This window comes from Adiantum capillus-veneris, chromosome 7, assembly GCF_014529385.1.
Source record: "Adiantum capillus-veneris isolate H3 chromosome 7, ASM1452938v2, whole genome shotgun sequence".
NCBI classification, from domain to species: Eukaryota; Viridiplantae; Streptophyta; class Polypodiopsida; order Polypodiales; family Pteridaceae; genus Adiantum; species Adiantum capillus-veneris.
In genome coordinates this window covers 111,834,122-111,906,210 of record NC_140937.1, presented here as the reverse complement: position 1 = coordinate 111,906,210, position 72,089 = coordinate 111,834,122, and the positions used below count along the sequence as shown (strand labels likewise).

General features: G+C 41.4%; 1 protein-coding gene and 1 pseudogene across 1 annotated transcript; both read right to left on the bottom strand.

Moving 5' to 3' along the window:
* Nucleotides 1-17,015: 17,015 nt before the first annotated feature.
* Nucleotides 17,016-18,035, bottom strand: LOC147454433 (uncharacterized). Its single transcript, XM_086517336.1, has one exon. The coding sequence runs from the start codon at nt 17,990-17,992 to the stop codon at nt 17,183-17,185; it is 810 nt and encodes a 269-aa protein (XP_086373462.1). The 5' UTR covers nt 17,993-18,035; the 3' UTR covers nt 17,016-17,182.
* LOC147454432 (uncharacterized) lies at nt 18,007-48,186 on the bottom strand (annotated as a pseudogene).
* Between the last annotated feature and the right edge of the window lie 23,903 nt (nt 48,187-72,089).

Here is a 72,089-nt window from a genome sequence, read left to right as displayed (position 1 = left end):
TCTCTTGCATATTTAGTATGAGTTTACACCCTTCCATACACGGTGATGGCTGAGTATGGGTGTTCGTGACTGGCTGCTTGAAACTCCAATCTGCTTTCAACCTAGTTGGTTGTCTCCATTCCATATCGAGTATATGGCTCTATACTCAATGATTGAGTCATAGTTTGTCGTCAGTCGTGGGCGACTGTCTGTAAGTGGTTGGGGGAAAGCACCTCACTCTTACTGTTGCTATTCATTCCGCGTAGGATGGGTAGCTTACAAGCATTCTATTTAGTACTAAAGGATATGCAAAGTGCATACGCTAGTAAAGCACGCTAAAGGATATGCTAAGTGCATACGTTAACAAGGAGCAAAACAACTAGATCGGTTACCTTTCTGGTTTGGAGTTTGCTTCATATGATGAAAGGCATGTTACATCTAGTTCTAGTCTCTGCCTGTTATTTTCAAATTATCAACCTTAATCATCAGTTTGGATGAGGTTGACTATTGGCAAGAAGCCACCACAAGTCAAGGACTTGGTTGCTGCTGATGAGTATGTCAGCATAGTACTTTCATGGAAAGATGAGCCGAGGTTATATTGCACATTCCAGTACCTTCAGAAAGTCTGAACCCTGGGTATGCATTTAAACACCTCTTAGTTGTGATAACTTGTTTAGCATTCTCAAGTGAGTTCTAAATGGAGCCTTCACACTCTTTTGATTATGAGTCGGTTAACCAAGACGGTTGCACAGGGACAACAATGTAGAAAATCAAGATGTTACTCTTGATTTCATTGAACCTCCCAAGGAACCGGGTTCCGATTCAACGAACCGTTGGATCCATGAGGGATGCCACGGTGGAAAAAATTAGTGTTCTTATGAAGATACCACCACTTGTGTTTTCAAGGAAGAAAATGCTTCTCCAACGGGGGAGTAATGTCATGCCAAGGTTAGGACTAGACGGGCACGGCCCGGGCAATGTGCCGGACACACATGTAGTAAAGGGGTCTATATATGGAAGAGGGCCAAGAGCCTATATATAGTATGGTTGGGAGGTTTACCAATGTGAAGCCAGCGGGTAGACAGACATGCGAATAACCTCCCAACCATCCTATATATAGGCCCCTGGCCCTCTTCCATATATTGACCCCTTTATTGCATGTGTGTCTGGCATATTGCCTGGGCCGTGCCCGTCTAGTCCTACCCTTGGCATGACAAGAGCTTTCGTAAAATGGGGTAAAGATTTTGTTGGACCAATACAGCCAGCTGCTTATAGAACCCAAGCTCAATATATCATTGTAGCTACGGACTATTTGACATAGTGGGCCGAGGCTAAAGCAACTCAAAAGAATGATGCAAGAACCACTGCTGCATTCTTATATGAGTATGTATTCACGAGATATGGATTGCCAATAATAATTGTCAGTTATCGGGGAACTCATTTCCTCAATGACATAATCGAGTATATTTTCTTAATGAGTTTATGGTTATCCATAACAAATCAGCTCCCTATCACCCACAAGTAAACGGACAAGCTGAGCATACGAATAAAATTCTCAACTCGGTGCTGACTAAAGTGGTTAGTTCAGGAAGGACAGATTGGGATATGAATCTCCATGCTGCTCTATGGGCTTATCAAGTTTCATTCAAAACAGCTTTAAATGCTACACCCTTTAACCTTGTTTATGGTCTCGATGCCAAACTTGCAATAGAATTTCTATTGCCAACATTAAGGGTAGCACAAAATCTTGAGTGGACTCGACATGAATTATCAGAAAGACTTGAAAATTTGGAAAAGCTAGATGAGCAAAGGCTAACTACTGTAGCTCATATATATGCACAAAAGCGGGAACAAAAACGGTTTTTTGATTCTCACTTAGTCACAAAAATCTTCAAGAACTGGGACTTAGTTTTAGTTTATTCCCTTAAGCAACACATTCCCAAGTTTAAGAAAAAAGGAAACAAACCGTTTATCATTAAAGATGTATCTCCAAGTGGAGCAGTAAAATTGTCCACCCTAGATGGGGAACCAATGGCTGATTGGATTAGTGGATGTTCGTTTAAAGAAATACAATTTTCCACTAACCAATGAATTGCTAAAAAGAATGCATGCAGCCAAGCAAAGAAACATTAAACGAGAGAAGGTTATTAATGAAGCCCAAGAGGAAGCTCGGCTTTGGGTACTCAAGTGGAAAGATTCTCTCAAAAATCAACAGATACCGACTCCCATCAACACTCTAGAAATAGATGATCGACAATGGGAATTTCTTAAAGACACACTTTCAATAGATGATGACTGGTTAGACGGAATGGATCTGCGCATCAAAGTACAACTCAACAATCATAGCACCAATGATTTGGTCGACACAGGAGCTAGAGTAAATGCAATAAGTTATTCCACATACAAGATGGCAATAAGTCTAGCATTGACAGTAGGAATAACAACAATCAAAGGATACAACAAGAACCCAACTCCAACATTGGGAGTAGTCAACTTGAACGTGATAGTACATGGATGTTCATGTTCTCATCAATTTGTATGCTTACCAGATGAACACATGAATGAGACGATGATTCTTGGAATTCCTTGGATGGGAACATACAAAGCAGTACCAGATTGGGATAGAAATCAGCTAAAGCTATCACCTAAATGAGGGCAACTCATTGTTCCAATTGCACCAAGCAAGGAGGAATGGAAGAGAAGCAATCAGCAAACCAAACCACAAAGTAGTCAATCTTCTCCATCCCCTCGACAATCAAATGCTACAAGTAGCATGCAAGGAGTCAAGCAAATTTGGGTACCAAAAGCACAACTTAAGGATAAACTAATTCAGATCTGGGTGCCTAAAACTTCACCGACACAACAAAAGAAGGTTCCAAGGGTTAAAACACAAAAACGGGCATCTCCGAGCAAGGAACCTAACATGGAAATGGTTTGGAAGAAAAAGGAGCACTTACCTTCTCCACAAACCCTAAAACCAATTAAGCACTAGCAAGTTAAGTTTCAAAAGACTCCACCACACCATATAGCACCAAGCAGACGAAGCTATCAATGGCGAGAAAAAGCTCGACAACAGTCAAAAGTGCTACCAACATCTCAAGCAATCAGTGTGCTAAAGCATCCGGATGGTACAATCAAACAGAGAGCACACAAGCTACAAGATTTGCTCTTTGGAAGACATCCGCAGCAAACCTCGACATCAGAAACCCTTGAGTTAATTAATCAAGACCCAGCTCTTGCACAAGATATTGGTTTGAATTGCATTGATCTTCATAGCATGGTAGAGCCAATCACAACTATGCATAGACACAATTGTTCAACCCATGCACACAGTTTCCCCGGAGTACGCCATCTAGGAGAGGTGGAAGGGCACTAAGTACTAAGTAATTAAGGACAATGTTTGAAGAGATAGGAAAAATTTCGATGTTAACGTGTGATTTTTTGCAAAATTACCTAATAATGCCCTTATAATTCAGCATCAAGGGAAAATTCACTGATAATACTTCGCGATGAGTGTAAATAGTTATATACTATAAGAAATCATCAAAAATAGTCCTTTTTTGGGTATTTTTCATCATTTTTATTGATAATGAGGCTCACAAATAGAAAAATACAACAAAAAACAATAAATTTGTGTTCTTCAATTGATTCTCTTAATTATTGTATTTTCACATTAACTGTTTAGAGCATTTTGCTATTTTCTTTGATTTTTTCAAATAAACAGGTCAAAGATTAATAATAAAAATCAGGGAAGCTTAGATGGAAAAACGGAAGACATGATGGTGATAAAAAAGACAAGGCGGACAAGTACAAAAATTTTCAATGAAATCAGAAGATGGAAGCGAGAAGCCTAAATTAGTCAACCAGGCCTACTTTTGCAAAATTCTTGCAGAATGAGCTACAGGAATCCGATCACGAAAATTTTTGAGTCTAACATCGATTTCACGGCCTAGTAGGACTAATGGGAGAATCTTGGGAAAATTGTTTCGGGAAGTCCAGGTATAGATATCCAAGGTAGGTTAAAACCACCTCATTTCCACTTGCAGCCTTTGAAGAGAGAGATTTCGGTCTCTTTTGCGCGACTTTTTTGGAGCCCACAGTTGACCATTTTCTGCGCTGTCTCACAGGAGACATGAGGGGTAAGTTCTTTACTCGTCAATGAACCGGACGGTAGCTAGTCTAAAGCCCTAGAAAAAACCCTAGAAATTGAGGAGTGCACGAAGACCTACGACCAAAAGCTGACCATAGCGGCCTGCCAGCACGACCAAATCAAATGGGATTTGAATGATAGCATGCCCTAACATAATAGAACCTTTCTATATCATCAATTGACCATTCGAGAGGGATCGAGGGGGTCCACAGTAGAAAAGCTAGGTTTTTGGCAAATACCAGAATTTCGATCTGACTCCATAGATGGCTTGCTTATGAGATCCATATACAATGTATATAATTGGTTTGGTAAAATCCATCAAGCAAAGCCCTCAAAAATCATAAAACAACTTGAAGGTTACAAAGCATCAAATTTGACATACGGGGTCAAACTGACTCCAGATGAGCCAGAATTGGACAGATTGCTTCACGACTATGATGCGGACAAGTCCAAAGCCTCAAAGTTGATCGACCAACCCAACAGGCAGTGTAGTCACAAAAAATGGTGATTTTCAAAGTTGATAAAGCACAAATTGATGTCGGCATGACCAAACTTGACCGAATTCAATTTAGGACTTGTATTCCTGCATGGAATATGTCTAGGTCAAAATTTGTAATTTTTGCAAAGAATTTGTCACTGTTGTAAATAATGGCGATTATTTACTTTTGCATCAGTTTTGCTTGGAAATTGTCACCTCACGTCACCTATCATGTGTACACACCTATTACATGCCAAAAATCAAGTATGAGCCAAAATGACCACCCATTACTTGGAAAATTGTCAAAAAAACGCAAAGGAGTCTTTGCAAGCCAATTTCTTGGTTATGGATAACATTTCTTGATCCAAATCACCTTATATCTCATATATAGTGTCTATACAATGCTTAGAACTAGTTTGTACCAAAGAATGATAATTTTGAAAGAAAAGTTAATAATCGCAATTATTTACTTTTTAGCCAAAATTGGGGAGTTTTGATGTTTTTCCATCATACATCCAAAGTACATGATGTGTTAAGTCCACTTGCCAAGTTTGACCCAATTTGGACCTCAAAATCTCAAATTTTCTTTATATCTACTGTTTCAGAGACCTAAAGCCAAAATCTGGTACCATTTTCAGCTTATGCATCCAAATGAGCCCATATTTCATTCAGAGCATGTATTTGGTATATAATTCAAGCCTGAAGCTAAGTTTGAAAAAAGTTGAAAAATTCACTTAGTTGTAAATAATCGCGATTATTTACTTTGGTTGCAAAAATTTGTTTTGACTTCACAGTTTTGTTTCTTGCATGTTCTTATGCATCTATGCTTGTTCAAAAATTGATTTAAAGCAAATTGGACCAAAATTGTCAGCACCTATGACTAAAGGACATTTCAGTGAAAATTCCAACAAATCTGCTAACTTTGCACTCTATTCACTAAACAGGAGCCATGCAAGCAGCAAAGAGGGCCAAGAAGAAACTCAACCAAAAGGAGAAGTTGCAAGAACTGCCCGCATATCAACTAGACGCAGATTTAGTCAAAGTGGCTAAGGCAGCATACCTCTCTAAAGAGTAATTAGAAGAGCATCACAGTACAGTCTTCACTGGCAGATTCATGAGTGAAGAGGGGCATCAGGTGGAGTTGCAACTCTTACCTAAAGGAGTATATGATGTTGCCACCAAGCCAGAGACCAAAGAAGACAACCGCAAGCTTGGACTCAGAGACTTCTACGAACAGGAGCCTTGCGGAGTGGATTTTCAAAAAGCTTACGAGCTTCTATCCACAATTAAAGAAGATGGAACCGCACAGATATCTAACACTCAGGGCAACAAGATCGAAGTGGTCATCACTAAAGAGATAGTGGCAAAGGCACTCATACTGCCCATAGAAGGAATGACCATGAGAGCAAGAGATAGGAAAATAGCAGGAACCTTTACCAAAGAGACAGCCGTGGCTACCTTTGTAGATTTGATTCACAAACAGGTGGAAGAGCCAACCAGATTGTACCATCAGCACTTCCACTTCTTGGCAAAAAGGCCACCAAGGTACACCATGCTGAAACACGCAATTGCCACTCCATTTACCCAAGTTCTAAAGTCAACAACCAGGCAACCAGTGGACCACGCACAGTATGTCCTAACCACCTTGAAGGGCACCAAGAAAGAAGGAAAAATAACTCACTTGGGTGTGCCAGAAGTCTTGGCGAGGATAGCATACCATGCCATTGGCATGGCTGACAATTTACCACCTACTGCTGATCAAAATACATGGATATTGGCAGCAGCACAATCCTCTCCAAGAGCTACAAGGTCAGGAAAGAGATCTTTTAAATCCGATGAAGAATCAGCTGAAACCTTGCCGGAAAGGCACAGCAACGAGAGTTCTAACAAGGAGGAAAAGAGCGCTCTTAGAGAAGAAATGAAAAGAAAAGTTGTGGCCACACACCAAGAAGAGCCCGCACAAAAACAAACACGCTTTGAAAGAGAGAAACAGGCCTACCAGTGCAGTAGACAAGCACAAGGGAAGGACCCAGAGACATGGGTGCCTACTGGACTTAAAGGCCCAAGGACGAAGCATCATACAAGAAAAGAGACTGAAGATCCGACAGAGCGTTTGGAAAAAATGAAACAAGAAACTAAAGCCCTCAAGCTGAAGGAAGCAGAAGACGCGGCAAGGAAAGCCAAAGAGGTGGAGGAACAGAGACAAGCCAAGGAGACGGATAGAGAAGAAGCACAAGAACAAGGTTACGAGTCTCCTAGACCCACCTCACTGCCTACCGAACAACAAGACCATCCAATGCCTAGCCCACCACCATCACCTGTGGGCAAAGACACCAATCAAGAAGTGGAGCCTGAGAAAGAGACAGAATCTACACAAGAGGCTGACCAACACGAGAAACAAAAAGAGAAAGAATCAGAGCCGGAACAAGAGAAATCCGCCGAACCTACTCAAAAGCCTGAAGAGCAAAAGGCAAGTGAATCTGCACCAAAGGACAATGCTACCAAAGAGCAACGACAACAGAAAGAACCGGAGCTAGAGAAGGAAGTGAGCCCTGCACTTGAAGAGACTACCCATTCTGGGCCATCACTCACTACTTCCACTCAGCCAGAAACCGCCGAGGCAACAAGGCCTCCGGATGACAAAGAAAAAGCCCAACCCTCTACCTCCACACAAGAAGAACCATTAGCTATGACGCAGTAGAAAGACACATATGAGGCTACAGGCACATCTCAGCTGGTAAGACAAGAGGATTGACAGTCAAACAAGAAGGTAATATTACAAGTAAATGAATATGGAAGGCAGATGCAAGACATGATAGAGAGACTCCGTTTAGCAGCACTTAGCCGTAGCACAAAGGCCAAAGAGCTTGAGATGGTGATTGACGCTCTCCAAGGAGAGTTAGAAGATAGGATGACTGTCATCACCGATCTTTAGAGTTAGGTGCAGGAGATGAAAGCAGAAGCTGAATAGCATCAGCTAGCTAGAGACAGACAACAAAAAGAAATGGAGGAGTTAGGTGATCTGCTCACCAAATTATCCGATACCTTCAAAGCAAAAGATGAGCAGTTGTGACAGAAGTTACAAATGAACTTCTTACGACATCCCTATCAGCTCAAAAAATTCAAGTGCAATTGGATGTTTCAAATGTCTCTTTACAGTACTTTGAATAGCGAATCAATGATCAGCCAATCTTGTTACGAAAAATAAGAGAAAACCAGTCGTGGCCTCGATCAAAGGGACTGATGAAGTGTACAAGGCACTAGAAAAGAAGAACAAGGACCTTGAGTTAGAGTTAAAGCTAGAGCAATCACAGTGCAAGGACTTTGCTTTGATGCGGATCTAGAGAGAAGAAGATCTCCTCAAGGAAATAGATGAGCTCAAGAGAGTCAACCAACTCCTCAGAGATGGAAAATCGGACACACAGGAAGAGGCAGGCACTTCAGAGACGTCATAGATAGACATACCCTCAGTCTCATTTTCTCAGTTGGAAACACAGTCCACAGCAGAGCCGAGTGGTGAAAAGGATTTTCACATAAACATAACAGATATAAACAAAATGCCAATGGTCCCACTGTCAAAAAATGAAGAAGACGCGGTCAAAGAGAAGATCACCCAAGAGGTGGATGAGCAGTGGAAATCCGCAATGCATTGGGAGTTAAGAGTTCTACACTCTGTCAATGTGACTCAACTCACTCCCAATCAAATCAATACTCAATGGCATCAACAATCCCTGCCATACCCTCTCATCAAAGTGGAATTACTACAAGTAAAAGAGAGGTTGTACAAAGACATGCAAGAAGATGGTGCAGATAAAGACCACCCAAAGTGGAGGTTAAACTGGTTGAACAAGAATCTGAGATACCTGATTCTGTTCACAAGAGCACTTGCAGCTCTTCAAAGAGATCCGACTTTCTATCATGTACCCAGAGTAAGGACATGGAAAGAGCATGAAGCACTAACAAAGAAGAGGTCAACTTGGCTTAACTACCCAAGACTGCTAACTCCATAGAGAGGACAAGCAATAGAGGAATACATGGTGAAAACCTTGACGTGCGCCATGTCTTTCTTCAAGAGTCTACTGAATCTCTCCTGCGCAATGCTATTTAAAATCTGCAGAATGTTTCTCACATGCATCCAAGTTTTTAATGAGCCTGAGCAAGCACTAGCCCCATGGATGTCATTTTTAGAAGGTAACAAGGGGTTATGCTATGATCTGAGTAGTCATCCTTCCGAAGAAGTACTTTACGGCTTCTATGCCAGATGTATGTTCTTACCATCAAGCAATATCTTGGCATTTGAGGAAGCTTTCTACACTGGATTGTTCACCTGGCGAACAAAGATATTTGCACCGGTGATAAGCAACCTTACATCCAGATTTGTAGGCTACTTAGTGGTGGAGCTGAAGAATAGAGTGACCATGCAATTTCTTCAAGTGCCAGACAAAGAAAGAAAAATCAGATACCAGAAGGCACTGGATGCGCTTAAAGACCACCTCGCCAGCCATCAACCCGAAGACTATTTCAGCCCATAATGTTGCGTCAAGGGACGACACAAGCGAGGAGGGGGGGAATGTTAGCAGCAAGCTAACACGGACACCATTTTTTGGAGTTCTCTTTGTAAAACATTTATTATTTTGATAAATTGAGAATATTGTAACTCCTATTTTCTCGGATAAAGTCTGTAATTAATGAGCGGGGGCTACAAGCTTCCGGATTGTATCAACCAATCATTACCCAGGTTTGGTAGAACCCCTGATTATTAGTTTTGACCACCCAAAAACCTTGGCTAGGGTATAAAAGCCAATTTTTGTAATTTTTTTATAAGTTTCTGGATAAGAAATACACGGTGTGAGCTAATGGCGCTCACTCCTCTCCTTCTTCCGCTTCCTACTCCCTCGCCGGTTGTCACATTGCAGTCGCGTTTGTTGCATTGCAACCACAGGTAAGATTTCTACGCATTGACGTAAGCAGTTCACAGTATTTCGTAGCTTTTGGCATCGCCGACCCGCGGACTAATTTCATCATAACTATGAATTTACACTTTCAAATAAAAAACTAAGCATAGGCGGGGTATTGGGTCATCATTGTTAAGCATTTAGATGCATTCTAGGTCGAAAACGACTACGTCAAAAATCCACTGTTGTTAATAATCGCGATTTTGGAACTTTACTTAAAGTGGGGTGTGAGACCATAAGCATGTGTACTTAGGTCTTATAAACATGTCCTAGAAGTTTCATTATGTTGGGCTGTCATTTGATGCTGTAACGGAAGTGATTTGTTTGCCGAGGAGCGATTGGCTTTTGGTGATTTCAGTCACTTGAGTGTAGCTTGAGTTAGATGCGAGTTGTTAGTTGTTTTCCGAGAGACTGACACCCTCTTGTAGCCTCTATGCACTACTCGAGTCCGCTTTGTCCCATGATTTGACAAATTAATCGTGGTTCTCGTTAATACTGCAATAAGATAAGATGGTGAGGCTAGACATGCGTCCCACAGGGGCACTTCAAACTTTTGCATTGCAATTGGCTTACAATCAGCCATACCATACTTTTTCAACATATCCAAAGCATATTGCCTTTGTGGCAGCCATACACCCTCTTATGTGCGAAAAATTTCAATGCCCAAGAAATATCACAAGTCTCTCAAATCTTTCAGCTCTAATTCCTGCATAAGTAGACTTTGTACACCCTCTACTTCAGCCAAATTATCTCCTTTAACAATCAAATCATCCACATTTATGCATATCACCACAATTCATGCCTCATTCTTGCGCACATACAATAAATGATCTGCATCAGAAATTTCAAACCCCAATGAAATGAGGAATGTCACAATTTTCTCATACCAAGTTCTAGGTGCTTGCTTTAGTCCATACAATGCTTTCTTTAGCCTGCATACAAGGTCACATAGCCTCATATTTGCATAACCTTGTGTCTACTCCATATATGCAAATTCAAAAATACATTCTTTACATCCACTTGCTTCAGCACCCATTTTAATGTGGTAGCCACTGAATGGTAGCCATCTTGGCTATGGGGCTGAACGTTTCCTCATAAGCAATCCCACAAGTTTGTGCATAACATTTGGCCACAAGCCTAGCCTTGTACCTACTCACACTGCCATCAGCTTTATGCTTTATTTTGTAAACCCACTTACATCCAATTGCTTTATTTCCCTTTGGTAATGGCACAAATTTCCATGGTCCATTTGCATTAACTCCCTTTGGCAATGCCACAAATTTCCATGCTCCATTTGCATCAAGTGCAGTCATCTCTTCATCAATAGCTTGCCACCATTTTTCATCTTTGACGACATCCTCAAAACATGTGGGTTCTAATATGTGCCATCAATGCACAATGATGAGCCACATAGCTGTCATATTTCAATCTTTGCACAAGATTTCTTACTCTTTCTAACCTACATGGTCTAGGATCACTTCTAGGTTCTTTGTTCCCTGTTTGCATCCTTGAAATTTGAGTCTTCACAGAGGGTATGCCAAACTCGTCATCTAAACGTTACTCAGAACCACTATTATTGCCATTATCAACAATTTCGTTCCCTTTCCATGATACATTTGAAGAGTTAGCATGACTCACTCTTTCACGCAACCTTCCACTCCATGAATTCTTGCCATGAACTACACTAGGTGTCCCTTGCGGCCCACTCAACACTTATGATTGCACACTTGTATTTTTGTATCCACATTCTCTCTTACATCAACCCCCCAAATCATCTTTTACATTAGCAAACCAACTCGCTCTTTCATAAAAAACAATATCCTTGCTCACTCTCACTTTACTCGTGATGGGATTTTAACACTTGTACCCTTTATACTCAAGGGAATAGCCAATGAACACACATATTTTTGCTTTTGGATCAAGCTTAGTTCTTAGCTCATCCGGTACATGCACATAATCAATAATCCCAAACACCTTAAAATCTGATACATTTGGTTTCTCACCACAAAACTTCTCCTCCGCTATGATATCATGCACTACAGTAGTAGGGGTCATGTTCATAATGTACACAACTGTAGCAACGACCTCAGCCCAATAACAATGAACCATATTCTTTTCATTCATCAATGCTCTAACAACTTCTACAATGTGCCTATTCTTCCGCTCAGCAACACCATTTTGTTACAAAGTATACCTGCGTGAAAATTGTCTCTAAATTCCATGCTTTTTCAAACAAACATTGAATTCATTGGAGAAGTATTCTCCCCCTCCATCTAACTCAAGCACTTTACATGTTTCCCAGTCTGCTTTTTTGCCATACCCTTAAAACTATGAAAGTGCATAAACTCATCACTTTTTGCTTCATGAAGTAGACCCATACCTTCCTTGAATGGTCATCAATGAAGCTCACATAATATCTACATCCACCCATAGATGTAGTCTTTGTCGGACCCCAAATATATGCATGCACTAAATCTAATGCATCCCTGCTTACATGCTTATCATGAGGAAAAGATGCTTTTTCCTGATTTCAAACTGATAGGCTTCATAGAATTTCTGCATTTCAACAACTTTAACCATTGGCAAACTGTAACCATCTCTTAAGTTTGCATCATTTTCAGCTTGTGAAAATTTACATGAGCAATACGCTTGTGCCAAATCTCAACATATGCAATAAGTCATGCACCCTATGCAAACATGGCAGCATTCACCTCGGGCACTACAAGGGATGCATACCTCAAGATGCCCATTATCATGTGCAATTAGGAAGCACAATACATAAGGCAGGTTAGTCAGCAAGGAGGCAAGAAGACATAATTGCTAACCGAAGTAGCTTACAACACACACACACACACACACACACACACACACACACACACACACACACAGAAGGTAATACTAATTAGAGGACATAGAACATATAGTTACATCTGCGTGTTTTGTGTATGGTAGGGAGGACATATATTCACAACACTGCACCTTCCAACTGCACAAGCGTGACTCCAGCTCAACAACAGTGCAAGGTTCATTATCTGCAGTGACTTGTTGACACTAACTTTTTTCAATTAATATAAAGATATTTATATTTCAGGGTTGCCACAAGTTGATGCTTGAAAAATTCTACAGTTCTTTTCACTATTCCCGGTTTTGGATAGGATTGTAGTCTATGGTTTTGACCCTCTGACCCACCATGGGTGGCTAAATTTGATTTTGGTTTGCAGGGTATTGATCATCTGACTAGCTGACATGGGGTTACTATTATTAAGGAGAGGACCTTGGTATAAACTAAGTTCTGTTTGCAGGGTGTACACAGGAGTATAATACCACTAGTTTGTCATAAACTTTGAGATGAAAAGCTAGTGAGCTTAAAAGCTGGCTGGGTTCTCAAGCAGCTGCTTACTTTCTGTTTTTTTGTACCCTACTTAAGTATAGGTATCATTATACCTGGCTTAACCAATTTGAAATGTATGTTTGATGTAGACTAACTACACCTTAACCCGCTTAAGTTACAACTGATTCTAACTTGGTATATTCATGGAGAACTGAACAGAATTTAGTTTAGGAGAGCATGGTCCTTTTTCCGCAATACATGTTTTTGGGCTTACTAAACCTACTGTGTTGCTGGGATTCTAGTTCATCACTATATAGTCTGACTCAAAAGTTAGGCTACTTATTTTTGCAATATATAGGGTAGATGACACTACTGGGATTTGCTACACATCATTACACTTTTTCCAATGCTATTTGAAAACTAACCTATAGGTTGTTTTTTCACTGTGGATGCAGGTAAGGGTGCCCTCTCCTTGGCTGCTGACTGAAAAGGTGAAGTGTTGTACTCTCAATTATCTTACTCTACAAGACCATTTTACTGTCTTAGGCCTGTAACTGAAGATGTTTTTTTTTTTGGGTACACTCGGCAAAGGAATACATGTCTTTGTATTATAATTGTTGACAAAGGTCTTTGTATAAGTTTCTCATGTGTTATGTGAATATTTAATATATTAAACTCTCTCTCTCTCTCTCTCTCTCTCTCTCTCTCTCTCTCCTTGCACCAGGCATCCTGCCTCAAAGATAAGTTGTCAAAGCTGAGTTCTTTCTCTCTTTCCAACACAAACCTATAGAAATGGAGAACTAGTAGCCAACATTATTGCCACTAGCTCCAATGCTGGAAATGGAGCCGTACTATAATGTGATGGTAAGCAAATCTTATGTGTAGCCCACCAACTCCAAATGAAGTCATTGGTTTTGTAGGTGACATCTATAGTTTTGTGAGGGCATTTGTTCATAGTATGTGTGTATTACAACGTCAAGTGTTGACAGTTATACATTTAAGTGATTTTAAGTAGGTAACATATTATGCACGACTACAGTTCTCAGGCAAAAGCAAAAGAGAGCCACTACAGGCAATGAATTACAACTCCCAAGATCCATCTTTTTTTGTAATCAAGGAATATGAGAGAGTAAGAAAGAGCTGGAAATAACGGGAGCAAAAACAAATGAAATTTGAGTGACAACATCATGCCCTCAACGATGAGGAGAAAAAGAAAATCTCCTCTGAGATTGTGAGAGCTTTCAAAAGTAGGACAAAGGTTTTAGTACAGAAGCAAAGTGGGAAATCTAGAATCTTGTTGCTCAACATCCGCATATTCGGGCGATCCATGATGAGTCTTTCAAGGAGGAGGTTATTGTACAGACGGCAATTATCTCCAATGTTCGCAGCACAATGGCTACCATCAAGCATCCAGGTTCCAATGAGGAGTAGGTTTTATAGAATGTAGCATTGTAGATGATGTTGAATTCAAAGGAGAACATGCCTGCTGCAAAAATTGACAGGGTCCTGAATGTCAATTGTTGCAGGTTGCACAAGGCGAGATCAGCCCTTGGACATGAAATACTTGGCTCTCATGATTAAACAACTTAATTGAACAGAGAAAATTGAGAAGCTTGCCCATGGTATTAATAGTCGATCTTTAGTGCCTTTCGACCGTTAAATTAGCGACCGCAGACTTGTTTATTTTTTTACCTTTACAATTGTTTATGCGTTTGATTATATTGCAATTTAATGTTTATTGCTAACAAATGGTTTAAAATTCTGTTACCAATCAAATTGTCTGCCTACAACTGCATATGCTTTTTAATTGATTATGAGAATGCAATTACTGTGCCAATGTTGTTTGATTTTGCAGTGACTGAAGGAGGCTAAGGACATTCATCTCAAATGCTCTTCCACCTCGACGAACGAGCTTCAACTCAATAGCTTCCGAGGACGGAATCTACATCAGGAAGGGGGGCATGTTAACCCTCACGCACATTCCTATCACCTACAACGGACGTTGTATTATTTATTTGGTAGAGTCAGGTATCGGGCTTGTCGGTCCAATAGGAAAAGGGTAAGAGTGATGAGAGGCGCACTCTAACTAGAACATTCAAGGGATTAGTTGGCTAAGCATGGGCACCCAAGTGTGAATGGAGCTAGCTCATATAAAAGTCAACTAAACCTAAAATTCACTCATTCTTTCATTTGTGAAATTGAAGAGTGCTCTTGCTCCATCTCCATCTTCCTCTTCTTCATCTCCTTGTGTGTGTGTGTGTATGCGTGAGAGAGAGAGAGAGAGTGTGCGATCATTGCGGCGACACGACAGCGGCGAGGTGGTTGAGCGCGGCGTAGCGGCATCTCCCTCTTCTTTGCGGCGAGGAATCCTCCACGACAGCAAGCGTAGAGCGGTGAGTGACACACCATCACCATCTTTGAGCTTACTAGTTTAGGCTTGTTGTGTACTTGGAGCCATTAGTGGCTCGCACACAGTGTATCGGCAAGTTCCTTGCATTGACACGTGCGACAGACGCGCGCGCGCGCGCACACACACACACACACACACACACACACACAGAGAGAGGTCATAGCTGAGCTTGATAAAACTCTAAAGCTAGGGCACATTCCTCATGCAACCCAAGAGAGAGATACTAGAGAGAGAGAGAGAGAGAGAGAGAGAGAGAGAGAGAGAGAGAGAGAAAGAGAGAGGCACTACCAACATGGGAACCAATCGTCAATGAGGCTCAAGGCAGTGTCAAACTTCTCTCTTCCTTTAAGGATAAAGAGAATCTCTCAGAGATTTTGATAAGAATTCAGCTTTTTCGTAAATCGTGCTAACATACTAGAAAGAAAAGATAATCCTTTTTATATAATTCTTGATTAGTGTTTGTTTATTGCTAAACTACCATGTAAAATGAAACTTTTTTTTAAATCAATAGTTTTCTTCAGAAAAATGAGAAAATATGCAAGGTACATATCTTATACGTCATAACCCACCCTCAAAGAACTCTCAAATTGAAGATGTTTTGCAGTTTCTAGTGACCAGTTAGCAACATTGATAAATCAAACCATAAAGAAACTATATGCCTCCATATTGGCAGACTTTTTCCAAAAAGGAATGTATTATTGAGATATCGTCTCCCCCCCCCCCCCCCCCCCCCCCCCCCCCCCCAAAAAAAAAAAAAAAACCCATATCAGCTATCATGCCCCTTCAACATTTGCATGCCCTTTTTCCTATAGCTCACTATTGCCATCAACACAGAAGAGGTGCTACTTGGTCGTGAAGTGCCCCCACAGGGAAACCCCAGCTTCAAGACATGGGATCCCCTCGTCCCTCCCCAATCTCTTTGTAATTTCCTAAAAGAGCATGGAGATTATAAGGGTGTGTGACCTTGACTGCAAAGAGAGAGATGAAGAATACTATAGACACACAGATAAATAGATAGATAGATATAGAGAGAGAGCCCATAGGTGAGCTTGATAAAACTCTACAAGCTAGGCCACATTCGTCATTCAACCCGAGAGAGAGATACTAGAGAGAGAGAGAGAGAGAGAGAGAGAGAGAGAGAGACTGCCATCATGGGAACCAATCGTCAGTGAGGCTCAAGGTAGTGTCAAAGGCTTCTCTCTTCCTTTAAGGATAAAGAAAATCTCTTCAAGATTTTGATTACTTCAGCTTTTTCCTAAATCATGCTAACATACTAGAAAGAAAAGATAATCTTTTTTATTTAATGCTTGATCACTGTTTGTTTATTCCTAAACTAACAAGCAATAGAGGCTCACATTTTTTGCTTATTGAGTAGCTTTATCCTAATGGCTCTTATAAAATAGCAAACATTTTAGAAGATAGTTTCTTAGAGAGTAGCAAAGGTAGAGCATAATTGTCTACTCAGATTCAAAGAGATTAAGCTACTATCGCTCTCTGTACGAAATGCCACTCATATTCTCACATGCATCAACGTTATAAGAATGTATTCACACGCTTATGAAAGAGATCACCAAAGTAGAGCATTCAAATTAGATGTTGGTAGTCATACTTGAGTGATTGAAATTTTAGGATCTTGGGATTTGCACAAGGACCAACAAGGGTCTACACACAAACTAAGAAAAAATGAAAAGGAAAACTTGATGCGACCAAAATTTGAACAAAAAGAATCAATGGAATTGTTTTTGTCTATTAATTTCGAATAAGGTCTACTATGAGTTAGGCATCCTCCACATTTTTTTGGGCTGGTGTTTTCAATGGCATGTATTAGGGATGCTAGTGCTACTTATGGCATGTATTAGGGATGCTAGTGCTACTTATCTTAGTAAGATGGGGGAGGTGGAGAGTAGACGGGAGAAGGTGAACTGTAAGGAGAGTCATAGACAATAGGGGGAGGGGGGGAGGTATAGGTTGTATAAGGCTCATAGGTGGGTGGTGGAGAGGACTTGTAGATGGGTGAGGGCTCATAGTAGGTTGGGGGTGGGGGAGACTTGTAGATGGGGGAGGGCTCATAGTAGGTGGGGGGTGGGGGAGGCTTGTAGATTGGGGAGGGCTCATAATATGTGGGGGGAGGAGGGGACTTGTAGACGGGAGAGGGAGTATAGTAGGTAGGAGGAGGGGGGGACTTGTAAACAGGAGAGGGGGTGTAGTAGGGAGGCTTGTAGATGGGCTTGGGCTTGTAGTAGTAGTAGGGCTTGGGCTTGTAGTAGTAGTGCGGCTTGGGCTTGTAGTAGACGGGATCGGGCTTGTAGTAGGAAGGCTTGTAGTAGGGCTTGGGCTTGGGCTTGTAGTAGACGGGCTTTGGCTTTGGCTTGTAGTAGTATGGCTTGGGCTTGGAATAATAGTAGGGTTTGGGCTTGGGCTTGTAGTAGTAGGATTTGGGTTTGGGCTTGTAGTAGTAGGGCTTGGGCTTGGGCTTGTAGTAATAGTAGGGTTTGGGGTCATAATAGGCCGGGGAAGGGGAGGGCTTCGTGTAGTAGGGCACATCAGGCGGCTTTGTGTAGTCGTCCTCCTCCTTCTTCTTGGGGTAGTTGCTGCTCTCCTCCGGTGGGTAGTAGCTGGCCTGGACGCTAAGGAAGGTGGAGGCCACGAGGGCCAGCAGGAGGAGGAAGGGATGCCGCAGAAGAGCCATATCTATTGAAGTAGCTAGTTAGTGAGGGGGTTAGAGCAGCTGCTCTTCGCAAGATTGAGCAGCCCTCCCTTAATCAGCTTTATAAGCCCCGCCACCTTTGACTTGCAGCAGAGAATTCCCCGGCCGAGTAGCTGGTCAGCCACCAACACTCCACTCGACGATGACCAGCTCGCTGTCGGTAGTGCGCTCGCCGTGCGGGCACGATGCCGGACGTGAGCTGGTGACCAGTCCTCACCAAAACACCCTTGTACATTGCTCAACTTTTCTATATTAGTTTATTCTTTACTCTTTTATAAAACGAGGCAAGGGAATTAATCCGTTTGGCTCAATCGCAACCATTGATTGCGAATTAAACCAATATTGTACGTTGGCAGTCAATCTTGCTTTTTCTTGATAACCCACGTTGACCGTCACTAGCTAATTGAACGATGCGAAGATAAGAGAAGATTTTAATGTGGTTGGAAAGTACACGCTCAAAGTCGAGCGGCAGCAGTGGCTTAGACTAGATGAGGCCATTGGAAGCGAGCGATCTAGTTATGGATTAGACGAGCTATTACCCAGCGGTCACATTTAGCACATAGGACTTCGACTTCTAACTCATAGGGATTGATAGCAAGTGGTTCCAGGCGGCAGCAAAGTCTAGCCACTGGCAACCAACGTAGGCTAGATTGAACTGCATGGGACGTAGTGCATGGCCACACCTATTTTTACTAAATGTAAAAGCAAAGTAAATCTCATTAATAAATAATGCCTTGATAGTACTACGATGTAAACAAGACCTACGACATCTTAGAGTCGGGAAGGCAAAGAGACTTACAAGGTAAAAGCAAAGAAAATCTCATAAATAAATAATGCCTTCATAGTAGTGCAACATAAACAAAACCGGATTTTCATGGAGCCGGTCCCCCCTCCAAAAGGCTTTGTATTATGGTTTCTCCCATCAAGAGAGACATTGTACAATACAATTATTTGTGTTCCTTCAAGACTAGCTAGTGCAATGAAGATAAAAGCTTCATGCTCTAAGCAAAACACGTAGCAATCACAGCATCAATTATCCCCGATTTCAGACCCAAGGCCTCACACAACTTCGAAGATGGTGAGAGCTAGCAGGGTATGAGAGTAGATTGAGAGGAAGAAGGAGTATCTTACGAGAAAGATGTACATCTCCTCACATAATCACTCATATTAGCTTAGCTTAGCTTAGTAATTAGCATGGTAGAGGAGATGAGCTTGCATTGAAGCTTGGCTCTTGGTTGGATTTACATCCACATGCCAAGAGGCTTCTATCTCACAAGCTTGGAGTAGGTGATGAGCTCTCCATTAAAGCTTGGGAAGAGATAGTCTTTTTCTTGCTTCTCACATAGACTGTGTGAGAGTGTGTATGTGATAATGCCTTGCAAAAGTCAGTCCCCCTCTCTCTCTTGGGCGAGCCCTCTTGCTATTTGCTCTTGCTTTACCCTCATTGGACCTCCCCATGCCTAGCCAATGGTAATTAAGCAGTATAAGTGATAGCCTTCTGACATGTGTCCCCCTTTCCCCTTTTGTGAGAGCTTTAGGTAATTTAATAATTCAATTAAAATCTCATTGGACCCCTTTGCCTCGTGGCCAATAGTCTTCTAGAGGACTTAATTCTCATTGGTTCTTTATTAAGTGTTTTTAAATTAATTAAACTAGATTTACTCTAGCCTAATTCTCATTGGTCCACCTCCAAGGCCATCCAATAGGAATTGGGTACACCTTGTGGGCATCTGAGCTAGGGAGCTGACATGTGTCCCTCATTCCCTTTGTGTAAAGGGAGCTTGTGTGTGTGTGGATTTCTCTCTCATCCCCTACAAGAAAGGCTCGCCCCCTCCTAAGTAGGGATTGCAAAAGACTTTTTTGTACACACACAAAGCATCCAATTCCCCTAGGCTTGACCTTTGGACACAACCTTTGCATTTTGGAAGTCTTAATGGGATGAACCTTAGGGTCTTTTTAGCCCATTGTTGCACATGGCTCTTTTGCAAATGGCCCCCCCTTTGGATCCCTATTTTCCCTCCTTTGGATCCCTAGTGTGGCCGGTCTGCTAGCTTAACCAATATTCTAGCTTTTTCTCCCTTGGCACTTCCCCATATTAAATGATCAGTTTAACATGAGAAAATTATTTAGGAGAATTAGATATTGATTATTATGACATTACCTCTCTCTTGAAATCATAGTCGTCCTCGACTATGGTGTAGAGAAGATAAAGCATATTTATGAGTCCTTTTCTTAGCGGGTAGAGGATCCCTATGTTACCCTACGACATCATTCCACAATGGATGACTAGTCCATTTGGCACTTGAGAGCCTGAGGCTGCCGCAAGCCTGTCTGCACATTAGTCCTATCAGTCTTCCATAGTAGAGTGACAAGCTCTACTTGGTGTTTGGGAGACGTCGTCTCCGCAAACTTGATCTAAGCATGAATACTACTTCATTTTTGTGCACAGTAAAGAAAAAGAGTCTTATAAGACAAAAACTTTGTTCATTTTTAACATTTTGTACATTTGCTTACTCTTGGGAAGCATTGTAAGCATTGACAAGGTTTAGGTTATCCTTTAATTGTATGCCTTGCATCCATCTAGCATCTTCAAAAGGATAATTCTTAAACTTATTAAGATATCTTCGGATAGTCTTACCGCCTCTTAGTTCCTTGTGTTCATGTCGGAGAATGGACTCGGGCTGCAACACCTCCTCTTGGTTCTCGATCCCCGGTGGGTCTTCAATAGTTGGTTCTTGACGTGGCTCTCCTTTGTAAGGCTTTAATAGGCTCACATGGAAAGCATTGTGTATGAGCCAATGATTGGGCAACTTGAGTTGATAAGCCATCTCATTGATTGGACTAAGAATCTGGAAGGGACCATAGTACCTTTTTGCTATTTTAACATAGTACTTTTGGTGGCCTGTAGGATTCTTGCCCGTCGTGTGCCTTAATCGAGCCTTGGAAAACTTTAATAAGAACTAATCATTTTCTTTAAAGGCTTGGGCTCTTCTGTGCTTGTCAGCAGTAGCCTTTTGCCTTTGCTGTGAGATAGAAATAGCATCCTTAATCTTTTGAAAAGATTCTTGTAGATCTCGGCTATACTCATCTGCAGTGAAGATCTTCCCATGTACCTTAAGTAGCAAGGGACTTTTTGATCTTCCTTCAATTACCTTGAAAGGTGCTTTTCTTGTGGACGTATGTACAGTGTTATTGTAAGCATACTCCACTAAGGGTAAGTACTTCTCCCATTGGGATCTTTGATCTACTTCCGTTACATAGGCTTTTAGTAGATCGAGAATGGTTAGGTTAGCTATTTCACTTTGGCCATCCGTTTGTGGATGATAGGACGAAGACAAGTTTAGCCTTGTCCCTAAATTCTCAAAGAGACCCTTCCAGAAATTATTGGTCATTCTAGGATCTCTATCCGACACTATGGACATTGGCAAGCCATGGTACTTGAAAATTTGTGAAATGAAGAGGGTTTCCATTTGATGGGCTTTGATAGTTTTTTTGACAGGTATAAAATGAGCTTGTTTACTGAACCTGTCTACTATCGTCCATATTCTCGTATTCCCATGGATAGACGTAGGCAATCCAAAGATAAAATCCATGGATATGCTCTCCAATGGTGAATTAGGGATTGGCAAGGGTTGAAGCTATTCAAGTTGCTTCCCTCTATCAAATTTTGTCTTTTGGCATACCACACATTTAGAAACATACTCTTGTATGTTCACTTTCATAGTAGGCCACTAGAAATATGTTTCAATTCCCTTTAAGGTAGACTGAATCCCTCTATGCCCCACATAAGGTGGAGCATGTGATTTATAAATTACTTTCTCACGTAGTGAGTTAGTAACGCATAGTCTATTGCCATAGAGAAGATAACCATCTTCTAAAGTAAATGGTTCTTGTTTCTTTCCTAATGCAAGGGCTGAAATCACATCTCTAAAATCGGTATCAATAGCGTACTCATCTATCATTGAAGATAGATCATTGTGAGTTGCTATGGAAACCGCATTCACTCTCGGTCGTCTTGAGAGTGCATCAGCTACTTGTTTATGCTTGCCAGCAATGTGAGCAATATGAAAATGAAATTGCGAAAGGAAATTTGCCCACCTCATTTGTTTGTCGGAGAGCTTGGTCTGCGTTGTGAGCGGGATAGAAACACACAGAACGCCTCTATAATGACCCGGCACACACTCTTGGAATGATACACACACACGCACTATGGGGCACCACTCGGCTTACACAACACACCTGGCCGAGACAGGGAACACACCTATGGAGTGAGAGGAGAGAGACTGTGTGTTTACCCACTCCACACAGAGAGAAAAACACACACACACACACACAAAAAAAACTCAGCTCAAAAGAGGAGAATTTCTGATGTTTAGATACAATAGAGCTTGGGCCAACAGAAATGGGGCAAATAGCTCACACAATATCGGTAAAACTTGCCAGATACAATCACAAATTGGAGCAGAAGCTTCGCTCATACGAGAAACTTACACAACCAAAACAGCAGAAAAAGAGTGAGGAATTTGAAAAAATAGACAGCACCATCTTGTCTCGAACGGTCCAAAACCCCAGTCTACAATGTCAAAGTGCTCAAATCCGACCTTGGATGAGCAGTTTACGGCCAAAATAGGCTCCAAAACCCCCAAAAACACACCTGCGTCTCTTCCTACTCTTCGCTCCACTTTTTTTCTGGTCTTCTCTCTTTTTTTTCAGTTCCCACACCTAGATTTATTACTTGGGCACCTTTGGCCTTTTAGATGACCTCAAACGGACCCCGAACAGGCCAAAAACTGACCTCGCAGTGCATAGTTGTCACCTTTTTGCATCATCCGCACACCTGGCACTCAGCTTTTTCCAATAATGCGTCTCGCAACCACGTGAAGTGGCCCCAAAATATGGTCCTCATGATGACCTCTTTGCATAATTAGCACAAGAAAACACCCACATCGTGTCCGTACTTATCCACGTGCAAGTATTGACCCCGTTCGCCCTCCTGATGCCACAAGATTCCATCTAACGCATCTGCTTACCTCATGTCGTTGACCCGCAGATAGCTTCCTCGAGTAGTTTTATGCGCTACCAACTCCTCATTATTATAGAAAAAACACACTGGTACTGGTGATAGTGAAAATCGTTGCACTATGTACACCCTGTCCTACCTGTACACACGTGGGCCCACGTAATCACCTAGCTCTGGAAAATGGGAAATCCTTTATTTGATGCACCATGCATGTGGATGTACATATGCGCAATCCCTTGCTCCAAAAAACTCATGACATAATTTGCCCATCCCCTAGCAACAACACTAGTAGATACTCATTCCACCTGGATCCCACACAAAAACACTTGGCATTCCTTGCATCAAAAGCTTAATTAAGGTTCCACCTGGTTCCCAAGGAAAGCCTGTAGAGATGCCATATATCAACTTTTCATCAAGTAAATCATCAATTAATTTGGCATAGACTTGCATGTGCGAATATATCTCCTTCTCCATAGATGAGAGGTCTCCACTGATCATCTGTGTCATCAATTCTTGCTTCTTTGATAATTGGACCTTGGTTTGCATCAGCCCTTCAATCACTTCATAAGGCCCTTCACTTTCATCTTCAACTTGATTTGCAAATGCAACTAAACCAGTATAATAGGATATGCTCCCAACCCTGCTGGCATCATATGAAAATCAACCACCGCCTTTGCATCATATGCCTCCACTTCTAAGCTCTTTACAACACCCAAACATTTTACTTTCTGATGGTTTGCCAATCTGATCCGGAAGCCTGACACCCCAGTCACTGTGAGACCCATCTTCTTAACACATGAGTGCGTTATCACACATATTTGGGCCCCGCCATCAACATAGCCTTGTCCCAGATTTTTCCTTTTATGCCACACATCTACTATTGGGAAAATGTCTGGTAGCTCATCCATCGCCAACACCTTTATTGAACCTCTCTCTGGCTCTTTCTCCATTGGATTAATTATCCTCTTCCAGTGTCGCTTTAGCTTAAGCACCATTTCTATAAGCTGCCCAAAAGTAACATCTGCCTTCCTGCTTGTCAGATCCTCCTTCAAGTCATAGCTTAATTGCCCATCCCCTAGTGGAAAATCTGAAACATGAAACTTGCGACGAGCCCTCCTTTTCCTAGACTTGGCCTTGACATCTTTGTCTTCATGGCTGTTTCCCTTCTTCTTACTAGGACCCGGGGCACTTCTTCCTTCCTTGTCCTCTGTGGTCCTCTTCCCAATAGGCATCACTAATGTATCCTCTAGCTTTGATGCCTTCTCCAAGGTGACTACACTTAGCACTTTTGTCTTTCCCTTTTCCTCCTGGGTTAATCCATTGGTTCCTTCATCTCCCTTAATTTCGATGCCATAATCATTGGACCTAGTTAGCACCTGTCTTGGCAATGGATACATGTCTCCACCCATCCTTGGTGGCTTATCACATTACGGGCTGATGTGGCCCAACTCTCCGCAATTATAACATGTGGGCGTCTGCCTCCAGAACCTACCATTGCTTTGTCCAACACCATTCCTAGGTCTTTCTTCACCTCCTGGCTAATTTGCAAACCTTCCTCGACCTCGATTATTTCCCACTTGACCTAGTAGGTTGAGGCTGAGATTCTTCATTAAATCTACCACTTGCCTCATGTATTGCCTTAGCCCATCATCTTGCACTGCTGGCATAACCTGAAGAGTAACAGAAACCACTGGTTCATGATGAACCCCTCGCATGCGACCTTGCAAAGAGTCTATAGGCTGAAATTCAGACCTCATGGGCAAAGACTCCACCCCTAACTGGCTCATTTTCCTCAGCTTCCACTCTTTGTTCCTTGCTACCTCTAGTGCATCTTCATATGTCCTAGGCTTCTTTAGCTCCACTCTCCAACATATATTCTCCCAAAGACCAGCTAAGAACCTGTCCTTCTTCATCATGTCAGGTGGGGGTACCTATGGTGCTAAGGCCTTGCACATCCGCTCCCATGCCAATGAGAACTTACGTATGTACGCATCTACTGGCTCACCTTCCTTTTGCACCAAACCTTGTACTTCTTGCCACACTTTGTTAGGATCTTCTATCTTCACAAACTCCACTTCCAATCCATGCCTTAGATTGTCCCAACTCAATCTTACAGGTGGATCCGCTGCACGCAACTCCTCTTCAAATGCCTTGGACCAAACTCGTGCATCACTCTTCAAAAAAATTTGGAGAAGACGTAACATCTGCGCCGGGTCATGAATCTGGTTGCTAATGCAAGCAACCTCTATCTTTTCCAAAAAGTATTCCACATCTTCATCACTTCTTCCATGAAATTCCGGATAAGAGAAATCCATGGCTACCCAAGTTACGATGCTTTGAGAACCCCTTCGAACACACGTTGTGTGCGGGATGAAAACACACACAGAGCCTCTATAACGACCCGACACACACTCTTGGGAAGATACACACACACACTATGGGGCACCACTCGGCTTACACAACACACCTGGCCGAGACAGGGAACACACCTCTGGAGTGAGAGGAGAGAGACTATCCACTTGCCCACTCCACACAAACACACACACACACACACACACCCAAAAACTCAGCTCAAAAGAGGAGAATTTCTGATGTTTAGATACAAATGAGCTTGGGCCAACACCAATGGGGCAAACAGCTCACACAATATGGGTAAAATAAGCCAGATACAATCACAAACTGGAGCAGAAACTTCGCTCATAGGAGAAACTTACATAGAAAAACAGCAGGAAAAGAGTGAGGAATTTGGCAAAATGGACAGTGCCATCGCGTCCGGAACGGCCCAAAACCCCAGTCTACAATGTCAAAGTGCTCAAATCCGACCTCGGATGAGCAGTTTACGGCCAAAACATGCTCCAAAATGAGCAAAAACACACCTGCGGCTGTTCCTCCTCTCTTCTCCACGTTTTTTCTGGTCTTCTCTCTGTTTTTTCAGTTCCCACACTTAGCTTTATTAGTTGGGCACCCTTGGCCTTTTAGATGACCTCAAACGGACCCTGAACAGGCCAAAAACTGACCTCGCAGTGCATAGTTGTCACCTTTTTGCATCATTCGCACACCTGGCACTCAGCTTTTTTCCAATAATGCACCTCGCCACCACGTGAAGTGGCCCCAAAAAAAGGTCCTCATGATGACCTTTCTGTATAATTCTCATAAGCAAACACCCACGTTGTGTCCGTCCTCATCTGCGTGCAAATATTGACCTCGTTCGCCCTCCTGACGCCACTAGATGCCATCTGACGCACCTGCTGACCTCACGTCGTCGGCCCGCGGATAGCTTCCTCGAGAAGTTTTCCGCGCTACCAACTTCACTTTATTGTAGAAAAAACACACTCGTACTGATAATAGTGAAAATCGTTGCACTATGTGCATGCTGTCCTACCTGTACACATGTGGGCCCCACGTAACCACCTGGCTCTGGAAAATGGGCAATCCTTTATTTGATGCACCATGCATGTGTATGTACATATGCGCAATCCTTTTCTCCAAAAAACTCCTGACATAATTTGCCCACCCCCTAGCCTGCTAGAGCATTCATGCTCAGCAGCAGCACTAGTAGATGCTCATTCCACCTGGATCAAAAGGCCAAAGGCATATTGCATGATTCACAAGAAGAATCCTAACACCACACCTACATTTGTCAACAATCAACCAAAATGCACCATAGGCATATCCAACTAACACATCCGCCCTGTCTGGAGTTCCAAAAGCATAAATATTGCATTCCACATTCAACCCAACCGATAGAGACAACTCAAGTGACTGATCACCTGGCATCTTGGCTTCACCAGCCATAGCAACAACCTGCAAATCATGCACCCAAGTAGCTAAAAGCATTGTGTGAAGGTAAAGTTGTTGATATCCAAAGCACAAAAGTATCCCCGCAGCACACATATCCCTAGCATAGGCATCCACATAGCTGAGATTGGACTCATACATGCCAAACCCCTTCTCATCATCATAAGCATACTCATCATCACACATAACTTCATCCACATCATAATCATGGCTATCACCACTATCCATAGCTTCTAGCATGGGTTCATCAGTCTCCAAGAATACAGATCCCTGCTCTAAAGCACAATCATGCTCACAAATCCGTTCAATCACTGCACACACATCAACATATGGCTTCAAAATAGGATCCACATCCAACAAATCCACAACATGGCTCTCAACCTTGCCCTCTTCCCTTATTTCCAAGGAACTAGTATCCAAAGATACGTGCTCATTATCAATAACCTCAACCTCACACTCACACCCAAAATCACAAGGTACATAAGTAGCCAATGCATCCTCTTCAAGACTTTTCAATCCTGTATCCAAAGCATTACTCACCTCTTTAGCCTCTTCCATAAATCTGTCAACCTGCAAGACCTCTTTACGCTTCACAATAGACCTTGGGAAGAAACGAGAAACATCATAGGATAGGCTACTTTTCACCTGCTTAGGCTTAACTTCATCTTCCATGTCAAATCCATCTTGCACATGCATACCTGTACTAATACCATGTTCCTCAAGACGCTTAAACTTCCATTCCTTGTGCTTTGCAATGCATACTGCATCTTCAAAAGACTCGGGCCTCTTCAACTCAACCTCGAACCGCAACCAAGGTGACAAACCATCAACAAAAAAACTTTTCTTCAATGAATAAGGGGGGGTCTCATCCTTAAGAGCAACACACCAACGAGTCCATAAATCTGTAAAACCTTGTACATAGGCGTCAACACCTTGACAAGAACCTTGCTTAAGAACATTGAGCTCATTCCATACTGCATTTGCATCTTCCACAACCTGGAAACGCTCTAAAAAAGCTTCTATAAACTTGTCAAGACTCAAACCATAAGAAGAAGCCACTGCTTCTTTAGCTTCCAAATCCATGAACCAAACACGGGCCTCATCTTTCAAAAGCAATCCAAATAGCCTCAAAATCTTCTCCTCATCACACATATTGTTGCTTATGCATGCCACCTCGACTTGCTCAAGAAAGTCTTCCGCATCTTCACCACTTCTTCCATGAAATTCCGGATAAGAGAAAGCCATGGCTACCCAAGTTTCAATGCTTTGAGAACCTCTTTAAACACATGTGCAAGAACCCAAAACTTTTCACTTCCCAATCCCTAGAAACTTCAATGGAGCTCAGCTTTAGATAAGGACAAACACATGCACATCAAATGAGTTTTCATAGTTGATCATCGGAATGACAACAGGCAAAGGACATTCCAGGATCTCTCTCAATCTTCTTGGCCCAAACATAAAGACTATGCGCTATTGGAAAAAGATCTTCCTGGACACATGAACATTAATCTGAATTCTTTGAGTTAAATGAAAAGGAGTGAACTGAGGGCCAAGAAGGCACACCTGACTCAACCTCTGATTTTGCCAAAATTTCAGCAGCATAACAGCATAAATGGCTCAAAATACCAAAAAACCAGCCATCATAATTTGGGAAAATTTCGACAAAGTTCCCCCAGAAGTAGAGCAGTAGGAACCCAAAATATAGACTGTCTATGTACGCATAAACTGTCAACAATAGAACCCGAGCATCAAGTAGGACTCACTAGTACATAGCCTATGGCGAGGTCACGAAAAGGGTGCTCCAGCTACCTGTATCACCGAAAGGATCTCCACATTTGAGAATCCCCCAGCTCAATAAAAACCTCACGCTATCGACCCTCACACGAAAGCTAATGCAAATCGCGTATAGTCAAGTCTTAGAAATGACTACCTTCCAGACCAAGTCTCAGAAATGGCTGGGACTGCCAAATAAAACCATATATGGCTCCACAAAGGCGTACAATGGCAGTTTCCACAAGTAACGTACAATCCAGCAGACAATGCGCTCAAATAGGCGCCAAGTGATGCATTCCCACAACAACTGCAAGTGACATCACTGCTAGTATATCACTGTACTCCGGCTACCTGTACCTGTGTGAATCACCTGTACCTGCACCTGTCTCTGTAACTTGTAACCTATAATCTGCAACCTGTAATCTGCAATCCCGAAGCTCGAAGCTCGAAGCTCGAAGCTGGAAGCTCGAAGCAGAAGGTACTCGAAGAATATCCTCCGTGGGGGCGCCAAAAGAATGTGTGCGGGATGAAAACACACACAGAGCCTCTATAACGACCCGACACACACTCTTGGGAAGATACACACACACACTATGGGGCACCACTCGGCTTACACAACACACCTGGCCGAGACAGGGAACACACCTCTGGAGTGAGAGGAGAGAGACTATCCACTTGCCCACTCCACACAAACACACACACACACACACACCCAAAAACTCAGCTCAAAAGAGGAGAATTTCTGATGTTTAGATACAAATGAGCTTGGGCCAACACCAATGGGGCAAACAGCTCACACAATATGGGTAAAATAAGCCAGATACAATCACAAACTGGAGCAGAAACTTCGCTCATAGGAGAAACTTACATAGAAAAACAGCAGGAAAAGAGTGAGGAATTTGGCAAAATGGACAGCGCCATCGCGTCCGGAACGGCCCAAAACCCCAGTCTACAATGTCAAAGTGCTCAAATCCGACCTCGGATGAGCAGTTTACGGCCAAAACAGGCTCCAAAATGAGCAAAAACACACCTGCGGCTGTTCCTCCTCTCTTCTCCACGTTTTTTCTGGTCTTCTCTCTGTTTTTTCAGTTCCCACACTTAGCTTTATTAGTTGGGCACCCTTGGCCTTTTAGATGACCTCAAACGGACCCTGAACAGGCCAAAAACTGACCTCGCAGTGCATAGTTGTCACCTTTTTGCATCATTCGCACACCTGGCACTCAGCTTTTTTCCAATAATGCACCTCGCCACCACGTGAAGTGGCCCCAAAAAAAGGTCCTCATGATGACCTTTCTGTATAATTCTCATAAGCAAACACCCACGTTGTGTCCGTCCTCATCTGCGTGCAAATATTGACCTCGTTCGCCCTCCTGACGCCACTAGATGCCATCTGACGCACCTGCTGACCTCACGTCGTCGGCCCGCGGATAGCTTCCTCGAGAAGTTTTCCGCGCTACCAACTTCACTTTATTGTAGAAAAAACACACTCGTACTGATAATAGTGAAAATCGTTGCACTATGTGCATGCTGTCCTACCTGTACACATGTGGGCCCCACGTAACCACCTGGCTCTGGAAAATGGGCAATCCTTTATTTGATGCACCATGCATGTGTAAGTACATATGCGCAATCCTTTTCTCCAAAAAACTCGTGACAACGTGCAAGAACCCAAAACTTTTGACTGACTCAATCCCCAGAAACTTCAATGGAGCTCAGCTTTAGATAAGGACAAACACATGCACATCAAATGAGTTTTCATAGTTAATCATTGGAATTACAACAGGCAGGGACATTCCAGTATCTCTCGTAATCTTCTTGGCCCGAACATAAAGACTATGCGCTGCTGGAAAAAAATCTTCCTGGACACATAAACATTTATCTCGATTCTCTGAGTCCTGGTCTTGTGCACTTTACCATGAATGTCTTGAAGTCTGTAAGAGCCATTTTTGAACTTTTTGGTGACCAAGAACGGGCCTTCCCATCAAAAAAGAAACTTTCCATCCTTACGAGTGTCGAAGCGATTGTCATATCGAAGCACCAGAGATCCCTGTTTAATGTCTTTGGATGCTAGCTTTTTGTTGAACTTTTCTCTGCGCTTCTCTGCTTCTTGAGAATAGTTGTTGATGGCTTCTTCACGATCCAATTGCAGCCTCTCTAGATCCATGATCCTTTGATGTACTTTCTCCTTTTGAGAGCCTACCTGGCTACCCAATATTCGAAGACTTGTTAACTTCACTTCAATGGGAAAAAGCGCCTCCTTTCCATAAACCAAATGAAAGGGTGTGTACCCTAATGTGGTTTTGAAGGAGGTTCTATAGGCCCATAGAGCTCCATTCAGGTGTTTGTCCCAATCTTGGCTCCTGGCATGTACCTGTTTGGTGAGAATTTTGCAAATGATTCCATTTACCTTTTCCACCAAGCCATTGCACGGAGGGTAGTAAGGAGTAGAGTGTTGATGCTGAATATTTAGCTTCTGCATGAGTTCTCCTACCAAGTCTGCTCTAAACCCTGGTCCTCTATCAGATAGTATTTCAAGAGGGGTGCCAAACCGGCAACAGATGTGGTCAAAGATGAACTGACTCACATCCTTAGCAGTAATTCTATTGATCGGCATAGCCTCAGCCCATCTAGTCATGTAGTCTACTCCCATAATGATGTACTCTTTACCTGACTGAGTGCGTGGTAGAGGCCCTATGGCATCAATTCCCCACTTCTCAAAGGGCTCATATACCTTTATTGGGTTCTGAGGTTAATCTATGAGCCGTCATGGTCCTGCTTTCTGACATTCATCACATGTTTGACACTAGTATTTGACATCACGATGAAGACTTGGCCAAGTAAACCCAGCTTGTAGAACCTTTCTACTAGTGATTTCATGTGCAAAGTGTCCTCCGTACATATCATCGTGACAAGCTTTTAAAATCTATTCAATTTCACTCTTCAAAGGCACTCTCCTAAGCACACCATCCTTACCAAGACAATACAAGTTATCAATTACTATGTGATACCTGGTAGCCTTCCTAGCTAGCCATCGCCTTTCCCCTGCATTCAAGTGTTTAGGAGACTCTCCTTGCTCCATAATGTGCATAATATCTTCTAAGTCCTCCTTGCCTTGCTGAAGTGGAAGTTTGATGGCCACTGCTCCCACTATTGACTCATTTAACTTCGATGATGCTAGGTGGTCTGCATCCTTGTTCTGGTCTCTTGGCACATGATGTACTTGTGCCTCCCTAATTCTCCTCATAAGAGCTTTGGCTTCTCTCATTTTAGTAGAGAGACTGGCATTTTTGCAAGCCCATGTACCTTGCATTTGCCTTACCAAAAGCATGGAGTCACCAAAAGCATTTAATACCTCAATTGAGTTATCCAGGCACCAACAAAGGCCATGAATTAGAGCTTGATATTCTGCTTCATTGTTGGAGTGGACATATTCTAGAGTGATCCCTTCACCATGGATCCTCTCTCCCAATGGAGATAAGACCACGATGCTTGCAGCTGCCTTATCCTTGGTTCTCTTGTATGCTCCATCAAAGTAGAGGCTATAAGCATTGACTAGAGCCTCTAGATCTGGAGGTGGTGGAAGTTCCTTTCTCTTCAAATGGAAAACTTTTTCATAGCACTTGTTTGTTAAAATGTCGGCTAAGCATGCTCGAGTTGTTCTTTTAACCTGTATTGTATAATCAAACTCTTGAAGTCGCACCACCCACTTTGCTATTTTGTTAGAAATTTCCATATGTTGTAGTGCATAGGGAAACATATCCTCCATAGTGATAATTACAAACCTCTTCGGCAGCAAGTATGGCCAAAATTTGGTTACTGCAAACATGAGAGCTAACACTAGCTATTCCATCAGGGTGTAGGCCTTCTCTGTGTTTTCCATGAGGCGGCTAGCAAAATACACCGGCCTCATAAAGGATGTTTTTGGATCTTTTTGTAGGAGGGCAGCACCAATGGCCTCTTCTCCCACACTAGGGTTTACAAAGAATGTTTCTTCCCAACAAGGTTGGAGGATTACGAGGAGTGACCCTAACATTTTTTTAATCTCTCTAAAATGCCCATCACTTTCTTCACTCTAAACAAGCGTCTCTTAACGAGTCAGCTGTTGTAGAGGAAATATCACTTGGCAGAGTAAGTGTATGAATCTACTCATATCTTAGCTTTTGCAAGAAAGAGATTAATTGTTTGATGGAAGTTGGGGAAGGTAGATTTAGCAATGTTTCTATCTTTTCAGGATCTACCTCGATTCCATCAATGGACACTACATGCCCCAATAGTGTAACCTTGCTTTCCCCAATGTGACATTTGTCCTTGTTTAGTTGTCCACCCAGTTTAGCTAAACGAGTAAATCCTTCATCGATCTTTCCGAGATGCATAATTTTGGAGCTGTAAATACAAAATTCATCTATGAAAACCCTTATGGACTTACCAAAGTAAGGTTGGAAGACCATGTTCATGAATCGTTGAAAGGTGGCAGGAGCGTTGGTGAGACCAAAAGGCATGACTCGAAATGCAAAACAGCCCCATGGTGTGATGAAAGTAGTCTTTTTATGGTCCTCCTCTGCAATGCGTATTTGAAAGTAGCCGGAGTAGCCATCACACACTGTGTATCGCTCATGGCCTGCTACTTCATTTAGAATCTCATCTTGAAATGGGAGAGGGAAGTGGTCCCTCTTTGTTGCAGCATTTAGTGGCTTGTAATCCACGCACACTCGCCATTTACCATTCTTCTTTGGCCTCACCACTACTGGGGAGACCCATTCTGAATCTTCTACTGGGTATATGAATCCTGCTTCTAAGAGTCTCTTCACCTCAGACAATAGTGCATTTTGTTGCACAACTCCTAATCTTCTTAGTTTTGTACTATTGGCTTGCTCCCTTCTTTTAGATGGATATGATGCTTCACTGCAGTGACACCTGTAATGTGAGTGTAATAAAAAATAAACAATGATGCATGATTCTTGAGAACATTTACATAACCCTCCCTTTCTTCTTCCTTTATATCCTTGGATAACATCTTCTCTAGGCTGGCATCCCACACATTCTCCATTTGGATCCTTGGGTTGTCTTCTGATGAGGTAGTTTCCTTTATGGTGACGCCCATGACTTCGAGAGTGCTATCACTCTCTTCACTTGAACTCTCTTCCTCATCCATGGATGAGGAGCATCCACTTGAGCTCCACTCATCAGCTGACGTCTCTAGTTCAAGGTTCTCTTGTCGCCCATTCTTCAAGTTATAAACCACCTTCCGACTATGGCCACCCACTCGAGGCCTCAACTCCAAGTCTCCTGTTGCCCAATCTTGCCTAGCTCTTATACCCATGAGCCAAGGTCGACCTAAAATAAGGGGGTATCCTTCTCCCTTTACTAGCATCACATAAGCATCAACCTGTAGTGATTCCAAAAATAGAAACTCTCAAAGCTTTCACTACACCCACACAAGTGACAGAGACATTATTGGCCATTTTTGCCCTAAAGTTTGATGATTCCATTACCTCTAAACCCAATTGATGCATGAGCTTTTCTGTCATGACACAAACCTCTGCTCCACTGTCAATGTAAGTTTTTGGAATCCGTTGTCCCTTGATTTGAGCCTCCACCAAAGGCACTATATCCTTGAGACCATATTCTTTGGTTACACTTACTAGCTTACTTCTTTTTGCCCTCGTGCTCACCATTTTTTACCATTGTCGTCGCAGCTTTGGGGAGATATGAAGTAGTTGTGGCCAAGTAATCTTTGGTCCTTGAGAACTCACATCAGCTGTCAAGTCATAAGGTTGTGTCCGAGATCCCATAGGGAAATCAGAGATGTCAATTTGAGACCTAGTACGGGTCTTTCTCTTCTTGGCTTCATCTTTAGTTGCCCGAGATGTACTTGCTTCATTGCTTGCATCCTTGCTTGTTTCTTTACTTACTTCATCTTGGACACGCACACGCTTGATAGGCATTGTAGCCACTTCATCTATCTTCATCTTCCCTTTAGCTATTTCTTCCTGGTTGCTTCTACCCTTGACGGCCTCCTCCATCCTTATGATGCTCACATTTGGTTGAGTAGCAGGGGCTTGAGCTTGAGCACGAGGTGGCTGCAGGTTACGGTTGCTCTTGTGCTTGAGCTCTAGCACGGGGAGGACTTACTTGTTGTCGAGGACCTCTAACAGGATAGTCATATCTTCTGGGATGAGGGCAATTATACATGCCGTGGCCATTTTCCCCACAATTGTAACACAACATTTCCCTTGCTTGACGTCGCATTGGTGGCCAATTCCCACCATTCCCCTCAATAGGCCTTCTTGCACCCTGCACAAGATTTACTCTCAAACCCTCTAGCTGGTTTGTGAGATTGTTTATTTGTTGGAGCATATCTTCTTGTTGACCTCTATTGAGGTCTAGTGCATTAGGCACATTTGGAGGTACGTGAGAAGCTTCCATAGCTATGATATTGCCTCCCAAAGCTAGCTGGCCAGCTTGGGCTTGATAGAGAATCTTTCGATTCTTTTCCCTAGCAATTCTTAAGGCATCTTCAAAAGTGTTTGGAAATTTTCTCTTTACCTTCTCCCTTAGCAAGGGGTACAAACCTGAGATTAATCGATCCTTTTGGAGGCAATTGGGAGCTCGCTCACCAGGGTTTAGTGAGTCTGACCATTGCCCCCAAAGTTTCAGAAAACCTTCCTCATAGGTTGCATAACCATGAGGGTCAACTTGATGAAGGGCCAGAAGCCGTTGTCATAGTTCTTCTACCGAATTGGCTCGTTGAAATCTTCGTAGGAAATCCGCCTTCAATCCCTCCCAATCAGCTCTTTGGGTTGGATCTAGAGCCTGGAACCATACCCTAGCTTCTTCTTTGAGCACCAAAGGAAAAGCTCTCAATTTCAATGCTTCATCATCCCTCCCAGAGACAAGGAAAGCCATCTCCAAGTTATCCAAAAAATCCCCAGCATTTTCCCCACTACGCCCAAAAAAATTAGGGAAATCCATCATAAAATGGGTTGCCTTCCTCTCAATACATCACAAAGATGAAAACGTCTAGGCCCAAATCATATCTTATTAAGGGTAGTATAAATGGATTGATAAATGAATTAATCTCAACTAGACGACGAGGGCCTAGTAAGTTCCTTATGATGGTTTGGAAACTAAGCTTTGTGCTAGCTATTATATGCACAGTTTGTCTAGCAAGAGGTTGGAAAGGTCCATATAAATCCCTATGATTCATGAAGTATGCTTAAAGCAAGATGAAGATGTGAACATCAAAAGATACATTATACTCCAAAATAGGAAATATTATAGGGTCAGGGGACAAAAATATCTCTCTCAACCTCTTAGCTCCAAAATAGAAGACCAATCTTTGTTGGAAAAAAATCTTTCTATCAATGCGCACATTCACCCTAATATTATGAACTGATTGAAAGTTGTAGAAAATGGGATTATTCATTGGTGCATTAAATACAAACTTCCATGAAGCACTTCATTGAAGTTCAGCTCTCTTGGATCCCACCATTTGAGAGATGCGAAGAATTTGCTCACCAGTGATTAGCCTAGCTTTGGTGTGACCATCTTCAGCTTTGTAGAGTTCATAGGGTTCAATGGATACCCTCTCAACCACCTTGAGCCTTCTTGCTAGTAGTAGTTGGAGTGCATCACCATATGTATCCTCTTGCCAATACTGCACACCATTGATGTGTAGCTCCCCCTCCAAAAACTTGTTAATACCCGAGTTTGAGAGTGCTTTCACCACCTGAAGTCGAGGCTTCAAAGGAAGTGTCTTCACACTAGCCATGAAGCACTCAACACAATTCTTTGACCTAGGGACTTGATGACTACAAGATTTTCCTTGAAGCAAAGAAGGGTGTATGTAGTTAACTCTCTTTACCCGCATACGTGCCGTTTGTCGATAAAGACGCTTCTTTTCTCGAGCTTCTTGGGAAGACCATAGTGGAAGTCTTGGAGAATTTGATGGACCTTCCTTCATAAGATTGGCAGAGCGCTTCTTGAGAACTCCTCAGTGGGGGCACCAATTTATGACGAAGGAAATTTGGAATGGCGGCCTCTACACCAAAACAAACTCCATTGCGCCACAAGGGAAATGAGATGATGGCACCACCTAGTCTTGGAAGCATGGACTAGGACCGCTACACAAAGAGAGAGAGAGAGAGAGAGAGAGAGAGAGAGAGAGAGAGAGAGAGAGAGAGAGAGAGAGAGAGCTATCACTATGAATAAAGCATTAACCTTAGTGTGTGTACAAGGAATGGATAACTTCAAGCACTCCCAACACAAATAGCATGTAGATTACTAAACCACAACTCAAGAATTAGCGTAATTAACGTAAGTAAGAGGAGGGGAGGTTACTAGCATAAAACAATTTGCACTCTAGAATGTGCAAGAATAGAGTGAATGAATGAGCTTTATGGGCTCATGATGAGTGATACAAAGACTCAATGGGGCTGAGGGAGACTTAAAATTACAAAGGGGGGGGGCTCTTTATATAGGAAAGAGAGTGATTAGGAGTGAGGTTAAGATCCAAGTGCAATTTGTACAAATGAAGCTTGATTAGGGACATTCAACCAATGAAGAAGCTCCTTCCAAGTGATTTGTTGACCAATTTGCAACTAATTGGCTCCATCATCACTTGTGTTGTCTTCACTCCTTCCTCCATAGCTTGAGTCCAAGAGCTTCCTTATTTTAAAATGTAAAGAATCTACATAAAATCAATACATATCTAGTAATAATAGAAAGCGGTTGAATGAGAACTTATGAATTACAACAAGATTAAGCATGAGTTGAGAGGTGATTAGAAGAGGAATTTGTGATGGTTTTTTCAGCTTGAGAGAGAGGAGGAAGGAGGGAGGGTGAGAAGACTAATGGCTTATTTTTAGAGAAGGACTCAATGTGGAAAAGGAAGGGTGTGTGTGTATAGTAGAGGGGGTGGTCTCCACCACAGTTGAAAAATTGGCGTCCGCCATTTTGGCCATATCTCCTAGATAGTAGATGCAAAAATTGTAAAAAAAAATATGGTCAGAATCTCTAGCTTATCAGCTACAACTTTGGTGAAGACAAATTTTCTTGCATCAGAGTGGAAGTATTTTTTAGAAATCCAGAAAAATAAGGTGTCTGTTTCGTTCCTTTACCAAGTCTTCCACCTGGGTCCCATCTGTTTGAATCATTATATGGCTCCAAAGCCATGATGATATGAGCCACTCATGACCCTTGAATCATGGGTGCATGGCTCCACAACCACATCATATCTTTTCTTTTCACATTTACATATTTTCCCTTCCCTTTACCACTAGGTTCTCCCTTTCACCTCCGGTGAACTAGTCAAGGAAAAATTCCCATCAAATCATTTTTTGAATTTTTCCAAGAGGTTGTTCTCACTCTTTCTTTTATTGTAAACCTCTAGAAGCAAGAAAAACCAACAAAATATAGTAAAAAAAAATTTGTGATAGGCTCGGATCAACGCCACTAGATGCCATCTAACACATCTGCTTACCTCATGTCGTCGACCAGCGGATAGCTTCCTCGAGAAGTTTTACGCGCTACCAACTCCTCATTATTATAGAAAAAACACACTGGTACTGGTGATAGTGAAAATCGTTGCACTATGTACACCTTGTCCTACCTGTACACACGTGGGCCCCACGTAACCACCTAGCTATGGAAAATGGGCAATCCTTTATTTGATGCACCATGCATGTGTATGTCCATATGCGCAATCCCTTGCTCCAAAAAACTCCTGACAGCGTCATGAAGTACTTAAGACTTTGGTGATCCGTTCACAGAATGAAAGGAGTCCCCAATAAATAGTGCTTCCATGAAGCCATGTAGAACTGCAAGGAGTTCCTTTTCATAAATGCCTAGAGCTTGCTCAACAGCGTCAAGCCTTCGACTTTCATAGCCTATAGCGTGCCCTTCTTGAAGCAAAACAGCTCCAAGGCAATCACCACAAGCATCACATTGGACCTCAAATGGTTTTGAGAGATCCGGTAGTGTAAGCACAGGTTGAGAGATAAGATTTTCGAAAGCATTTTTCCCATTAGCAGACCATGTATACCTAACTCTTTCTCTTGTTAGGTCATGTAATGGTCCCGCAATTTGTGAAAACTTTTCTATGAAGCGTCCATAGTATGCACACATACCTATAAATCTTCTTAGTTCATGAAGATTCTTTGGTTTAGGCCATCCTTTTATTACCTCTAGCTTTGATGGATAAATTTGGATGCCATCTTGAGAGATAATGTGACATAAATATTGAATCTCTTGCAAGAAAAATTCACTTTTCTTTCGATTAACATAAAGTTTATTCTCTCTTAAAACTTGAAATATTACCTGGAGGTGTTGCTTGTGTTCGTCTAATGAATTAGAGTAGATGATAATATCATCAAAGAACACTCCAGTGAAGGTTCGATGAGGCCTGAACAGCTTCTCCATCAAGCGGTTCAATGTGGCTTGTGCATTAGTCAAGCCAAAAGGCATGACAATGTATTCGTAAAGACCAAATGTGGTGCGAAATGCGGTCTTTACAATGTCTTGATCAACTATCCTTATTTGATGATAGCCATTTTTTAGGTCAATCCTACTGAAGTAGGTCAATCCTTGTAGCTTATCAAATAGGTCTTCTACCCGTGGAACGGGAAACCTATTCTTGATAGTGATCCTATTTAGTGCTCTATAGTTGACACACATACGATATGTGTCGTCTTTCTTTTGCACTAATAGCACAGGTGAGCAAAATGGAGATGAGCTAGGCCTAACCATGCCCTTCTCAACTAACTCATGCACTTGCTACATAATCTCCTCTTGCTGAGCTTGAGAAACTCTATAAGGAGGTTTGTTAGGCAGTGAACTTCCTGGAAGAAGTTCAATTGCATGGTCATCATTACCTGGTTTAGGAGGTAGCTCACAAGGGATGTCGTCAATAAAAACATCTTGAAACCCCTTGAGAAAATTGGATAACTCTTTTGGTTGCTTTTATTTTCTTTTGCTAAAGCATTAGGTTCATTTTGAGAATCTTTAACAAAAATCATGTACATGGAAATAGAGCTCTTTATTGACTTGTTGAACGCTGGTGTATGTACAATGGGGGTAGTGTTACCCATTTCCTTAGCATCTATATACATGTCTTTTTACCTAAACTTAAAGGAGATTCTCCTTTTAGGAAATTTAACATTGGCAGCCAGGCGGTCAAACCATGGTACCCCTAGTATCACATCCTCATGCTTGAGAGGAGAGATAAAGAGGTCCTCTTTGCCCACATAGCCTTGGACATGAAGCCTCAATTTCCTGATTAAGGGATTTCAACCAAGGATCTTGGAGGATCTTGGCAGTTGTTCTTTTGGGGACAAGCGCGGTACGCATGCCCTTGTTCGCCGCACTTGAAACACCGGTTATCCTTGCGATAACTCTCAAGATCTTCAGGAGAGAGTTTGTTTTTACCTTTGTAAACTCCCTTCTCTTTAGCTTTGTTGGTGTTTCCCTTAGGAGACTTTTGGACATTGTCCTTCCCCTTAGGCTCGTTAGAACCCTTGTTTTCCGTGGGCTTATTATTTCTTTTAGCCCCCATTTGGAAATTGATTCGAGAGGCCACCACAGTATGGTGTATTACCACCGATATGGTACGTGGCCTTTGAGAGTTGACATACTCCGCCATTTCTTCGGTTAAGCCCGCACAAAATTGTTGCTTTTGCTCTCCAAAATCCAACTTTTTGAGGACAGTGGCTTTGAGTTGTAAGTCCCAAAACTTGTCTACATATTTGTGGATAGATTCATAGGGAGAGAGCTTTAAGGTTATCCACTCAGTGAGTACTTTTTCCTTGGCATCGGTGGCCAAAAACTGCTTCATAATGGAAGCTCTTAAAGCTTTCCATGTTCATGGAGCTTTACCGTTGGCTCGTAGGCTAGACCACCATTGCGTGGCGGACTTTCGAAAGTGCATAGCTACATGGCGTAGCTTAGAGGACTCCGTGAAGCCCTCATATCCATACGCCGCATCGAACTGTTGGATAAAGGCCAAGACTTTGTCTATAGCACCAAAGGTATCATCATAGGAAGGGAAACAGATGCTCTTCCCTCCCTCTTTGAATTTCTTCAACTTGGACGACCCCTTCCATGCAGCATAGGATTTCCTATGGCCTCTTCTTTTTTATGGTTCAAAGGTTGCACCATCACTTTCTTCAGAAGGTGAAGAATTTGAAGAAGGTGGAGAAGAGGGTGACCTCTTTCTCGCCTTTTTCTTGTCTTGATCTTCGTCGTCTTCACCATCACTTTCATAAGAGCAAGAGGATGAAGAAGATGGAGAAGATGGAGAAGAGGGTGTCCTCTTTCTCGCATTTTTCTTCTCTTGCTTTTTATCATCCCTCTTTGAATTATGATTTGGAGAAGGGTGCGATGGTCTTCCCTGCTTTGGTGGTGATGGAGAGCATTTAGCCCGCCGTCTTCATGGAGCCATCTCTGCCGAGGTGGTGGGAGACTCACTTATTTTTCGTTCCTTCAGTGGAGGCTCTTGAGTTCTCCTTTGGGAAGGAGATGCATCATCAAGAAGTAAATTCTTGACCCCTTCATATGGATTCTCTTCTTCTTCCCGAATCGGAGACAGACCTCTTTTGGAAGTCGCACAAGGAGGCTTCCTAGGTGTTCTCTTATCATGGTGATGAGCTTGGATAATCCCGTGAGCACAGAGCAACTATTGCACTTCACTTTGGAGAGATGGATTGCCCATGGCTAGTTGAAGCCTAGAAACAAGATAGTTAACAAGCATCGGAGCATCATTAGTAGCTTGCTCATTAGCAAAATCAAATTTATCAACATTAATTTCACTCTCTTTCCTATTGTCAACCATTCTAACAACTTTTAGGTGTACTTTGACACTTCAATCCCTAGTTTCTACTCCTCTTTACCCCTTTAGAAAAAGCACTCAAGCTACTATACCCGTGGCTCGAATACCATTAATTGCAAGGAATAGAAGAGAGGGTCTTTCAACACCAAAACAGCACCAGCTCCTGTCAAGCTTCTAATAGCTCAATAGTGGTTAAGCCATAGGACTCCACTATTAAGACCATAGCTCTCGACGGTGATGCCCTGTTAACTGCACGAAGGCAGGTGCACTGCAAGGCTGAAAAATCCCTATTCTACTTACTCACAGGCAATTAATAATACCAACCATTTATAGCTAGCTTGAGGACCTCCCTTCTTGAGAAGCAATAAAAGAGAAACCTTGTGCTGTGATACCAATGTAATATTTAATGGCCTAAGAACTTGTGTGTAGCGGAAATTAGCATGAACATAGTGGGCATTTCATTAGAATAGATTCCTAATCGGAATTACAAGAGTGCTTGGGTGGAGAGAGGAACAAAAGGCATAACACCTAGTTAGATAGCATGAACAATACTTTCAAAAGAGAGAGAAGTTAAGCTATTGACAATAGTTGAGGACCGGATTTGCATGGAGCCGGTCCCCCCTCCAAAAGGCTTTGTATTATGGTTTCTCCAATCAAGAGAGACATTGTACAATACAATTATTTGTGTTCCTTCAAGACTAGCTAGTGCAATGAATATGAAAGCTTCATGCACTAAGCAAAATCCTTAGCAATCACAACATCAATTATCCCCGGTCTCAGACCCAAGATCTCACACACCTTCGAAAATGGTGAGAGCTAGCAGGGTATGATAGTAGATTGAGAGGAAGGAGTATCTTACGAGAAAGATGTACATCTCCTCACATAATCACTCATATTAGCTTAGCTTAGCTTAGTAATTAGCATGCTAGAGGAGATGAGCATGCATTGAAGCTTGGCTCTTGGTTGGATTTACATCCACATGCCAAGAGTGTGTCGGTGTAGGCTTCTATCTCACAAGCTTGGAGTAGGTGATGAGCTCTCCATTAAAGCTTGGAAAGAGAAAGTCTTTTTCTTGCTTCTCACATAGACTGTGTCAGAGTGTGTGTGTGTGTGTGTGATAATGCCTTGCAAAAATCAGCCTCCTCTCTCTCTTGGGCGAGCCCTCTTGCTATTTGCTCTTGCTTTACCCTCATTGGACCTCCATAGGCCTAGCCAATGGTAATTAAGCAGTATAAGTAATAGCCTACTGACATGTGTCCCCCTTTCCCCTTTTGTGAGAGATTTAAATAATTTAATAATTCAATTAAACTCTCATTGGACCCCTTTGCCTCCTGGCCAATACGAATCAGGCAAGCCATTGGGCTGCTGAATGCTCATTGGACCCCTTGGGAGACTGTCCAATAGTCTTCTAGAGGACTTAATTCTCATTGGCTCTTTTATTAAGTGTTTTTAAATTAATTAAACTAGATTTACTCTAGCCTATCTCATCGGTCCACCTCCAAGGCCATCCAATAGGAATTGGGTACACCATGTGGGCATCTGGGCTAGGGAGTTGACATGTGGCCCTCATTCCCTTTGTGTAAAGGGAGCTTGTTTGTGTGTGTGTGTGGCTTTCTCTCTCATCCCCTACAAGAAAGGCTCGCCCCCTCATAAGTAGGGATTGCAAAAGACTTTTTTGTACACACACAAAGCATCCAATTGCCCTAAGGTTGACCTTTGGAGACAACCTTTTAATTTTGGAACCTTAGCATTTTGGAAGTCTTAATGGGCTGAACCTTAGGGTCGTTTTAGCCCATTGTTGCACATGGCTCTTTTGCAGATGCCCCCCCCATTGGATCCCTATTTTCTCTCCTTTGGATCCGTACTGTGTCCGGTCTGCTAGCTTAACCAATATTCTAGCTTTTTCTCCCCTGGCACTTCCCCATATTAAATGATCAGTTTAACATGAGAAAATCATTTAGGAGAATTAGATATTGATTATTATGACATTAATGGTATGATAGAAGTGATCAAAACTCTCTTTTTATGACATTCTCATCCATGTAGTAACCATTTCCTCAAAAACCAACATGAAACACTAGGGATGCACACTTGAAGATGATGGTAAGTACTACTTATAGGTAGCTTCACCAATGCGTTTGGTATCCTTAAATGGACCACAACAATTTAGAGATAATTTTGGAATTGGAATCATCTTTAGAGTTTCAAAATATTTTGGTACTCGTAGAAGGACTTGAAGCGCTTTTGGAAATGAATCACATAGTCATGTATGTCTTTATGAAGATGTAGCCAATAGAATTGTCGATGTATGAGTGCATATGTTTTTCATATTATTTGATGAAAAAAACTAGGACTATCATGACACTTATAAAGGATATGGTGCTTGATGTCATCATCCATTGGTACATAAACTCTCCCCTTGTGGAACTGAAGTAACCCGTATCAATGGGAAAATCTTGCCATCTTTTAAGTTCATCACCAGTATAAGTGGAACTTTGTGTAGATTCATCATGGACACTAGCTTGAGTATTGGTAAGATCTCATTTCATAACATGAATTCACACCTTGGAGTAAGATTGACCATGTTCGCACTTGCCCTTAAGAGATTGCACAAAGTCACTTTGAACTTTGAATTTCTATAAATGCAAGAGTATTTACCTCTAGCATGCAACCTAAAGCATTATCTACAACATTGTAATGACCTTTATGGTCCTTAGCTTGTAGTCATACTCTTGAAGGATTTCAGTCCACCTTGCGTTACGTTCCTTTAAATATTTTTGTAGTGTGACCCATTCATGCTTTCATGATTGAAAGTAATCTCGAGCTTAGCACAATACACATAATTTTGCCATTGCTTGAGGGCATGAAGACTTTCATAAAGCTCTTGCTCATAAGTAGAGTAATTTTGATGAGAAAAATTTAACTTCTTACTTTCAAAAGGAATAGGCCATCCTTGTTGGATCATTGCACTTAATTATGGATCTGTTGCTAGCATCTGTTATGTTTTGGAAGGATCAACAATAGCTAAAATGGGAGTCATAGTTAACGCTACTTTAAGCCTATCAAAAGTACAGTGTTTCTTGTCACCCCAATTAAAGGCCTTGACTTGATTTTTTAAATGATCTATCATAGTTGGAATAGCAATCTTAGCATAGTCTTTAATGAAATTACAATAATATCCTACTATACCTAGAAAAATGTGAAGTTATTATAAATCTGCTAGACAAGGCCATGTAAAATCCATTTGAAGACCAACATAATAAATTGCAAGTCCCAAGTAATTGAATTCAATCTTAAGGAAACCACACTTGGTAAACTTGGCATAAACCTTATGCTCTCGTAGTAGATCAAACACCAACTTGAGGTGTTTTACGCACTATTCTTTAATAGCATTGTAGACTAAGATATCATCAGAGAAAACAATGACAAATTTTCTTGCATATGGTCTTATCATGTCATCCATTTTTGTCATGAAGGTGGTAGGCGAGCTAGTTAAAAGGCACGACTAAAAGGCCATAATGGCCAAATCTTGTACAAAAGACAGTCTTTGAAATATTTTCTAGTTATGTGCATACTTGATGTTAGTCAAAGTGTAAATATATCTTAGAGAACCACTTAGCTCCCTTAACACTAGTTTGGTACCAAAATAGGACACTTAAGTGTCCTTTTTAAGGTTTTCTTTTAGAAATCTTACACCTTTTCCAGAAACCATTCTACTAATTCCTTTTGAGCGACTCTTATACCATATATAAGTCATTTTTAAAAAAAATATCCAAAGAATTAACCATTTTTAGGAACCTAATAAAGAATTTTAAAGTAATTAATGTGTACAAAAGAACAACCTTACATCACTAGAAATAAGAATTACACTTCCAAAAAAATCTATTGGACATGAAAAAAATATTATAGGCCCAAGTATTACAAGCAAATAAGTGACACATGATTGCTCTCATCCACTTGAAAAATCATCTTCACAACCAAATAATTCAATATTGTTGTCCCTATTCAACAAAACAACAACTCTAAATACGTACAAAATACATGCGCAATGCACACATTACAAAACTAACAAGAAACAAACATTCTTGAAACCAATATAATGGAAATATCCGCTTTCACATACACAAAAAACTTGAGATTTTCAACAAGAAGTGTACCCTCCCACTATATAAAATTTCCTTGAATAAAACTTGCAAGAATAGCATACAGGGTATTGAAGATTCTTGGGACCAATGTAATGCTACAAGGATATCCACATAGATAAAAACTTGGGTTTTTAACAAACATTTTAGCAAAATGACTTCATGAATCTCATGCTATCACTTCACCATTTCCACTGAAGCATCATCATCTCATAAACTTGCCATAGAGCTTCAAACTGTCATAGGGCGATTTTAGGATCTCACAACTTTCCATGCATGTATACCAACTCGATCATAGCCCACATAGTACTTATAGAAACATAGCTCTACACATAAAATGTTTTTACATTTTGCACATGCATACGCAGTTCTTGTTGGCTTTGATCCAGCAATGAAGAGATAATTTTGGAATTGGAATCATCTTTAGAGTTTCAAAATATTTTTGTACTCGTAGAAAGACTTGAAGCACTTTTGGCAATGAATCACATAATCATGTATGTCTTTATGCAGATGTGGCCAGTAGAAGTGCATAGGTCTTTTATATTGTTTGGTGACAAAATCTAGGTTTATCATGACAATACTTATAAAGGATACGGTGCTTGATGTCATCATCCACTGGTACATATACTCTCCCCTTGTGGAGTAAGTAACCCGTATCAATGGAAAAAAAATTCCATAGCTTAAGTTCATCACCATTATATACAACCAAATAAGTGACACATGATTGCTCTCATCCACTTGAAAAATCACCTTCACAATCAAATAATTTAATCTTGTTGCTCCTATTCAACAACACAGCAACTAAATACGTATGAAATACATGCACAATGTGCACATTACAAAACTAGCATGTAGGGAAACAAACATTCTTGAAACAAATATAATGGACATATACTCTACCACATAGACAAAAAACTTGAGCATTTCAACAAGAAGTGTAGCCTCCCACTATATAAAATCTCCTTGAATAAAACTTGTAAGAATAGCATACAGGGTATTGAACATTCTTGGGACCAATGTAATGCTACAACAATATCCACATAGAAAAAACTTGGGTTTTTAACAAACATTTCAGCAAAATCACTTCATAAATCTCATGCTATCACTTCACCATTTCCACTAAAGCATCATCGCCTCATAAACTTTCCATAGAGCTTCGAACTACCATAGGGCTATTTTAGGATCTCACAACTTGTCTGCATGTATACCAACTCGATCATAGCCCTCCAATGCATAGTACTGATAGAAACATGGCTCCATGCATAATTGTATCTTGCATTTTTCACATCCATACACAGTTCTTGTTGGCTTTGACCAACTATTGTCTTTCCCTCATGCAAAAACTGCTTTCTTTTGTTAGCGCATACGAATCAAAACTTACTTGTGTTTGAGCTAATCTTCATCAAAATGTGTCCATGCGCTCACACACAAAACCTCTCTTGGGCGTTGAAAGACAAAATGATTATCCACTAGTTGCTCGCAATCTCACCATAAACCAAAAACAATTGGTACCTTTCTTGCAAGAATTTCCATATAATACATACATTCACAAATACAAAATCTAAAATGCCCCAAAATAATGCACGCCATCATTTCCAGTAATGGGTACTTGTCTCTAAGCTGTATCCAGAATCCAACACCATACTATCAAAGACATTTCAACCTGGTTTGCATTTATTATACATGATAAAAATCTCAAGGAATGTAACGTTGACTCTTCGATCACATCCATCTTGTCTTCCTTTCCTTGCATCATATCCATAACGTGAAACACCTCTTTCACAATGATCAATCTACAGTAATCGTGACTCTAGAAAATTCTTCTTGTTTTTCATATATGTACATGTATCTTCATAGCCCCCAGCCATCAAGTGCAGCAATAGCTCACTGATGTAAACCATCGATTAAAAAAAACCATGATGACCTCTTTGCTTCAAGTCTGCAACAAGTATAGACACAACATGGCATGACAACTTAGGACATGGAAACTTGTCATAAATACAAAAAGATTAATTGTAACTAGTATTTGAGTCACATAAGGCATTTTATCACTACTCTTCCAAGATGGAAATCTTACATTTGACGAATCACCCTCATCATCGGAATCCACAAGACAGGTCCTTTTTCCTCCAAATATTCATACTCTTCTTCCTCACCCACAAATGCATGTTCATCTCTATAATCATCACCACCTTACATAACATCCACAAGTCGACCCTTCTTTACAGCATGCTTTTGTGAAGTGCCCCACTTCTTGAGAACTTCTTCCCCATCTTGTGAGCATGACTTATCTCATCATGAACAATAGCATTTTCCTCCTTACATTTATCTTCAAAACTCCAACATCACAATGTCTTACAAGACTCTCATCACCAGAAAACCCAACACCTACTTTGGCATGAAATCTAGTACCAAACGTAGAGGCATTCAAATTAGTTGCATCCACATGGATACCAAAACATTCTTTTGCATGTATTTCCCTTGCTCGGCCTCTACCCTTAATCTTATTCTTAGGAGGTCAACCTCTCGTAGCAATTTCAAAGGCCACACTAGGCACTCCAACAAGAGGCATGCTTGCAATAGAAGCAATTGGAGACACACCCAAAACATCCATAACCATAGATTTCTCATGTATATCCACAACATTAGAGTTCAATGCATCATGCATAGTATCCATCACATGCATCATAGGAGCATTCTCAAAAGGCATTTCAATCGCATCAAATGCAAGTGGCATGTCCACATTTGGCAATACATTTTACCTTACATTAAGAGAATCCCTCTTTTGTGATGCCAAAATCTCTACCAAAGTGACTCGCAAACTAAACTCATCATCCACATCTGCAATGCATTGGTGAGGCATATCCACGCTTGTATCTATAATTGGAACGAGATGCATTCTCAAGGACTCCCACAATAGCATGTAGGCAGTGAGTCACCTTCAAAGACACTCTTGAGCAACCTTTTTCATGCATTAAATGATATGGTTTTGCCTTGATAGAACTTCTCTTGCCAATCAACAGGATGGGTCTTGTTTGCTCATGCAAGCCCAAACTCCATGGCTGGATAGAGTAGCTCACGACCCTCTTAAAAAGCTGTGCAAAATTGCAGAGATGGGCATCTAGACCCTAGTGTAGGTTCCACCATGAGGAGTGGGGACGTGATGCTTGCCATACACTGCCTTGAATCCACAACAAACAATGCACCTGCGCACTGGTTTTACCTACAAAAAGACTTTTTTGAGAGCATTTTTTGGCTCTGCAGTGACGTGCATCCATTCAGAGATAGGTCTTACCCTTTTGTGCTAATTCTTGGATTCAAATTGAGCCATTAAATTTCCTTGCCCATCGGATGGCCTGGAATTTTCCAACTTTCTCCCTTCCACGGCTCCATAGCCAAAGACATGCAATTTAAAAAAAATCACCAAAAAATGCATTATTTACAAGCTAGTTAGGCGGTATTCTGGCTTTAAAAAAATTTGGGATTCTTTTTCAATTCTTGAAAGACAACCCAAGCTAGTTTCCACTCATTCATGCTAAATGTACTCTTCCTAAAAAATCAAGCACTTTAATGTGTTTGCATGACCTTTTAGTGTCTCACAACACTTTAGTGTCCAATTACAGGACTAGTGTTAAGCTACTCAAATAGCTCATCCACCCCTGGAAGAGTGTAATGAGTTGTGATTGTTAAGAGATAGACAAGGAGAGAGAGCTTGAGCTCATGCAAGCTCACACACACACACATACACATAGAGACGGAGACAAAGAGACTATGCTTATTCTTATTCACTAACTTAAGACAAGAGGTCTACAAAAATTAAGGGGAAAATACAACATAAAGTGAAAACTAGTACAACGGTCTAGTGTAAACTGCTAGTGAGTGAGGTGAGTAGATAAGTGTAACATCACTCCCGTAGCTAAACCAGCTTGGTCTAGTATAGATGTAGTATCACTAGTGAAGATATGTGTATCCACCAAGTCATGCCAGTGATGATGACTGTCGATGGTAGTCATCCAGGAGATGTACATGTTGAGCTTGACATCTCAACACTCCCCCTCAAGCTCAATGCTATCTCATGTATGCCTAGAATCACTCAAAATTGTCATAGCTTCTCCGCTCCAAGGGCCTTCGTGAAGATGTCAGTAACTTGCTCATCTATTGCCCTGCTAATGAGAGGCGGAAGTGAAAAAATAGACCCGGTGGCCTCTACACCAAGACTATGCACAATGGCCTCATCATGGGGGATACACAATAGGGCACCACCTAGCAAGATATGCAGCTAGGACGCATACAGATACACAATGAAACATGCCATGGAAAACCATTTCAAGATCCACACCCAAATGTGGAATGGGGTGGTCAGAGAATAAGGTGAGAGGAGTGGTGAGTGAGTGAGAATGGGCTCGCTACTCGTGCATGTAGTAAGGAAGATAACGAGGTCAGGGATACATGCAAGTATGCTCACTTCGCTTCATCACCCATTTTAATACGACAGCCACTGAATGGTAGCCATCTTGGCTATGGGGCTAAATGTCTCCTCATAATCAATCCCATAAGTTTGTTCATAACATTTGGCCACAAGCTTAGCCTTGTACCTACTCACATTGCCATCAGCTTTATGATTTATTGTGTAAACCCACTTACATTCAATTGCCTTCTTTCCCTTTGGTAATGGCACCAATTTCCATGTTCCATTTGCATCAAGTGTATTCATCTCTTCATCCATGCACCATTTTTCTTCATCTTTCACGACATCTTCAAAACATGTGGGTCCTAATATTTGGCATAAATGCACAATGACGAGCCATATAGCTATCATATTTCAATATTTGTACAAGATTTCTTACTCTTTCCAACCTACATAGTCTACTAGGTTCTTTGTTCCCTATTTGCATCCTTCTTGCACTCGAGATCTTCACAGAAGGTATGCCAAACTCCTCATCTAAACTTTTCTCAGAACCACTACTATTGCTATCATCATGCCCAGCACTCAAATTTGGCAACTTAGGGGCATTATCAACCTTTTCCTTCCCTTTCCTTGATTCATTTGAAGAATTAGTAGGACCCACTCTTTCGTGCAGCCTTCCACTCCACGGATTCTTGCCATGAACTACAGTAGGTGTCCCTTGTGGCCCACTCAAGACTTGTAATTGCACTTCTGTATTTTTTTCAACCACATTCTCTTTTACATCAACCCCCAAATCATATTTTACATCAGCATGCCAACTCGCCATTTCATAAAAAACAACATCCTTGCTCACCCTCACTTTACTCGTGAATAGGATTGTAACACTTGTACCCTTTCTACTTAAGGGAATAGCTAATGATCATAAAATTTTCTAATTTTGGATGAAGCTTATGTCTTATCTCATCCAGCACATTCACATAAGCAATACATCCAAACCCTTTAAAATTTGATACATTTGCTTTCTCACCACAAAACATCTCCTCCGCTGTCATATCATGCACTGCAGTAGTAGGGGTCATGTTCATAATGTACACAGCTGTATCAAGAGCCTCAGTCCAATAACAATGAGCCATATTCTTTTCATTCCTCAATAGCCAAGAGAAAGGGAGGTGGGCCAAACTTGTTACTTCTAGATCATCAATAATTGAAAGAATGGAATCTTGAATCGGAGGAGAATCCCAAAACGGTTAAAATCAATAAGCATATGAAGCTAGAGATTAAGGAGGAGGCCAAGGCACTATTCTAGAAATACAAAGATGTATTTTCCTAGGAACATACGGATCTAAAAGGAGTAGATCCAAAAGTGTGTCAGCATTGGATACCACTTAAGCCTGATGCCAAACCACTATGATTGCAGATGTTTAGAATGAATCCTAATTACACAAATAAGGTCAATGAGGAAATCTATAATCTTCTTAAAGCTAGATTCATCACAGAGGTGGAAACCAGCGAATGATCATTTTTCATAGTGGTTGTTCTAAAAAAGAATAGTAAGCTCAGATTATGCGTGGATTATACAAAGCTAAATGCGCAAACCATTAAACATCCCGTCCCATTACCATTCACAAATATGATGTTAGATGAGATTGCAGACCATGAAATTTATAGGTTCATGGATGGCTATATTGGCTACAATCAACCAAAGGTTGCACTAAAAGACAGGGCTAGAACAACATTCATCACTGAATGGGGAGTATATATGTATCTGGTAATGCCATTTTGACTTTGTATTGCTCTTGCAACCTTTTAGTGGTGTATGATGGAGATCTTCAATGAATTTCTACACTCCTAAGAAATGGTATTGAGATGGATCATGACGATAAAAGTTAAGAGTATTAAACAAGCCAGAGCACCCACTACTATTTCAACTGAGTTTATTCTTGGGGTGCATTAATTTTTATCAAAGATTTTTTCATAGGTTAGTAGCTAAAGCATTACCCCTATATGAGCTCACAAAGAAAGGTAATAAATTCATCTAGATTGAAGAATTTGAATGCAGTTTTCAACGCTTAAAGGATGCGATGAGCAGGAAGCCAGTCCTTTGCCAGCCTAATCGGGATGTTATTTTCCATGTGCATGTTGATGCTTCAAGTATGTCGATGGTGTCTATACTAGCCATCCCACTATAAGAGGAGAAATTGAGAAACGCTTCCATTATACCATGGAATAACAAATGGGAAAGGAGAGATAAAAAATTGCAGAAGCGGTAATCGATGCGGTAATAGCCGCGATAATGGTTTGTCAGCAATACACACGACCGTAATAGACGAGAAAATATATCCACGTCTATTATCACATACATTGTTGTGCCTATTACTGTAGATATTACACTACACAATTGTTCAAAAATAAAGGTGCTTGTGGGACGCATGTCTAACCTCACCATCCTATCTTATTGCAGTATTAGCGAGAACCACGATTAATTTGTCAAACCATGGGATGAAGCTAACTTGACTAGTGCATAGAGGCTACAAGAGGTTGTCAATCTCTCAGAAAACAACTAACAACTCGCATCTAACTCAAGCTACACTCAAGTGACTGAAATTACCAAAAGCCAATCGCTCATTGGTAAAAAAATCACATCCGTTATAGCATCAAATGATATCCAAACGTACGAAACTTCTAGGACAAGTTTATAAGACCTAAGCACACATGCTTATGGTCTCATACCCCATTTTAGGTGAAATTCCAAAATCGCGATTATTAACAACAGTGGATTTTTGACCTAGTCGTTTTTGACCCAAGATGCATCTAAATGCTTAGCAATGATGCCCCAATACCCTGCCTATGCTTAGTTTTTGATTAAAAAGTGTAAATTCCTAGTTATGATGAAATTAGGCCGTGGGTCGGCGACGCCAAAAGCTACGAAATATTGTGAACTGCTTACGTCAATGCGTAGAGCTCTTACTTGTGGTTGCAATGCAACAAACACAATCGCATTGTGACAACCGGAGAGGGAGTAGAAAACACGAGAATGAGAGAAGTGAGCGCCATTAGCTCACGCTGTGTATTTTTAATCCAAAAAACTTATATAAAACTTACAAAAATTGGCTTTTATACCTTAGCCAAGGTTTTTGGGTGGTCAAAACTAATAATCTGGAGTTCTACCAAAGCTAGGTAATGACTGGCTGATACAATCTGGAAGCTTGTAGCCCCGCACATTAATTACAGAGTTTATCCAAGAAAATAGGGGTTACAATATTCCCGATTTATCAAAATAATTAATGTTTTACAAAGAGAACTCCAAAAAATGGTGTCTGTGTTAGCTCGCTGCTAACATTCCCCCCCTCCTCGCTTGTGTCGTCCCTTGACACAGCTTTATGGGCTGAAATAGTCTTCGGGTTGACGTCTAGCAAGGTGGTCTTTTAGCACATCCAGTGCCTTTTGGTATCTGATTCTTCGTTCTTTGTCGGGCACTTGAAGAAATTGCATTATCATCTTATTCTTTAGCTCCACCATTGAGTAGCCTACAAACCTGGATGTTAGGTTGCTGATCACCGATGCAAATATCTTCGTTTGCCAGATGAAGAATCCAGTGTAGAAAGCTTCTTCAAAGGACAACATATTATTCGATGGCAAGAACATACATCTGGCATAGAATCCGTAAAGGACTTCTTCTGAAGTTTTCCCACTCAGATCGTAGCATAAGCCTTTGTTTCCTTCCAAAAATGATAGACATGGGGCTCCTGTTTGGTTAGGCTCATTAAAAAATTGTATACATGCTAGCAACATTCTGCAGATCTTACATAACATGGTGCAGGAGAGGTCTGGTAGACTCTTGAAGAAAGACATGGTGTCCGTTAGGGTTTACACCATGTATTCCTTTGTCACTTGGCCTCTCTCTAGAGCTAGAAACCTAGGGAAGTTAAGCCAACTTGCCCTCTTCTTTTGCAGTGCTTCATGCGCTTGCCATGTCCTTACTCTGGGTACAGGACATAAGGTTGGATCTCTTTGAAGGGATGCAGGTGCTCTTGTGAATAGAATCAAGTATCTTGGATTCTTGTTCAAGCATCTTAACCTCCACTTTGGGTGGTCTTTATCTGCACCATCTTCTTGTGTATCTTTGTACAGCCTTTCTTTCACCTGTAATAATTCCACTTTGATGAGAGGGTACGACAGGGATGTTGATGTCATTGAGCGTTGATCTGATTGAGAGTGAGTTGAGTGACGTTGACAGAGTGTAAAACTCTCAACTACCGATCCATTGCGGCTTTCCACTGCTCATCCACCTCTAGGGTGATCTTCTCCTTCAGTGCATCTTCTTCAGCTTTTGACAGCTGGACCATTGGCACTGTGTCTTCATCCGTGATGTTAATCTAAAAATCTTCATCAACACTCGGCTCTGTTGTGGATCGTGTCTCAAACTCAGCAAATGAGACCGAGGGTATGTCCATCTATGGCACCTTTGGAGTGCTTGCCTCTTCCCGCGTGTCTGGTTTCCCATCTCTGAGGAGTTGATTAATTCGATTTAGTTCTGTTATCTCCTTTAGAAGCTCCTCCTCTCTCTGAACCCGCATCAGTGGTAGGTCCCTGTGTTGTGATTCTTCTAGCTTAAATACCAATTCAAGGTCTTTGTTTTTCTTCTTGAGTGCCTTGTACACTTTGTCAATTCCTTTGATTGAGGCCACGGCTGGATTTTCTATGATTTTCCGTAAGAAAGTTGCATGATCATTGATCCGCTGTTCAGAATACTGCAGAGAATCATTGGCAACATCTAGCTGTACCTGAATTTTTTGAGTTGATAGAGATGTCGTAAGAAGTTCATTTGTAACTTCTGTCAGCTGCTCGTCTTTTGCTTTGCAGGCATCAGATAGTTTAGTGAGTAGATCCCCTAGCTCCTTCATTTCTTTTTGTTGCCTATCTCTGGCTAACTGATGATGTTCTGCTTCTGCCTTCATCTCTTGCACCTGCCTTTGAAGATCGGTGATGACAGTCATCCTGTCTTCTAACTCTCCTTCGAGAGCTTAGATCACCATCTCAAGTTACTTGGCCTTTGTGCTGTAGTTTAATGCTACTGAGCGGATTATTTTCGTCATTTTCTGCATCTGCCATGCATATTCATTGACTTGTACTATTACCTTATCATTTGATTTCCACTCCTCATGTCTTTCCAGCTGAGATGTGCTTGCAGCCTCATGTGTGGCTTCTTGGTATGTCATAACTGCTGGTGATTCTTGTGTAGAGGTAGATGGTCGGTCTTCTTCTTGGGTATCCTGAGGCTTTGATACCTTGGCAGTTTTTGGCTGAGTAGAAGTAGAGGGTGTTGGCTCCGACCTTGCTGTCTCTTCAGGTGCCATCCTTTCTTCCTTCTATGGCTCACGTTCTGTCTCATGTGCAGTGGTAGACTCTTTTTCTGCATCTTCTTCTTTATCAGACTCTTGTTTAGATCCATTTTCCTTTTTCTCTTCTGGTTTTTAGTATCTTCTTCGGCCTTCTCCTGTTCCACTTGGCCTCTTTTTCTTTTTGTTTGTCATGCTGGTCAGCTTCTTGTGTGGATTCTGTTTGTTTGGTGGACTCAAAATCTTTGCCTTTCTTAGGATCCACTTCTTTATTGGTGTCTTTGCCCGCCGGTCATGGTGGTGCGTTAGGCATGGGATGGTCTTGTTGTTCTGTAGGCGGTGAGGTGGGTCGGGGAGATCCATAACTTTGTTCTTGTCTAGCCGTTTCCTCGACTTGCCTTTGGCTTTCTTAGCAGCTTCTTCTACCTCCTTCATCTTTAGAGCTTCAGCCTCTTGGTACATTCTTTCTAGACGTTCTGTTGGATCATCCGCCTCTTTTCTTGTATGGTGCTTCATTCGAGGGCCTTTAAGTCCAGCAGGTACCCATTTTTTTGGGTTCTTCCCTTGTGCTTGCCTACTGCACTGGTACGCCTATTTCTCTCTTTCAAATCGCGCTTGTTTTTTAGATGGCTCTTCTTGGTGTGCGGCCACAACTTTTCTTTTGATCTCTTCTCTCCGAGCTCTCTTATCTTCATTGTTAGAGCTCTCGCTGTTGTGCCTTTCCGGCGAGCTGTCAGCTGACTCTTCATCAGATTTATACGATCTTTTTCCTGACCTGGTAGCTCTTAAAGAGGGTTGTGCTACCAATATCCATGTATTCTGATCTAGAGCAGGCGGTACGTTGTCGGCCATGCCGATGGCATGATATCCTATTCAAGTCAAGACCTCTGGCGCACCCAAGTACGTGATTTTGTCTTCCTTCTTGGTGCCCTTCAAGGTTGTCAAGACATACTGCGCGTGGTCCACTGGTTGTCTTGTTGTTGACTTGAAAACCTGAGTAAATGTGGTGGCCACGGCATGATTTGGTGTAGTGTACCTTGGTGGCATTTTTGCCAAGAAATGGAAGTGTTGGTGGTACAAACGGGCTGGCTCTTCCACTTGTTTGTGAATGAGGTTGGCAAATGTAGCCGCGGCTGTCTCTTTGGTAAATGTGCCAGCAGTTTATCTGTCCCTTGCTTGCATGGTCATTCCTTCTGTGGGCAGTCTAAGTGCCTCTGCCACTATCCCTTTTGTGATCACTACTTCAACCTTGCTCCCTTAGGTGCCAGATATCTGTGTGGTTCCGTATTCTTTGATGGTGGATAGAAGCTCATAAGCCTTCTAAAATCCACTCCGCAAGGCTCTTGTTCGTAGAAATCCCTGAGCCCTAGCCTGCGGTTAGCTTCTTTGGTTTCTGGCTTGGCAACTACATCATAGACTTCTTTGGGCAGAGTTGCAACTCCACCTGATGCCATTCTTCACTTTTGAACTTGCCAGTGAAAACTGTAGTGTGGTGCTCTTCCAGTTGTTTCTCTAGAGAGGTAGGATGCCTTTGCTGCTTTGACTGACTAGTAGTCTAGTTGATAAGCGGGCAGTTCTTGTAGTTTCTCTTTTTGGTTGAGCTTCTTTTTACCCCTCTCTGCTACTTGCATGGCTCCTGTTCAGTGAATAGAGTGCAAAGTTAGTAGATTTGTTGGAATTATCTCTTTGAAATGTCCTTTAGGCTCTGCTGACAATTTGGTCCAATTTGCTTCAAATCAATTTTTGAACAAGCAAAGATGCATAAAAACATGCAAAGAACAAAATTGTGTGGTCAGAACAAATTTTTTCAACCAAAGTAAATAATGGAGATTATTTACAGTTGCTCTGAGTAAAATATGGGCTCATTTGGATGCACAGGGTGAAAATGGTATCAGATTTTGGCTTTAGGTCTCTAAAACAGTAGATATAAAGGAAATTTGAGATTTTGAGCTCCAAATTGATTCAAAATTGGCTAGTGGGCTTAACACATCATGTAATTTGGATGTATGATGACAAAATATCAAAATTTTCCAATTTTGACCAGAAAGTAACTAATCGCGAATATTAACTTTCCTTCCAAAATTGACATTTTTTGGTACAAATTGGTTCTAGGTATTGTATAGACCTTGGGTATAAGATATGAGATGATTTGGATCAACAAATGTGGCCCATAACCCAAATTTTGGCTTGTAAAGACTTCTTTGCGTTTTTTGGCACTTTTACAAGTAATGGTTGGTCATTTTGGCTCATACTTGATTTTTGGCATGTAATAGGTGTGTACACATGATAGGTGAGGTGATGTGACAATTTCCAAGCAAAACTGATGCAAAAGTAAATAATCGCGATTATTTACAACAGTGACAAAATCTTTGCAAAACCTACAAATTTTGACCTAGACATGTTTCATACACCTAATACAAGTCCTAAATTGAATTTGGTCAAGTTTGGTCATGCCGGCATCACTTTGTGCTTTGTTAACTCTGAAATCACCGCTTTTTGTGACCACTTCCTGTTGGGTTGGTCAGTCAACTTTGAGACTTTGGACTTATCCACAATATAGTCGTGAAGCAACCTATCCAATTCTGACTCATTTGGAGTCAGTTTGGCCCCGTATGTCAAATTTGACACTTTGTAATCTTCGAGCCGTTTTTTTCTTTTCGAGGGATTTTCTTGATGGATTTCACCAAATTAATCATATACATTGTATATGGATCTCATAAGCAAGCCATCTGTGGAGTTAGGTCGGAATTCTGGCATTTGCCAAAAACCTAACATTTCTACTGGGGACCCCTTCGACCCCAGCCGATGACCCCAGCAGAATGGTCAACTGGTGATATAGAAGGGTTCTATTATGTTAGGGCATGATATGGTTCAAATCCCATCTGATTTGGTCAAGCTGGCAGGCCGCTATGGTCAGTTTTAGGTCGTAGGTCTTCGTGCACTGCTCGGTTTCTAGGGTTTTTTCTAGGGCTTTAGACTAGCTACCGGCCGTACAAAATGGATCATTGTTGAGTAAAGAACATACCGCTCATGTCTGGTGTGAGACGGCGCTGAAAATGGTCAACTGTGGGCTCCAAAACAGTCGCATGAAAGAGGTCGAAATCTCTCTCTGGAAAGGCTCCAAGTGGAAATGAGGTGGTTTTAGCCTACCTTGGATATCCATACCCGGACTTCCTAAACCAAATTTCCCAGATTCCCCCGTTAGTCCTACTAGGCCGTGAAATCTATGTTAGACTCAAAATTTTCCTTGATCGGATTCCTGTAGCTCATTCTGCAAGAATTTTGTAAAAGTAGGCCTGGCCGCCTAATTTAGACTTCCCGCTTTCATCTTCTAATTTCATTGAAAATTTTTGTGCTTGTCCGCCTTGTCTTTTTTATCACCATCATGTCTTTAATTTTTCCATCTGAGTTTCCTTGCTATTTATTATTAATTTTTGACCTGTTTATTTGAAAAAATCAAAGAAAATAGCAAAATGCTTTAAAAAGGTAAAGTAAAAATCCAATATTTAAGAAAATCCCTTTCAAGCCAGAGCTTTATTGTTTTTTGTTGGATTTTTCTAATTTTAAGTCTCATTATCAATAAAAATGATGAAAAATATCCAAAAGAGGACTATTTTTTATGATTTTTTGATAGTATATACACTATTTACACTCATCGGAAAGATATTATCTGTGAATTTTTGCTTGATGATGTTATAAGGGCATTATTAGGTAATTTTGCAAAAAATCATGCGTTGATATCGAACTTTTTCCCCCCTCTTCAAACATTGCCCTTAATTACTTAGTACTTAGTACTTAATGCCCTTCCACCCCACCTAGATGGCGTACTCCGGGACGACTGTGTGCATGGGTTGAACAATTGTGTCTATGCATAGCCATGATTGGCTCTATCATGCTATGAAGATCAATGCAATTTAAGCCAGTATGATGTGCAAGAGCTGGGTCTTGAGTAATTAACTCAAGGGTTTTCGATGTCGAGGTTTGCTGCTGATGTCTTCCAAAGAGAAAATCTTGCAGCTTGTGTGCTCTCTGTTTGATTGTATCATCAAGATGCTTTGGCACACTGATTGCTTGAGCTGTTGGTAGCACTTTTGACTGTTGTCGAGCTTTTTCTCGCCATTGGTAGCTTGGTCGGCTTGGTGCCCGGAGGATTCACTCTATATATAAAATGGGACGCCACGTGCAAGCGGAAAACTTTGATAAAACCCCTAGATACGACTCATATTAGGGAATATGACCCCCCTTTCTATGCTTATATGACAATCAATGCAGAAAATTATCATACCCCTATCTTACATATAAAATTTAGGTCTCACATGATCTAACTGAGTAAAACTAGTCAAAGAGCGTGTAGCATAGTGATTGACAATGTACTAAGGAACCACTTATGTTGATAACTAGATGTACTCTCAATGTGTTTTAGTTTGACTTTCACACTATGTACCTATTCAGCTTTCAGTCTAGCTACTAATCCAATTCTGCCCCACCTAAATTACTCAAAAAACATGGTCATATAGTTGTGCTAGGTTCTTCGTGTAAATTTGCATTTATACAAACTCTTTATAGCTTTCATCCCTCAATAAATGAACTATAATCACAAAACAATCAATTGATACAAAGCAGTGTTAGTTCTTGCATGGATCTTTGTAGCTATTGACTCAAAAGTTCAAGGGCGGACTTTTTTGGGAAGCAATGATTTTGAAACACAAAAACTTCCTTTCATTTTTTCTTTTTCTCACCCCCCCCCCCCCCCCCCCCCCCCCCCCCCCCCCCCCCCCCAACCAATAAATATGATACCCCTTCCCTTATTTTTAAGCTTAGGAGATAAATTATTGGGGATTTGCCCCTAACTTATACGTTTATGTAACTTGTAAAAAAACCCCCCTCCGTTGCACTTACGTGGTGTGATACGTTTTCCATGGTGAATCCCCCGAGGCTTGGTGCTGCATGGTGTGGTGGAGTCTGTTGAGACTTAACTCGCCATTGCTTGATTGGTTTTATTGTTTGTGGAGAAGATAAGTGCTCCTTTTTATTCCAAACCATTTCCATGTTAGGTCCCTTGCTCAGAGATGCTCGTCTCTGTGTTTTAACCCTTGGAACCTTCTTTTGTTTTGTCGGTGAAGTTTTAGGCACCCAGATTTGATTCGACTTATCCTTAAGTTGTGCTTTTGGTACCCAAATTTGCTTGACTCCTTGCATGATATATGTAGCATTTGATTGTCGAGGGGATGGAGAAGATTGACTACTTCTTGGTTTGGTATGGTGATTGCTTCTTTTCCATTCCTCTTTGCTTGGTGCAATTGGAACAATGAGTTGCCCTCCTCTAGGTGATAGCTTTAGATGATTTGTATCCCAATCTGGTACTGCTTTGTATGTTCGTATCCAAGAAATTCCAAGAATCATCGTTTCATTCATTTGTTCATCTAGTAAGCATACAAACTGATGAGGGCATGAAAATCCATGTACTATCACGTTCAAGTTGACTACTCCTAGTGTTGGAGTTGGGTTCTTATTACATCCTTTGATTGATGCTATTCCTGCCATCAATGCTTGAGTTGTTGCCTTCTTGTATGTGGAATAATTGACTGCATTTACTCTAGCTCCTGTGTCGACCAAAGCATTGGTGTTATGATTATTGAGTTGTACTTTGATGCGCAGATCCATTCCGTCTAACCAATCATCATCTGTTGAAACTGCATTTTTAGGTAATTCCCATTGTCGATCATCTATTTCCAGAGTGTTGATGGGAATCGATATCTGTTGATTCTTGAGAGAAGCTTTTCGCTTGAGTACCCGAAGCCAAGCTTCCTCTTGGGCTTCATCAATAACCTGTTGTCGTTTGATCTTCCTTTTTTTTGTTGCATGCACTCTTTCTAGCAATTCATTGGTTAGTGGCAAATTGTTTTTCTTTAAACGAAATCCACTAATTCAATTAGCCATTGGTTCACCACCTAAGGTGGACAATTTTACTGCTCCACTTGGAGATACATCTTCAATGAAAAACGGTCCGTTTCCCTTTTTCTTAAACTTGGGAATGTGTTGCTTAAGGGAATAAACTAAAACTAAGTCCCCTTTCTTGAAGATTTTTGTGATTAAGTGGGAATCAAAAAACTGTTTTTGTTTCTGCTTTTGTGCATAGAATGAGCTACAACAGTTTCGTCTAGCTTTTCCAAATCTTCGAGTCTTTCTGACAATTTGTGTCCAGTCCACTCAAGATTCTGTGCTACCCATAATGTCGGAAATAGAAATTCTATTGACAGTATGGTATCAAGACCATAAACAAGGTTAAAGGGTGTGGCGTTTAAATCTGTTTTGAATGAAACTCGATAAGCCCATAGAGCAGCATGGAGATTCATTTCCCAGTCTATCCTTCCTGAACTACCCACTTTAGTCAGTACACCGAGCTAAGAATTTTATCTATATGCTTAGCTTGTCCATATGCTTGTGGGTGATAGGGAGCTGACTTGTTATGGATGACCTTAATCTCATTAAGCAAATACTCTATTATCTCATTGAGGAAATGAGTTCCGTGATCACTCACAATCTCTATTGGTAGTCCATACCTCGTGAATACACACTCATATAAGAATGCAATAGTGGTTCTGGCATCATTCTTTTGAGTTTCTTTAGCCTTGGGTCACTTGGTCAAATAGTCCGTAGCTACAATGATATATTAAGCTTGGGCTCTATAAGCAGGTGGCTATATCGGTCCAACAAAATCTATACCCCATGTTGCAAAATCTCTAGCCCCCATCATTGGTCTTAAGGGCATGCTATCTATTCGTGTTGGCATTTTTGCTCATTGACAAGCATCACATCTTCGAACATATTTTTTAGCATCTGCAAAAAGTGTTGGCCACCATATGCCTGCCATCAATATTGCTCTTGCGGTGGTCTCACTAGAAAAGTGACCTCCAGCTAATCCAGCATGTGCTTGTTCTATAATCGGAATATACTCGTTTTCATTTGCACAAAGACACAAGTGTTGATCTTTACCTCTCCGATACAATTGGTCCCAATAAGACCATAGTCTCTTGCTTCAATTTCAATTGCTCTTTGATGGTGTTTACTCATATCCTCAAGAAATGTTCAGCTCGATAAGTAAGTAACCAGATAATTACTCCACTTAGGAACAGGTGACATTTGAAACAATGTTACATGAATTATGGGTGTTTGTTTTTGACATTGAGGGCAATCCTTTACAAAAGATCTAACATCTCTCCTCATAGTCGGCTACTCCAAGTCTCAAGATTTGTTGCATAGTTTGGTCTTCCATAAAGTGAAGTCCTACTATGGTAAAATGTGCTTGACTTAGGTACTGTTCTTTTTCTTCAGGGTTAATGCATAAAAGCAATATCCCGTCCCGATTTCTTTTGTATAGCCTTCTAGCTAGTAATTGATACATAGCAGATTGCTTGATTAATTCGCTTGTGATAGGGAGTGGTATTTGTGAATCTCCTTGAGCTATTGTCATTAATGACACAATTTTTTTTGACCATCTAGGTATCATTTCTATGGAGAACAAATAGGCATCTAGTAGATCATTTTGAGGTGTTCAAAATGATCAGCCCAGATTGATGAATGTATGCATAGATCATCCATATATACTTCTAAGATTTTCCTAAGATATTCTTTAAAAGCATGGCCCATCAACCTTTGAAATGTGGTTGGAGCATTGGTTAAATCAAATGGCATAACCCGATAGGCAAATATACCCCACTCTATTGCAAAAGCAGTTTTGTGTTGATCTTTTGGGTCAACCAAAAGTTGATTGTATCCCAAAAAGCCATCTAAGAAGCTGTAATCTTCTTTTTCTGCAACTTGGTCTAAAACATGCTCAATTATCGGAAGAGGAAAGTTGTCTCTAATGGTGGTTGCATTCACCTTTTTGAGATAAACACACACTCATAATTTTCCACTTTTCTTGGGGACTACCACAATTGGAGACACCCAAATTGTGTGTTCAATTTCGTAAATGAATTCGGCTTTCTTTAGTTTTTCAATCTCTTCTTTTATCTTCCTGGCAAATGTTTTGTTCTACGTGTATGGTCTCTATCTACTTGGTTTCGTATCATCTCTCATGGGTATGGTATGTTGACAGATTTTTGGATCAACACCCTTGAGATCCTTGTAAAACCAAGCGAAGATATCTCGGTATTCCTTTAACAAGCTTAGCAAAAGATTTTCTTCTTCTTCTGTTAGGTCATTCACAATGTAAGTAGGTTTAGGCTCTTCTCTTGGTTCACCCAAGTCTATATTTTTAGCGTTTTCAGGCCCTTTGTAAGACTCACCCTGTTTCCGTAGTTCCCTAACATGTTGTTCAACTATGATTTTCCAATCTTGGAGAGTATAATTTTTGTAATGGGATGGAACATGTATTACATCCTTACCATCCTCTTCCGTGGTTTCCATTTTGGTCAGTGTGTATATCTCCTTTAGAGCTTTTTTCAACTCTTGATATTTCTTTTTCTTCTCGGTTCTGGTCATGAGTGGTTTCTTATCCTATGATTTTTCTTGAGTACCCTTCCTTGTTTTTCTCAATGTTTGAGACATTTTTGAGTTTTTTTTTGGAGGATATCTGCCAGTTATTTTGTCCTTGACGCAATCATTAGCATCTACCTGCATCAAGAATTGTGTTTTACTAGTGACTGATGGCATAGGTCGTGTTTTCACCATTCCAGTGTCCCTCTTTTGTCTATACCACTTTTGTCTTCTTGATTTTTGGTTTGGAAAGTCAAAAAACTTTTCCTTTCCTCCTTTTAAGAGTAACTTAGCTCTCGTATGCTCTTTTTCTGACCTCGAATCTTTTGAGGTAGCTGAGTGTTCATCTAACTCATCAGCTGCATCGTAATAGAGGTCTAAAAAGACTTGTTGAGCTTTCATTAAGTCCTTTGGTCTCTCATATTTGTTTCAATGTTGAGGATTGAAATCATTTGGATGGGAATTATGTCGTAGCCATCCTCATTGCAGAATTGAGTAGGCATAGACGTATTCACACATACATCCATTGTTGCTGAAATTTGAGCCCACTCGAATGCTCAAATAAATGCTCTGGAAAGGGTTCAAGTACGTAGGCTTCGTCTGTGCAGTCTTTTCTAGGATACATTCTTCATGTCTTAAGCTTCCGTTTTCTGAAGCTCCACACATTCAAATAGGAGTGTCTTTGTTTAACCAGGATGGGAGTTTAGTTTCAGCCAAAGAGACTAAATCAAACTCTTGGATGGGTGTTTTCATGACATCTCTATAAGTGTGATCTTTTAAATACTCTTGTTATAGATCCCACTTGCTTCAAGTACAGATAGTTGTTTCCCCAATCTTGGATAAGCTATACCTATCGCATGAAAGGTCTTCCCAATATGCTTTCATAGTTAAGTTTTTTCCCAAAGTCTACTATGGCAAAAGTGTGTTGATGTTCAATTCCACAGGAATTGACTATCACTTTTTCAAGCAGCCCTACTGGTCTCTCAGTGTGTCCGTCAGCCAACTACAATTTCATTCGATTTTGTCTAATGGATGGCTGTCCCCATGATTTTGATACTACTTTAGTGGCTATGGCTATGCCCGCTCCACTATCCAGTATCTCCATGGTTTCAATGTCATTATATTTCACTGGGAGGGTGGTGTTTCCTTCTTCCCCTTCATGATATTCTCCAACTTTGTTCATAGGAACTGATTGAATCTCTTTGTTTTCCATTTCATTTTTCAAATTTCCCAACTTTTTTGAGATTAACCTAGTTATCCCCACCTTCTCTAGGGTTTTCTATAAATCATTCCATAAGTATAGTCTGAGTTTTAACAGTTCTCCCAAGGTAAGAGTGCATTGGATGGGTGTAGACATGATTGAATGAATGTTCTCTACTTCTAGGGTTTTTTTCATCTCTTTTTTACTTGAGTGGTCTTGCACACGATGGATTCATCTTCGTTATCTCCCAAGTAAGAAGGTAATTTTTTCAAGGTCAATGGTTTCGACATTCTTAAAGATTTTTATCCACAATCCCCGTACAAGGATTGTATATCCATGTTCATATCAGAAGGTAGGTTATCCAACCAGACTTCCTCTATAGGAGATCACTTTAGAGTTAGGATCCCATCATTGACCTTTCTCACTTTTTTCCATAAGTGTCCTGGCCAATCTTCCTCTACAAATGGAATTCCGTCTAAGGAATCCTTGTTGTCAGGCACTATAAGCTCTGGTTCTTTTGTTTCAAGGTGGGGTTCTGCCACCACATCAAATTTTTCTTTCGTTTCTTTTACCACAAGCTCTTCAGGTTTTGCAATACTTTCAAGCTTGGGTTTTTTTTTTCCAACATTTCTTGCATAATCCTTACCAAATTATGATAAGCTTCCAGCTTATCTACTTCCATGTCTGAAGATGGATAGTTTTTCCATTTGTTTTTCCATGTTTTGGCCTGCTTTAAGTCCTGCTTGGTAGGCTTTCAAGGTGGCATTACTAGGCTCAAAAATTTTATCAACCAAAATGGATCCTCTAGATTTCACGGTTGTTTCCTTGAATTCACCACCAGTTTCTTTCAACTTGTCCTGGGCTGGCTTTTTTGCTTTCTCCTCGATTTCAACCCGTTGTTTATGTTTTAGCATCTCATATTGTGCGCTCCTTGCCGCACTGTCGAAGCAAGGGACTTGCCAATACACCGTATGCGAGCCACAAACGGCTCCAAGCACACAACAAGCCTAAACTAGCAAGCTCAAGAAAACAAAAGGTGTGTCACTCACCGCTCTACGCTCGCCTTCGTGGTGGATTCCTCGCCGCGATGAAGAAGAAGCTGCAGACGTGCCACGCTCAACCGCTTCGCTGCCGTCGTGCCTTCGTAATGCTCGATCGCACACACACTCTCCCTCTCTCTCTCTCTCTCTCTCACACACACACACAAGGAGGTGAAGAAGAAGAAGATGGAGATGGAGCAAGAGCACTCTTCAATTGCACAAATGAGAGAATGAGTAAAAATTAGGTTTAGTTGGCTTTTATAGGAGCTCACCCATTCACACTTGGGCGCCCATGCTTAACCAACTAATCCCTTGAATGTCCAAGTTAAAGTGCGCCTCTCATCGACGATCACTCTACCTTTCCCTATTGGTCCGACAAGCCCGGTACCTGACTCTAAATCATACATAATACGCGTCCATCGTAGGTGATGGGTGTCCGTGTGCCATGAGGGTTAACATGCCCCCCTTCCTGATGTAGATTCCGTCCTCGGAAGCTATTGAGTTGAAGCTGGTTCGTCGAGGTGGAAGAGCATTTGAGATGAATGTCCTTAGCCTTCTTCAGTCACTACAAAATCAAACAACATTGGCACAGTAATGGCATTCTCTTAAAAAGCATATGCAGTTTTAGGTAGAAAATTTGATTGGTCAAAGAATTTCAAACAATTTGTTAGCAATGAACATTAAATTGCAATGTAATCAAATGCATAAACAGATGTAAAGGTAAAAAATTAAACAAGTCTGGGGTCACTAATTTGACGGTCGAAAAGCACTAGAGATCGAATATTAATACCATGGGTAAGCTTCTTAATTTTCAGTGGTCAATTAAGTTGTTTAATCGCGAGAGCCAAGTATTCATGTTCAAGGGCTGACTAGAGGCTATATCTAGAAAACCTTGTAGTTAAGCTACCATAAAAGGAATTTCTCATGAAATCATCGCCTGACTGATTACTTTTTCTTTGACCCCCCAAAGTCTTTTCACACTGATTCAATTATGATGTGTGTGCTTATTTTGTATGCCTTGGGTTTTTTGCTTTTCAAGGAAAAGCGCCCACACTGGGAACCTCTAGGGCTCTAGTACCATAGGCGATACATGTGAGTGAAGTACCAAATCAAGCCGAGATTTCTTTTCCAGCTTAAAATTTTACATTGTGGCACTTTGATTTTTTGTTTATTCATTTTCATCATTTAAATTTTGTAACTTTGGGGGGTCATATAACACTGTTAAATTCCCCAGGCTCATCACATTAGTAAACTCCCTTTACAATACTTAAGCTAAAGGTCACTAGGGTTAAGCCCACTAGAAAGCCCTAGTACATTTCATACAATGCTGCCTAAATCGGATTAAGAACCTAAGTAACCATTGCTTATTAGGAAGGCATTCCCCATGGTATTAAGAGAAGATTTCTAATACCTAGCTTGGTCAAACTAGCTTAGTCGGACTGCTTGATTTTTAAACCTAGACAAGTGACTATGACAAAACATTACATTGAATTAAATGTTTGATACTAAGCCAATGCGCTGAATATTATGCTACCGATCACAATCAAAGCAGACAAACATGGATGCAAAAAAGATAAGGGCAATGCTAATGGATAAGAAACACCTGTTTGTGTTGATGGTCGCGCTTGATTTGAAGTGTGAACGAGAGAAAGGTTCCATGAAGGTCCAAATCCTATCAATAGCAACACGCTCCTGTACACACTAGGAAACAAAAGGAATACCTCCAGGAGGCACATCAGTGGGAAAAATTAAAACTCCTAAAAAACAAACTCAAAACACAATCTAGACCCCTAACCTACCTATCTGTCACCCCTTTTAGAATCAAGGAAAGAGGATATTATATAAACCGGGTGGCCACCCTAAGGCTAGGCCTCTATCCTCATCATCTAGATAAATAAAAACGTTGTCCGTGAGGCCATAGTCTTCCTCGGTCTCTATTAGTTCCTCTTCATCATCCTCTTGTGCAAGCATGCTAATCAAGAACCTCGTGATGCGTGGATACTCATCTTGTGCAAAAGAATAAGCATGTGCCATTGGAGACACATTCGCTACTGGGTAGGGATCACTAGTTAGCCATAGACGTATCAGCCATTCTAACTCCTCAAAATTTCTCTCACATGCAAGGCTCTCTATCAAATCCCATTTGCAAGAAAGTATAGGGTAGCATACGTAGAACACTTGTTGAAAAGACAAGGGGTACCTTTCATCAAAAAAAGAAGTGCATGCCTCTGGTGAAGTAGCCATTTCTGACAAGACAGATAGATTTGGTTAGGCCTTTAAAACATAAGAGTTGTTTTTGTGTGTTGCTTGACTTGACACGGTGAATTTAGACTTATATGTAAGATCTGATAGGGTGCTCTCTCATTGCTAGGTGCTCTTGCTCTTTACTATTTTTGTTTTTTTGCGAGTATAAGGCTATATATATACATTCCCTAAGATCGGAGATTGAGAGGTCAGGGAAAAAGGTTGAGAGGGAAACAAATGAATGATGACTGTCAGCAAACACTCCCCCCTTCCTTGGGTAGATCATACCGTTTGAAATGAGCTTGTCACCCTTTGAAACCAATTGTTCCAGTTGGTAATAGGTGAGGATTTTTGCCAGTAGTTTTCTATTACCCTAGGTGCCTCGTCAAGCTGCAAGGGTGGTAAGGTACTCTCCCAGGATTTTATTTGCAACGTTGTTGTAGGTGGTGAACTTACCCCGGAAGGTGCAAACTCTTTCGTGCTTGGATGGATATGTACAGTGGTAGGTGGAGGTTGTGTCGAAGCTTCTATTTGCGTATAGGAACTACATGAAGAGCAAGAAGCTTCATTTGATTTCCCTGTTCCTGAGCTAGGTGGGACATATCGTTCTTTCTTTGGTACCCAAACTAGCTCTAGAACGGGTGTGTAACGTTCCATGATTTTTTCCTTTCCGCAATTTTCAATTTGTTTTGGAGCCACAGGATTGGGTTTACATGGGCCAGGTGACAGGTAAGAGTACACTTTACGTTTGGGCACCCAGATTTGATCATTTCCTTCATAGTATCCTTGGGCTTCCAATAGTCGTTTAGGAATCCAACGCAGCGTTTCTTTACATTTCTTGGAGTGAGTGGTACGGTTCTTACTAGGTTTCCGTTTTTTTGCATCAACCATGCTCACTACAGAGGTTTTAGGGACCCACTTGTATGTTTTCTCTGTTATATTAGGATGGTTCTTGTGTGTCTCAAGCTTTCTTTCAACTACATTAGTTGAAGCTCTAGAGAGTTGGGCTATGGGGACGTATGGTTCAACCTCCTGGACATGCAATGTCTTGGGTTTTATTTCCTTGGGCAATATCTCAGGGACTATGGCTTGAGTGGTAGGGCTAAGAGTTGGTTTTTGCGTTGTAACACCCCCAGTCCCCCAATCAATAGTGCATTTGGTGGCTATCATCCACGTGCGACCTAGGTTTATATTACCCTCCATAGTTCCAGTAGGCATGACCAAAAAGTCTTGAGCTACCACCCCATTGTCATAACTGACAGAAGTGTGCCAGATTCCAAAAACCGCAGTTTTTTTCTTGTTGACACCCTTGACTTGGATAATACTCTCAGATAGAGGTGGCTTCCCTAACTGACACCACACCCCATAGGATAGCAGATTGTATTTAGCACCCGTGTCCAATAAGGCGTTATATAGCACTTTTCCATAGGCACTATTTAACTCAATGGGGTATCGTAGAGGTGTGTCAGAGTCCAACCCATCCTCTTCGATTTCCACGTGGAATGCATTTGTGACCCCAAGGTTAGCCTCTCGTTTTTGTCTTATACGTTGTTGTCGCTCCTTAGCCTCAGCTTGAGCTTGTATCTTGTTTAACTCGGTTTGTGCTTTGGCGGCCTTCTTTTTGTGGTATTGGTTCTAGTCTCCATTGTCTCGACTGAATCTGAATCATCCTCGAGGTCATTCATATACACGGGGTCATCTCCTGTTCCTATGTTTGTTTTGGAACTTGGCTTTGAATTTTCCGTATTCTGCGACTTCTTCCTTCGTGTCTTCTTTTTCTTTGCTTGGATAACTGACGCGGTATCTCTCTCTTCGAGGATATGGCCTGGCCCTTGAAGCATGGACCGTGTAATCGCATAAGCGGGTGCAACGGGTGGTATTGGCGATGTCACACTAGCAATTTCAACCAAATTTAGGGGTGTGATTTTAGGCGCATTTGGGTTATAGGGGCATTGGGCAATCAAGTGATCTATGCCACAACGATTACATGTGAGTATTGGCATTGCAGACGTGCTCCCTTGATTCACTTGCATCTGTGCAGCATTCTTTTGCAGCCTAATAGGGCACTCCGCTACTCGATGTGGTCCACCACACTCGTAGCATTGAAGAGGTGGCCTCCTAGCCTGGGTGTTGATATTTTGACCTCTGGATGCGAGAGCAGCAGCTTGATAAACCGGTTTGACTTGTCCCCAACAATCTTCCATGTAGTATATAGGACACTCTTCCAATGTATCAAGTCCGTAGGCAATACTAGTGTCTATTTCCTCCTCACAACCATCTGCATAAGCATTTGATGGCTCGCAACCCACTTGGTTCATAGGGGCGACTCTTGGATGAGGGGGCTGCGGTCCTAGCACAGGAGGTGGTAACGGTGTAGCTTGTACAACATTTTGAGGTCTAGGGACCATGTGTTGCGGTAGTTGCTCAACAGGTGGAGTAGGCATCAATACAGGAGCTCGAGGCGCATCCGTCCAGGCTACAGGTGGTCTATTTGCCATCATACGTTTGATCATTAAACAATCCTTAGCTTGGTGACCATACCTACCACATGCGTTGCAAGTTCCATTAAATTTTACTCTAAACGTAGGGCACTCACTAGTGCTATGTGGACCTAAGCAAATGGAACACCATTGTTGCTCCCTTCTTGGATACATGTGACTATTTTGAGGGGGTCGATTATCCTTAAGAGACTCTTGGATTGCCTTGGTGAGGTCTGTCAAGAATGTCTCAAATACCTTTGGCTCATTGGCAATGGGCTTTGCAGTCATGGGTTCATACTCAATGGCTTGTGAGCTAGTGGATCTCGTGTCAGTAGACACCCTCATGCCTGCTATCATCAAGTTGTCCTCTAATTGGATTGCATTGGCAGTGACATCTTCCCAGGTTGTGATACCTCTAATCACTAGTCCATTATAGATTCCTTCATTCCTCAACCCTCGAATGAATCGATCAAGCAGTTGGTTATTGTTGAAGCGCTCATTTACAGGGCAACGAGAGTTTAAGTGCTTTAGATGACTAATGAAGTCCCTTACTGACTCTCCTTCCTTACGTTCGGCCTTCTGTAGCTGAGATGCTACACCCCAAAGCACACCTTCTCGTATGTACTCCTTTAGAAACAACCTTCGAAGGGTAGGGTAGATTGTTTTCTCGTCCACCCTTAGGGTCCTATACCAATCTCCAGCCTTCCCACTTAATGTCAAGCTTAAGGCATTGCACTTATGTAGTTCGTTGTGTTCCCCTAAGGAATCACATACTTGTTCAAACACTTCAATGTGTTTCCTAGCATCTTCGTCCCCATTGAATTTTTGCGTGAGTTTGGCAATTTGTACTGCCTTACTTCTAGGCTCTCTATCAGATGCATGACGCATATTTTCCGCGATAGATCGACCTATGGTTTGAGCAAACGCTGCCAAGTCACCTATGTGAGGAGGCAGGGCCGGTGGAGGTACTCTTGGAATCATATGTGGGAGAGGGACGGGTGTCGGTCTTGGCATATGTGTAGATGATGCAGGATATGGAACATAACCGGGCATAGGTCCACTCGGATAAGAGCTAGGGAGCGGCACTCGAGGAGCATAAGCAAGTGGTACAATTGGAGGTGTGGGGGCCATGTGTGCATAAGGGGCTAGAGGCATATATGGTCGAGGCCCCATATTAGGTACTACGACACTAGGTAGTGGCACTGCGCTAACCGTAGATGTCATCGGTACATTCTCTGTCAGGCTTATCCCTGGAGTGAGCACTGTGTTTTCCTTGATAGAGGGTTGAGCCAAGTTAGGGAAGCTAAAGTTTTCGCTCGGAGGCTCAGAT

What these genes read in the sequence shown, in the direction of transcription:
- LOC147454433 (XM_086517336.1), bottom strand. Translation starts at nt 17,992, where the DNA reads ATGGCTCTTCTGCGGCATCCCTTCCTCCTCCTGCTGGCCCTCGTGGCC.